Source organism: Magnolia sinica, chromosome 7 (assembly GCF_029962835.1).
Source record: "Magnolia sinica isolate HGM2019 chromosome 7, MsV1, whole genome shotgun sequence".
Taxonomy (NCBI): Eukaryota; Viridiplantae; Streptophyta; class Magnoliopsida; order Magnoliales; family Magnoliaceae; genus Magnolia; species Magnolia sinica.
The window spans coordinates 90037734-90109822 of NC_080579.1; the positions used below are offsets into that span (position 1 = coordinate 90037734).

Here is a 72089-nt window from a genome sequence, read left to right on the forward strand (position 1 = left end):
CCTGGGTTTTGGTTGTTGGACAGGAAGACTATACAAAGCCTTACGATCGGGATTGGGCAGGTCCCACCCAAGCTTCATCAAACCGTCCAGTTTGGAAATATGGATACAGGCATCAACAGCCCACTAATTCAAGGTTTCCAATCATGTGGTCTACCTGAATAACGGATTGAGCTTATTTTTTGGGCCCTTAGCATATCACCTTGTAACACACCCGGTGGTCGGGTTGGATTTTACATAAACATCATGTTGGGGCCCATTTCAGCCAACCACCCATTTGCTTGCATGGCCGCGGATGGGTATAAATGTTCCCTTTAAAAAAAATAATGATAATTACAACAATGACACTGATACATGGGTTGTCCACATGCTTAATCATGCACGTCGAGCTGCAGTGCTTTAGAGCTGTGTGGGGCCCACTATTTGTATATGGAATCCGAACCGTGTATCTGGTGCGACCAGCCATGTTAACCATAGATTCCAAAATCCAGACTGATCCATAATTCAGGTGGGCCACACCAAAACGATTGGGGAAGACTTCCAGATGGGATCCGCTGTCTACCATGTTTTATATACAGGAGAGCTAGCAGTATGAAAGGACATGCCAAAATGGACACTACGCCACATGAAAATATGGGTTTTAAGGGTACTTGTACATTACTCCTATAATTGTGTCCCACCAGAATTTTGGATCAAGATAATCCTTGGGACGTACGGTGAACATGAGGTGCCACACCATATCAACGGTTTGGATTGGACGTACACATAAAGGATGGCCCCCCACACAACCACAACGCAAATTCGTGTGAACAAAACCCCTGATGCGTTATGATCAAGTTTTTAGTTTTGACAAGTGGGGCCCACGTTTTGGTATTGTAGGATTCCGTAGTGACCCCTCCACTACCTAGCTCGGTACTGAGTTGAAGTTGTGGGACCCATCATGAAATATGTGTTTTATACATATTGCCAGCTCATTTTTCGAAAATGAGGCAGATCCAAATCTCTAGTGGACCACACCACAGGAAACAGTGGGTATTGAATGCCTACCGTTGAAAACTTCCTAGTGGGCCACAACAAGTTTTAGATCAAAGCTGATTTTCATGTTTAAACAGGTTGGATGGCAAATAAACATTGCAGTGGGCCCTTGGAAGGTTTCAAGGGTGGACGTTCAATCCACACTGCTTCCTGTGATGTGGTTCACTTGAGCTTTGGATCTGCCCCATTTTTGAGCTCATACCCTAAAATAAGCTTGCAACATGAATGGATGGCTGGGATAAAACACACGCATCATGGTGGGGCCCACAGAGCCTTTCCCGTACTGAGGAGGGGTCACTACCGAATCCGAGTCCACTGGTTTGCACCCCATCATATTCATGGATGGATAATGCCTTAGTAGTCAACGGTCCTAACCATTCCATTTTTGCTGTGGCCTACAAGCAGTCACTTGAGAAGAGAAAACTGCTATTGTCCATATTCAACTACAAAAGATCACCATATTAGTTACTAGCATCTTACAGTCCAGAAGACTTATCCCACATGCTGTCCATGGTGGGACACAACAGATCAATGGTTCGGATGATCAGATCATGGGCAACACTGTCAAAACCAAAATCCCAAGTCATGTGCTTTTTTCTTTTTTTTTTTAGTTCTTTTTTTTATTCCTCTTTGGGTCATGTGCCTTGAAAAGCCTTTGAGAATCCTAGTATGAATAAATGCTTTTTTCAGCATTTTATAGAAAATTCAGAGCAATTTTGAACTCTTTCCTCCTCCCACGGAGAATTACTAAAAAATCAAATAAAAACACTCGTGTCCTATCAGGTCCATTCATTTATTAGGCCCTTGCATTGACGGAACATCGATAGAAATTTTTTTAAAAAAAACATATGCATATTTAGACATTCTTCTGTCCAACCTGCTGCTACTAAAGCAACAGCAGTGAACGAAAATAGTTAGTGATCAGATAAGGATTAACGGATAAGATTGCCTGACCCAATAAATGGACGGACCCGATTGATAATTCACCATGCCATGTGCACCATAGATTGCCTGTCTCCCCTATAAAAATAAACACTACTACATCCATTGGAACAGACAACAAAATCCATTATTTCATTGTCATTACATTCACAACTGCCATAGGGGCGGTTTGGATGGAATTAGGAGTAAATGGAGACGAATGGCATGAAGGAAACAGCTAATCTGCCAGCATGGAACACATGTGCCAACTTGGCAAGCGTGTGAGATAAGGGCCACTCAGGTGGGGGTCCAACCATTAAGATCCATCAGTTATTGAATACCAGACCTTTGGTCACATTTCATCATCTAACCGTTCGTTTTCCTCTCACGGATGAATTGACCATCCTGATTTTTCACCCGGCATGTTCACGGTGGGCCCCGCCAGATGAGCAGCTCAGACCTCACACACATGTTCCATGGGCCCCACCACCTTTTCGATCTCCCTCACCTAAATCATCCCAATACAACCAAGAAAAACTGGTACAAAACTAACCTAGTACCATCTCTAGCCTTAAATTCTAAATATGCAAATATCCAGCACCACAAATAGAATTGAAAAATAAGTCATGCTACTTTGGCCATACACCCTTCTTTCTTTGGCTCTTTTACCAAAATTAGACGGCTGTGATGCAGCCCGCTGGTGGACCTAGGTCATCCTATACACAAACCCCAAATATCAATTTCTACTCACCACAAACTGCTGCAGGCATATTCATCTCACGCCCACCGAAGCCATCAGATCCTCATACTCAGTGTCAGCATCCGGCTTCCTGCTCTTCACAGGCGCACCTCCCTGCTGTGGTGGGGCCAGCGAAATTGATGTGGGGGAGAACGGATCATAAATCTGGTTGCCACCAGGACTTGAAGTAGGTCTTCCAGCCGCATAATTGAGACTGTTACCGAACTGTTGATTTGGGACCATGACGCTTCCAGGTCGGTTCGTCAGAGGCAGTTGATTCCTTGGTTGGACCGGCAACGGCCCAGATGGACTGGGCACTTGGGAGCCTGATAAATGGCTCGGTGGGCCCATTTGAGGTGCCGGGGTTGTGGCCGGGCCAAGGCGAGGATTCAGAAATGTTGGGTGCCTTGGCTGCGACTGGACTGTGGACTGATTAGTAAAGGGAACAGCAGAACTGGTTGGTGGTGATGGAATTGGAGCTTGAATCTGCGGCCTTGGAAAGCCCGGCATGCCAATAGGAGGGGCTGAATTGTTCGCAGCGGGCCGGAAAGATGGTGCCTGAGGCACAGGAGGCTGGATTCCTGGGCTCAGCGGCATGGGTGCATTGTGAGATACAGGTTGACTGGTGGGCCTTGGAACATTCTGAGAGGTTGGAGTCTGTGGTCTCTGAGGCTGAAATGTGAAATCGCTAGAGCTGGGACGTTGGGGTTTTGGGGCTGTAACAGGTGGAACACCCACAGAATTTGGCATTGGCGGCTTTATGGTAGAGAAACTCGGTAAGCTTCCAGAAACAGTAGCCACAGCTGGCTGTGATGATGGTGATGGAATTGGTACTGGTGCCCGTGCCATTACTGGCTGCATTGGTCTTGCAGATGATGATTGAATCGATGGTGGTGCTTGACCCAGTACTGGTGGTGGGGCTGCTGTTGATGCTGGCATGGACAACGGCCTGGGTGCTGGGGAACGCAACAATGGTGGCGTTGGCGAAGGTGCAGGAGCTGCAGATGTTGATGCCACTGAGGGAGCACGAATGGGTGGCGATGATAAGATCGGTGGGGGATGGGACCCAGTGTGAGGTGGGCCAAAAGAAGAAGCTGGTGCTATGGCCGGATGATTAACTGGTGTAGTTGGTAACTGGGGTGTGGAAGGTCGGGAAGGAAACACAGGCGGAGGAACACCATTCGGTGCCGGAGGTCTGCTGACAGCAGTTCCTGGCATATTCTGTTGAGGTGGGCCTGATACAGCAGGTGGTACCCCAGGAAGAGGCCTCTGGGGTGGAACTGACGGAGGAGCCATTTGCATCATGTTGGGTGGTCTGAAAGGAGGTGGAGTGTTTGGAGGTGGGCCGGACCATCCAGATGAGTTTCCAGCAACAGGCATGGACATCAATGGACGGTTGGAGGGTGGAGGACCCAACGGAGAAGTTGCCACTGGCTGTGGCATCGAGTGCACCGGCGGTCTTGCAGCCGGTGTCTGTCCTGCAGGCACTGGGGGGTTACCAGTAAATGGAGCCATTACTGCTGGACTTGGCCTGGAGGGATTGGCGGGATATGCCGGTTGGGGCTGTGGGCCTAGAATGGAATAATTTTGGAGTGGCCCGGGTGGTATGGCTTGGTTCAATGGCCGTGGCTCAACCATGTAAGGCCGCTGTAAGGGTGGCTGCAGACCAGACACAACGGGAGATGAGTTTCTTGGAATTTGCCCAAATCCTGCAGGGCCTGGAGGGCGGGCCCCGTAAAATGGTGGGGCATTAAAAGGGTTGATGGGCATCGGAGGGAACCGGAAGGAATTATTCGGCATAGGGCCAGAACTCGGAGCAGGGATAAAGCCAGAAGGACGCATCGGGGTTTGAGGCAGGCCGTGCGGATGCCAGGGTCCTGGGTACGGATGAAACTGAAGTTGTGGAGGACCTGCCTGTGCGGGCCCCACCATTGGTTGCACCACTCCCTGATTAACAGCAGACACGGGCAATGTAAAACCAGTAGCTGAATCCTGACTTTGACCAAAGGCATCCCCGTTATTCCCAGAAATCAAAGTCGAAGTTGTAGAAACAGCTACTGCATTTCCCTGAAATAAATGACGATGCAGTATGAGCTTGGGAATTCATAAGAAAGCATCTAAATCGTATTCGACAGCACTCACAGATACAGGTGTTACAAGTAGTTCAACTAAAGCAACTGCAGCATCGACTTTCTGAAACGTATCTGCCGATACATGGACATAGAGTTCTTCATAAGCACCTTGAGCTTCATCCGCATCCGACAGAGTGATTTCCCTCTGCATATGAATGAATAATTAAAATTTAAAAAACAAGTCCTCAAAGCACTTCAGTCTGTGTCAATGTAACTCATAACACAACAAATCAACACTTGGTATTAAGTGGGAGATGATTCATAGAACACATCTGAAGAAGCCCGGTTTAGCATCAATAATGCTGGCATGGATGAAAGCTGAGACAAGGCTATGATGATGACGACGATGGCGATAGAAATTGAAATGACATTTGAGTAGCAAAACCATAAAGAATGCAAATGTCTACAGTAACTTAAAACCTCTACACCTAGAAATAAAAAATAAAAAATCCACCACATGATGTCCTTGTCTGAAATTGAACTACTGTCTTTCTGGGAGTACCCAATCCATGAACCAATCCTATTTCTAAGATGAGCCCAGATCCAATACACAGCTTTTAATGTATAACATGCATCTAAGTGTAATCTTAGTAAATGTACATTAATCTGCAGGTTTTTTTTTCTTTTTTTCTTTTTCTTTGTTAGCTTGTTAGTACACCCCAATGTTAGTTCACACATCACTGTTAGTACACCCCAATGTACATTAATCTGTAGTTGGATGCACTTAGATGCAAGCTTTAAATACACAGCTTTGTATTGGATCCAGCCTCTTCTGAAATATTATTCATTGAGGAACTATCACGTTCTATATATCAGCTTTCAGTGTGTGCATGTGTAAGAAGCTAAAGTAAAATGCAAATCACATAGATGAAAAACCAATAGCATTGAGAAAGTAATATCTGAGCATCTATTCTAATAGATTTATTACCTTCTCTCCCGTATCTGCTTTAGTCCCATGAACACAAATTTTAGCTCCAGTTTCCTGATTGTTAGTATTATGAATGAAAAGAAAATTAAAATGCTGAAGTAATGCATTTCAATATCATAAAGAAACTCATCAATATCATAAACGAGTCTGATGAAGGTAAAGGAAGCATCTAGTTATAGATGGAAATCTTCGATTATCATATGGTAATTCATCAGGGGGAACTGCTCACCTCTTCCAGTCGCTTCTGAGTATTGCTTTCAGGCCCTAATATTAGGCCGATAAAATTATATCCGGGATATGTTTTCAGCTGAATAGACAAAAAGAAATAAGAGGCCCGTCAAACACAAATTGGAAGCTGAAGCTCTCACTTATTTTCACAACATTCAATGTTTTCATGTAATGGTGATCATCGACAATCATACAGAAAACGTATATGAAATGAGACCACAAAACCTGCATACATAAAACTGAGCATTCAGTTGAGATTGATAGATATTGGGAAATTCATATTACAAGATGAGAATGCAACCATGTGTGCTGGTGCAGTGAAACAGCTGACCATGTTATTGTCAAAAGGCAAATAATAAAGCATCCATGCAGGGTTACGTGGATTGAAACAACAGCCGATATCAGTTGTTGAGAAAACAAGGTGTTCAACATGGCAAGTTTGTTAACAACAAGAAGTCGCTAACACCATTAAAAAGGAAAGAGGGTGCTCTCCGGTGGTACTGGTACCACCATAAGGGCAGATGTAGGGCCCACTAGATATATTCACACCATCCAACCCATCTACCAGATGTGTCACTTCAGAAAAACCCTATTGACCAAAAACTCAGCCCGATCCAAAACTAAAGTGGGCCACAACAAAGGGAACAAGCTGTGATGGAACACCCACCTTGAATTTCACAGGGGCCCATCTGAGTCTCAAAACAGCTTGAATTTTGGCCTGCCCCTTCATCTGGACTGGATGAAGGGTCTTACTGACCTCATTTATATATACACAACATACTGGGGCTCTCATGCTAATCAATGGTGGGCATTCCTTCTCAATATGTTCCATTTTCTGTGGCTCATCTGAGTTTTGGATTGGGCCGATTTTTTGGGACCTGAGGGTTTTTAAGGTGACACATCATGTGGATGGGTTCAATTCTGTGAACACGTCACTAGGCCTTACATCTGCTTGGTACCACCAAAAGGCCTATGGCCGTCCAAGTTCCACTAGAGTGCACCCCAAAAGAAAAAATCATGAGTAGATCAAAGAAGGTTTTCATTTGCATGCATGGCATGTATACAGCAGATGATGGACGAGAGAAAACTTTCTGATAATACAAAACTGATCTTCCTTCAGGTTTCACATTTCAATACTTGAACTCGAAGGCAGCAACCTTAGGGAAATGTTCTTTTTCTAATAAAATTTCAAATGCATAGTCTAATAGTGTATATTTACTGGTATTGTTTATCAAATTAGAGAGGTGAATGAGGTGAAAGATTCTCCTGCTCATTTGCATATTTAATTTATGTCATCTGTTTCTGCAATTTCTTCCAACATTCTCTTATTTTGGTGCATTTTTAAATTTATTCCAGAAGCCAATACTTCTAAAGCCTACTCCACCCCATTCCGTTACTATTTGGGCTTTCCACTTTTGGAATCCCCATTTTTTCACATGCACAAAAATTACTAAACTTTGCCATTATAACCTTGACCACTATAAAGAACACCTTAGCAAAGCTCATACAAATGCTCATTGTTTTGAAATTAATGGCATCAACACTTTAAAGATGAGAACAAAAGGAGTAGATTAACACCATCATCGCGACCACAACTTACAGGAATTGGAACTTTGGCCTCTTTAAGCAACGGCTTATAATCAGGTGGGGCCTTATAATTAGGAATCAACTGTAGAATTTCCCCTGCAAATCCAAGTTACAGTCAGCGCAGACTACTACATAGAACATACATCTACTTGAGAATAGAGAACGCGTAAAAAAGAATACAGATTTAGCAAAAGCTGTTGAACATACCAATAACTTCTCGCTTTTCCAGTTCCAGTAGTTCAAGCTTTTGTAACTGCAAAATGTGGGTAATTGCTTAGAGAATCAGTAATGGTTACACATCTGATAATGAATAAATAAACACCTGATTCCATTATTCAGCAAAATAGTCGTTGCTGCTTTAGAGTGTGTCTCAATGCTCACTTAAACGAAATTGCAATTCTTTCAAATCAGTATAGAGCAAATGACAACAGTGAGCGCATAGCACCATTTTAATTGATAATGATGACTGATCCCCTATCTGCAATTCCCAGCATTTCAAGTTGGACTATGAACGATAGTAATTGCAATATGCAGACTGGTCCTTTACGAATGGAGTGCACCCACTTTGGTCATTTAACAATCGAACTCAACTAAGCAATCCCAAATGCAACCTTACTGGCTGTTTGGACTGAGGTATTCAATAATGGTAATGGCGGCCGTAACAGCCAGCCTTATATGGCTGTTACAATACGGCCCTGGTAACAGCCGTTACGGCCTTATAACAGCAAATGATTTTTATAAGGAAGAAATTGTATCAGCCCCATAATGGGCCATTACAAGGCCCCAATGGGCTATTTCTTTCAGAAAGGGCGTTTCACCTTTGTATCACATAACAGCTCCCGCCGTTAGCATTACATAAGAGCTGTTATGCCATTGCATACCATTTTTGAAAACCATGGTTTGGACACACCCACTAAAGGTGCTTTTGATGCCTAAACACCACTTTGAGACAAACCGCAGTTCATGTTGTGTGTTTGGATGCACTTTCACAAACTGCCATCTGATCACACACTCGAAGAAATAGGCACTAAAAAGCCCAAACCAATCAGATTGGTTTTCAGCGAGTTGACCCACAAAGCAGGCAGGAAACCCCTTTTCACAGAAACCTTCTTTTGCAGTAGTTGCGTCTAAACGGGCCCTTAGTGATGCAACATCTGTTCCAACCATACCTCGTCAATCTGCTGGCCGGAAGAATCGTGATTTGGAACCTGAGTGGGTGACTGCGGGCCTTGATCATCTCCAACCTCCAGCGCTCCTGATTTCAGCTGCTGCGTGATTTGTGCCACTCGAGTCTGCTCAAAATTTGTACCACCACACAGGCAGTAATATCACTTAATGCCACCTGGAATGGGAAGCTTCCATGTGAGAGATTCACAAGGAAGGCGCTGACATTTTAGCATCCTATGAGAAAAGGAAATCTTCAGATACCGGAGGTAGAGCAATTGATTTCCTTCCTGCAAAGGAGCTAAAAATGCTCATTACCCATTTTTAGAACTTAACCACTTAAAAGCCCGCTCATATCGAGAAAAGCTGGAAAAGCATACGGAATTAAAACTATCTATTGCAGTGAAGTTAAACAAGGAAAGAGCTACTATACAATGGCTGGTCTGAGTTAGTGGCATTTTCTTCCTGGCAAACATTCCATACAGGTTGAGCAACCTTCCCGGGATTCAGATAATTCCCTGGCAGATCATGCCATGGATAGGCAGACCTAAAATTTTATCCATCAAACAACCCCATCTATCGGAATGATGGATTCTCTTCCTGTCAAATGCGACCAGCTGACCATCTTTTGTTTTCAACAATCCATTACAAGTTCAGGTCAGAGAAAGGTGGGCCCCACTTCACAGAACACTGGCCAAAGAAAAAGAGAAAGACTTTGATGCTCAGGCAGAGTGTGATGGATGATACACAGGGACTTAGAAATTAACTTAAACTTACATATGTAGCATACAAATAATTCAAATTAAATTGTCAGAACTATGGGCCCTAGTCTAGACATATCATGAACAAAAGACTAAGATTACTTTCTATGCAACTATTGAACCAATGGAGATTGATTGGATGGTTAAAAGTCAAAAAAATCCAATCGTGCTATTTCAACAAACAGATGTCCACGATCAGAGGTTAGATTTGTTTAAGAAATCTGATCTTGGGGCTGTGACTTAATGACAGTGGGTTCCACATATTAGTCCATTTAGTCTGAGTTAGTGTATGCCACATGTAAAATTTCCGGGTGCCTGCATATCAAGTGTCATAAACTGCCAGCGTATCAATTAACTCCCCAAAGAAAAATGCCACTAGTTCAAGCCAAGCTTTGTATATTTTCTCATATGAAAGGATAAATAAGTAGGTTGGGCAACCTCCCATAGTTTATAATGGGGTTGCTGAAGATCAGAATGACCTTTAAAAAGATACAGCAAATGTAAAGGAACAGAAGCCATAAAGAAAATAATTTGCAAAGTGTCTTCAACAAACCTGATATGCTAATGCTCTTCCTCGTCTAACAGCAGCATCTTGCGTCATATCAATGCCCCATTTTGTTTTCCTTTGTACCTGCTTAGTAGTGTCTTCTTTGGTGGATTCACTAGCATCCGCCTTTCCACCACCTCGAAAGATTGGAACCAAGGAACCTGATAGCTTGTTCTTGGGTATAACAAATCCAGATTTTGCACCAAACATGGAGACCTTGGTACCACTAGCTGATACTGTAGATGAGGTAGATGTTGAAACAGTAGTCTGAACACCGTGAGGATCAACAGCAGCCGCCTGGTCAACCTTCATAGCCATCCTCTTCTTGGGTTTTCCGATTTATGTTATTTGTATCCTAAAAACCAGACTATCGGATGAAAATGCAGAAGAAAAGTAAAATAAAGGAATTTGTACATTAATAACAAAAGAAATTTCAAGTCAGGCATATAAAATGAAAGCAGCATAGTCTAGAATGTGCCATGATTGGAGTTGGCAATGAGCTGGGCCAGGCTAGGTCCAGGCCCATCCCAACACTTAAGACCTGAGGCCTGAGCTGAGCACTAGCCGAAAAAAATTGGTTTGGGCCCGGGTCCTACCTAACCCTAACCCGGCTCGGCCTGGCTCAAGAATTTTACAGTTGATAAAATTCATATTTCCTACTTGAATATTCGTCATCTATCCATTGATCAAATGGGCCACACATGCACAAAGAAATAGACATTTTAAACCAACGGTCTACATACAAGATGGATGGATTTGAGCCCAAGACCGACCCAAAAATTAATTGGGTCAAGCATGAGAGGCCCAAGCCTGGTCCACATGCCAAGCTAATAGGTCGAAGCATGCCTAAAGATGGTTTTGGTGGGCTATCCGGCCCATTGCCGCCCTTAGCCACAATATGCAATTGCAGGACAAGTGAAAGATCAAAATTTCATTGTAACGTTTTGCTACTCTCAGTGTTCGAAGTATTGGTATCGCTACAAGTTTTCTTGGTCGGGGATACGAAAACAATATCGATATAGCAGATAATAGCATCAATAACCGGAAATGCGGGAAAACATTAGGGAAACATGGGGAAAGCAGTCGAATTTTTCAGTGAAACTTTAGGAGATACTAAAAAACACATTTTCAATTTTAGGAATAAAAAGTTTGCAAAAAGAATGCATACATAACAAGTTTCCATTTAATGAGAGCCTAAAAGCATTTGTTGTTGTAAGAAACCAATCCAACCATCCCATCTATCCATCCAAACATTCATCAATATTTCAAAATATCGACAACACACGATATTTCATCAAGAAATCGTCGAAAACAGGAAAAGAAACGAGAGACTATGGTCTTAATATCACCCATGTCGTGGTAATGATAATATTGTGATATGATCGATATTATCATTGACAATTTGAACATTGGATGCAACCATGTGCCCATAAATAAATTATAATGATTTTTTTAATAAATAAATTTTTGGTGAAATCGATGCATTGGTGATATTATCAAAACATCGCGTATAAATTGGCAATACAAGAAGCACCTAGAATTTACATAGTAAAAAATGTTGGCGATATCAATACATTAGCAATACAATCGACACCATGAATTTACATGGTCAAAAATATTGGCGATACATCGACAATATCGGTACATTGGCAATACTTGGCGATACATAGCCAACACATGGAATTTCTGAAACAGCCAGTGTTATTGGTAACGCTGAGCTGGAAATATGAATAGCATCTGGGATACTCCAAACAATGATTACTCCCGACTACAAAACCAACAAGGGCTCCTGCTGACTAGAATCCAAAATGAATGGCTACATGGTGCTAATCTTAAGGGCCTATGAGAAGCTACAATGAGAAGAAGAAGAAGAAGAAAGGTGGAAGAGAGAAACAATGAGAGAGAGAGAGAGAGAGAAATCAAGAAAAAACATGAGATGCTTAGGATGTATTGAAACCCTAGCCCTCTACTCATTTTTATAATTGTACAAACGTGAATGGGGCCTATGGGCTTTATTACATAGACTTGGGTCCAATGGGCCTTATTCAACTATCAACCTTTCAACACTCCCCCTCAAGTTGGAGCATCCTAATGAGGCCCAACTTGGAACAAGGGCTAACATAATCAAATCTAAGAAAGAAAAAGTGATGAGACCACCAATAATTTCAGGTGAACAAGCACTTTTGCAACTTTAGTGATTATAGCCACCAGAACAACCATCCAATACAAACGAGTATGGATCAACTATCCAGCTCAACCAAGGCTGCACTAATTACCCAACACAATCATAAGTCCAAACAACTATCCGGACAATTATTCCACTCAACTAAGACTGAGCCAACTGCCCAACATAATCATAAATTTGGACAATTATCAGGAACAAATAAGAATGAACCAACTGTCCAATATAAACAAATGAGCTTGGATAAACTATCCAGCTTAACCAAGGCTGGGCCAATTACCCAACACAATTATAAGTCCAGACAACTATCTTGAACAAATAAGAATGGACTAATTGTCCAATATAAACGAACGAGTCTAGATCAACTATCCAGCTCAACCAAAGCTAGACCAACTGCCCAACACAATCATAAGTCGGGACAATTATCCAAAACAAACAAGAATGGACCAACTGTCCAATATAAACAAATCTAAGCCAACAACTCAAAGTAAATAAGCCCAACACAATCATGTCTGAGCCAAGGTTGGGACAACTACTTGGCCCAAACAAGCCTAAACCAATTGTCCAATGCATAAATGGGTCCAGGCCAACTACCCGATACATAAATGAGTCGGGCCAACTACTTTAAATAAATACCAGTCACATCACACATCTTGGAAAGAAGAGCCTGAAATGAAGAAGCTGCTAAGTCATCGAAGGAGGAGGTGAAGAAGAGGCGAATACACATCACACATAAGAGACAATTCATTCAAATACCTCAAACCAAATAGCAGAAAAATCAGCAAGGGCTTCAACCGCACATTAAAGAGTCTTTTGAATCCAACAATGCATGAACTAGATCACCAAAAACTTCAGGCGATCAACAAAGGGCCTTTAAACCCAACCAAACATGATTTAAACCTTCAAAATTCTAGCCGCAAGCCATCCCCTCTCATGAATCACAACAAGCCAGTGAAGAAAATGCCTCGCGACTCTCAAAAAAGGAAAAAAAAAAAAAATGAAAAAGAAGAAAAGAAAGACGGGTAAAGGGAAAAGGGTTAATCAGAAGTTGTGAAGAGAATAAAAAAGAAAAGAGGAAAGAAAGAAAAGAAGATTAGGAAGAGAAGGAACCACCGAGGATTAGGAAGGGAATAAAACTCAGATTTAAAACTTAAGAGGAAGAAGAAAAGGAAAAAGAAGGAAAGAAAGAAGAAGAAAGGGAAAACTAAAGGAAAGAGGGGAACCACCGAGGATCAAAAAGGAAAACCCAAAATTAAAAAATATATATATATTAAAAATTTTATAAAAAAAAAGAAAAAAAAAAAAAAAAAAACCCTCAAAAATCGGCTATAATAGAAAAAATCAGCAAAAAGCCCTAGCCAAGGCAACACAAAAATCTACTTTGAAAAAAAAAATCCGACAAACCCTTGCAAGGCAACATAAAAATCTACTTCAATAGGAAAAATCCAGTAAACCCTAGCCAAGGCAAAACAAAAATCTGCTTCAACATGAAAAAGTCAGCAAACCTTATCTAAGGCAACACAAAAATCAGCAAGCCCTTTAGGAAAATCTTCCAAGAAGAAAGAAAGAAAAAAGAATTAAAGGATAAGAAAATAAAAAGTGAAGGTAAAAGAAGAAAAAAGAAAAGAAGAAGAAACCCCAAGAGAAAGCTTAGGACAAGAAGAATAAGAAGAAGAAGAAACCCTAGGAGAAACCTTAGGAGAAGAAGAAGAGGAAGAAGAAACCCTAGGAGCACTTAGGCTCTAATACCATGTTAAACGGCTACATGGTGCTAATCTTGAAGGCCTATAAGAAGCTATAATGAGACGAAGAAGAAAAGAGAATAAAGGCAGAAGAGAGAGACAATGTGAGTGAGAGGAGAGAGATAGCAAGAACGTGAGATGCTTAGGGTGTACTAAAACCCAATGTTGTTAAATGCGACTGCATATTTGTATATGCGATTGCATATGTGAATTCTCACATGCATTTTGCATATGCCATCATTGTATATGCGATTGCATATGTGAATTCTCACATGCATTTTGCATATGCCATGATGGCATATGCAATCGCATATGCCAAAAATGTGAGAATATGTGATCGCATATGCGATGTATGCAATCGCATACAGCATATGCGATTGCGTATTTGCCAATGGTAAAAAATCTAACCACTGGCACATTATTTTATTTTATTATTATTGTTATTATTATTTTTGCAAAAAAAAAAAAGAAAGAAAAGAAAACAACCTTTTGCCTATGAAAAGGCATCCAAACATCCTCCATTTGCAACATTCTCACTCCAAAACTCTCTCTCTCTCTCTCTCTCTCTCTCTCTCTCTCTCTCACACACACACACACACACAGTTCCTACTTCCAACCAAGTTCCAACATCCAAGTTCCTAGTTCTACTTCTCTAAAAGATTAAAGCAAGAAGATCATTTAAGAAGAGAAGTTTCCCTTCCTCGTAGAAGATCAAGATTCAAGCTTTAAGCACTCTCACGGGAGATTCAAGATTCTAGCATTCTCATTCTAAAATCTACATTTCTCTCTTTCTCTTACATAGACCATAATTCTAATTCTTAATCAGATTCGGCTAATCCTATTTTTCTTCTTCATTCATTCATTTCTACTATCTATATCTCTTCATTCATTCATTATTCATTAATCATTCTTGATTATACATCTCTTCATTCATTCATTGTATTTATCTTTATTCATTCATTTTCTAGATTCTAGAATCTGTAGTTCTACGTACATACAAATTACAATCTAGTTCTCACTTTTCTCTCTTACATAGTTACGTTCTAATATTCTATATTTCTATTTCATCTTCATTCATTCCAATTTCTAATCTACGGTCTACATTCTATTTCTCTTCACATTCATTTCTCTCTCTCTCTCTCTCTCTCTCTCTCTCTCTCTCTCTCTCTCACAAGTTGAATGACCCGGGTTGGAAGTACCGGCACTATCATAGTGTTATGGAAAAGACTCATATAGTATGTGAGTTCTGATGACATTGCGCGGCACAAGCAGCACCTTGAACATATGTACAGGTCAAATGCAAGAGCATATGACAAAATTACTCCAGACATCCGAAAGAAAATCATGGAGTACATGGATAAACGAACAAGAAAGCATTGTTTTAAACATCGAGGATATCAGCAGATATATCCCACGATATATCTTGTATCCCACCAGTGCGATACGAAACGCACAAGTAGTGCGATATATCCCACATGTTCGATCTAGTGAGCATTTTCGAATTTCGATGCTCTTATTTTCTATAAATCATGTTAAATTAGTGTCAAATTGGGAGCTTTGATTTCAAGATTTTGAGGAGATGGGCTGAGTTACGAAAAATTGAAAAAAAAATTCAAAATTTCTCAATTTCTCTCAAATCGTTTGCAATTTGTGTTCAAACATCACATCAAACATGTCTGTAACCTAATCTAGTGATTATTCTTTTGCTTTTGAATGTATTGCTTGTATTTCCCCACGTCTTCTTATATTTATAAATTATATGAATAGACATTGAATATACTTGTATCAATTCAGTTAAACAACGCATAGATTAGGACCCCATACAAAGAAAACCTATTATGTGTACTTGTTTTTTATAATGTTTTGATTTATAAGTGTGTATTGATGTCTTTTTTAACAATCACCAAAGTTTCATCAAAAAATTCAACCAATTTTCCAATGTTTCCCCATGTTTCTAACAACAATGATACATGACACGATACAACCGATATATCCCATACGATAACCGATACGTATCTGCATCCCAAGAATGCGATACGTAACGCGATACCGATATTTTGAACACTGCAAGAAAGAAATGCAATAGTGCCCTACCTCGAGAGGAATTTTTGAACAAAAAGAGTATGAGAATATAAATGTAGTTGATGTAGATGAAGCTATTTATAAAAATAAAATAAATAAATAAAAACGTTGACAAGCCGGTTTAGACCACCGGCCTCGAAAAAAGCTTGTGTGCATGGGCCCATAGATAGATGATGTAGACCACACCCCGAGGATGTGGTCGACCAAAGGGGTCGGGGCAAAGGGCCCGCTCAAACAAAATTAGAAAATCGATATAAACAAAATGATAGGAAAACCACTATTCAATATATCGCTATGGTATTGCCTCCAACACTATTAAAATAAGAGCTTCAAAGTTATGGTTGAGGCAATAGGTCAATTTGGACTTGGGCTTAAACCCTATTAATATCACGAAATGATGGAGACATGCCTCAAAGTTGATATTGATTATATATGATCTTTCATAACTGAATATAAGGAGTTGTGGAAAACCTATGGTTGTTCACTCATGACCGACAGATGGACCGATAAATATGGTCGGATTCTTATAAAGTTTCCGGTGAATTATTCAGCTACGACAATGTTCTTGAAGTTCATGGATGCATCGGGCCATCCTCATGCGGGAGGTTGCTTATTTAAATTACTAGATAGTGTAGTTAAGTATGAGAGGAATACATTGCCCAGGTATTTACAAGCAACATAGCCTCGCATGTAGTTGACGGTCTTCTTATGGAGAAGCGTCATTTATTTAAAACCCCTTGTGCGGCCCATTGTGTTGATCTTATGTTAGAAGATATAAGCAGGTTATTCTTAAAAGTGATTATAAGGGCTAGAAGAATCGTGGTCTTTATATACAAACACGTCCTTCTTCTTCATCTAATGAAAACCACATTAGGTGTAGCTTGCTATGTCCGACAATCACCTATTTCGCTACAGCCCTCTTAACTCTATGACGATTACATTTTAAAAAATTCGAACTTGGAAGCTTTGCGGTGTTGGCTAATTGGACAAATGGGTCTTGGTCAAAAGAAGGTTGAAGGAAAATTGGTTCAACAAACCATCCTTTCGCAAAATTTTTGGACATGAGTGGTAAAGGCACTAAAAACGTCTAAACCCCTGGTCACTGTGTTGCGATTAGTGGAAGAGATGAGAAGCCACTAATGGATTATATATATAATGTGATGGAGAGGGCGAGAAATAAAATCATGGACTATTTTAACTATAAAAAGCGTGATTACATACCCATTTTAGATATTATAAATAGAAGATAGGGCAGCCAAATGTTATCTTCATTCTATTTGGTTGCTTATCTCCTTAGCCCAACCTGTTTTTACGCTTCCCCCGATCTGATAGAATTATAGACTATGCATATGGTTGGATTTATTGACGTATTGGAAAGAATGGTTCCAAATAAAGAAGAACGGGACAAAAACTCAGCTCTACTGGACTTTTATATGAAGAGTGAGGACATATTCTCAAAGGGTACAATCATCAGGCATAGGGCAATGAAATTACCCAGTAAGTATGAATGTCTAATACTCTTAGTCTTATTGCAAATAGTTTTTTACAATCTAATATATAAAGTCTAACCTATTAAAATTGCTCTTCTCGGTTGATTGGTGGAATGCATATAGAGTGTACCTAAACAGGAAGGATCCGGCCCTAAAGAAGTTGGCCATGAGTATTCTTAGACTCACGTGTTCTGCTAACGGTTGCAAACACAACTAGAGCACGTTCGAGGCAGTAAGTTTAGAAAAATGAAAATATTATAGTTTGGGATAATTTATAAACAAGTCCATTTCTAAGTACGTTAATACCTAATGCATTTTTTTCAAGCAGATTCACACCAAGAAAATGAATCGTCTTAAACAAAAGAAGCTCGACAACTTGGTCTTCATCCAATATAATCAGAAGTTGCAAGAACGATTCCAGGCTAGGTGAGAAAAGCCTAGTTTTTATGACTCTATCTGCTGAAGTATCCAACTCATTTAACCATCAAGGTGTGGAGACTATCAGACTTACGAAAGAAAAAAATTCTTCTCTTAACAGCCCGCAAGGGTGATAAAATCTTTTGGCATTGCCAAATTGGCAGTCTTTCATTGGAGAGATTGATATCTGCATTTTTGCTTTCTAGTGGATATTTTCATCTTAATTGTCCATTTGATGACCAGAAATTGGACAGCTAGGATTATCTACAGTGGGGCCCATGATTTGGATGGTTTAGGTTGAGGTGCAAGCATGCAATGTGCACAGCAGCTATCTGCATGTGTATGATTCGTCATACTCTACTAGAGTATCAATGAATTCCTCTTTGGACTTCTATTTGCCAATTTCCTGGCGGCGTGTCAACTTTCAGGCTAGAGGGACCAGAAGTAATGGGACATGTATTATTCATAGTTTTTTTTTCATGAATAAGGTAATAAATTAAAAGAGGCAAATGGAGCTACCATCCATTAAGCCAATGGATATGCATCACCGTAACTGATATTGGAGCATTGCCTCCTTTGGCTAAAACATATGCCTTGGAATTAGCCTGTCTCGGGATCAAGCTAAAAGAAACAATAACAGCCATAAAAATCAGTGGTTTTACTTCGTTTACAATGAAGTGCTGCTTTAGCTAACATATCCACCAAGGAATTAACCTGTCTCAGGATTAAGCTAAAAGAAGCAACAACAGACATAGAAATCATTGGTTTTACTTTGTTTACAATGAATTGTCGTGTCCATGGTTTCAGCCTCTCCCTGGCAACCCAGGAAATAGCGCTCTTGTGATCGCCTACAATGATGACCCATTCTGAGAATCTGACCAACTCAGCAATTAATTTCAGCCTGTTTTCTATCACTTCCAACTCCGCTCAGTTTGAATACCAATCCTGACTGGACCCAGAAAACCGAGCGTAATCCTGCTGTAAACCTGCCTTGCTCATGGTTTTATGGGAATCAGATAAAACACGCAAAAGAGAGGTGAGTATGATTGGCAAGAGAGTAAGCTAAGCTTGCTCTGGACCCACACAATTGCAATTTCATCAAGGATGCTTTACTCTCCATACCACACGTATAGAGCAACATCAATTAACATTCTAACTTAATAGCTCACTCAAAGTAATTGCAGAAGTCAGAAGTTTCTAGATTGCAAGAAACTTCAAGAATCTTTTGCCCCAACACAAATCAAAACAAGGGAACCCCTTTAAACCCACAGGTTTTGTCCAATTGGGCTTTCAGTGGACCGAACACGATGACATCAATAACGAAACAAGTGGTTCCAAACACAAACTGCAGCTTATTTTGTGTCATCTGTACATTATTGCTTGGTCTTGATAGTAGACTGTAATCTTGAGTGACAAGAATCAATTCTGGCCCCTTTTTTCTAATGGCACTTTATTCATAAAGGAAATGGCAAAAGAAAAACAAAAAGCCAACCAGGCTACCAGCAACTAACCCCTACCAACACAAACAGAGGAAAACTAGACAACACCATAAAGTTACAACTGATTTATAATTTGCAGCTTATCAACTACCATTAAACTGTCCTTATAAACTCCTTTAGCCAGCTGTCAGCCCTGAAGTTGGCAGACTGATGCAAATGTGTAAATGAAACCAGTTAAGTGAGCTCAAAGATCAAGGTCTTCTTCTATAGCATTTGATAATCTCCATGGGACACCACCATCTCTGAGACACTTGATTGAATTGTTTGAGTCACCTTCAATAACAATTGGGCTGCAGATGTGCATGGCTGCAAATTTCAGCCCTTGGCGGAGAGCACTGCCTTGTCATGGTTTGAATCCTAAACTGCCAGAGGGAACGAAAATTGCATCCCAACCAAACTAGAATCATTACATATCGACCCTCCGATACCACCGGTACCTGGTTTACCAAATGTTCTCCCATGGTAATTGAGTTTGACTATGCACAACCAAATAAACCTCAATGCTGACTTGACTGAGAGTTTCCATAGCAAATACCCGATCAAACTCATGCAGTACATTGCCAGCTAGAGAATAATTCAACCATGGATTCGAGGATGACCCAGGTGATACTGAGGGGCTCTTCTACAGTTACTTCTTTCACGTCAATGCACTGGGCGGTAAAAGCAGCTTTTCAAATCTTGTTTTATGTTGTTTGGACATTGTTTGGATAAACTATAGCAATGAGAATCCATCGACAATTCGGGTCAATGGACCACATGGCCCGAGCATGGGCAAAGCAGAAGGGTTAACGTCACAACTGTGAGAATACATGTTTCGCAAACAGGTTTGAAGAGCCAACCCCAACTACCTGAGACAAGGCTATGAAGACGATTGACTTATGTGTTAGTCAAGATAGTTAATGCCTATATCAAATTAATGATGATTTTGCATGTTGGATTGCAAAATGGTTCAGAGAAGTACTTTTAAAGAGTAGAATTGCGGAGACACAAGTTCATAATCGTGGAAGAAACGGGTGGGAACAGCAGTGGATGGGTTTTTCAGGGAGAGAATTGGAAGTGCATAAAATGAATAATGACCACTGAAAATTGTGGTAATTCAACAATCATCCTAGTACAATTAATAGTTCCTAGTGACTTGAGCCATTCGTCCGCCAAAACCACATCATAACCATAAATAAGTAAGAGGAAAAAGTACTAGTGAATCTACGGCCTTGTACGGACGAGACGATACTATGACAACGTCCCGGACTGAACATGACATTACCGTTGGCGACAGTAACCTTAATAGGATCAACACGGCTTACCAAAAATCCGTGTTACTTAGCTACAGTCAAATGTAAGAAATTATGGATGTCGTTCGAATCAACCAGTATCGTCATTAGTTGTTTCTTAGGGCCTGTTTGGGTGATGGAATTAGAAGGGATTAGGTGGGATGGGATTCAAAAAAACATAATTATTACACATGGCAAAGATTGTCCCTGTTGCCATGGGATAAGATTAATGCCCTGATTTGTCGGTAATACAGTGGTACATTGAATGGATATACCCACCATCATTTAAAATTACTGAGAATAACACACATGTATTATATCTAAACCGTTCATTTGTTTTGTAACCTCATTTTATGGCATGGGCCTAAAAATGAGGTAGATCCAAAACTTATGTGGCCCCAAAGAAGTTTTCAATGGTAAGTATTCACTCCTCGTTGCTTTCTATGGTGGGGTCCACTTGAGCTTTAGATTTACCTAATTTTTTAGCCCATGCTCTAAAATAATCTCGATAAATGGGTGGACGGTGTGGATATAGCCCACACATCATGGTGGGACCTACATAACTTGCTAACATTAAGTGAAATTGGCACGATACCCAATGCAATTCCATTTAATGTAATTCTAAGCTTCTCCATTTCTTCCCAAACATGGAGTGGAATTGGCACGGAATCCGATGAATCCCATCCCACCGAATCCCTTCTAATCCCACCGCCCAAACAGGCCCTTAATATGTCCGGAAAGTCACATTGTATCAGAATTTTGAGTAGTAATTAGGGCATTCAGAGAAATTTCCATCGTGGGAGCATCATGGTCCTCCAAGTCAGGCTCGGATAACCAATTTAAAAAAAAAAAAAAAAAAGTCAGGCTCAAATACCGAATTGTCACCAATCTCTAGTATCAAAAGTTGAGGACATTCGGAGTGATGCCCTGGTTAGAACTCTTCATCGCAGTTGAAACACAATCTCTTCTCACTGCGTTCATGGTGTTCGGTTAGGCTCAATCAGCGGACGCCATAGAGTATATTAAGAGGCTTAGAAGCCAATTGGAGGGTTGGAAAGGGGACCTTGGATGATGGCACAGGTGGGGTGTGATTAGTGGACAATGGAGGAAATAAAGGTGGTAAGGAACGCAGGGGTTGTGCCTGGATTGGTGATCGTTGGTTAACTGAGGCAACGATCGCAGTAATAGCCTCTTCTTGGTGCCTAGCCATGGCATAGACATGATTAATCGAGATTGGATTGAGGAGCTTGACGTCGTGTCGGATATCCTCTTTAAGTCCTAAAACAAAACAAGAATATGGAAAGCTTCCAGTAAAATTTGGGATCTGTTAGCTAGGTGTTCAAACTTAGCCTGATATTCCCATACTGTTGTTCTTTGTCGGAGCTTAGCTAATGATCCTCTCGGGTCCTCATCTTCAAGAGTGCCGAAGCGACTACACGGGCTTGAGTGAACGCACCCCAAATAGGATGCTCAATGGTCTTCCTCAACCATTGATACCAAGGTATGACCTCACCTATCAAATGGGCCGAAAACACATCAACCAAGTGATCATTGGGTGTGTTATTAAGATGTTGAAATTGTTGGGCACGAAAATTCACCCTACAGGGCCCGCGCCATCGAAAGTAGGAAAATTAAGCCAGATTGGCCGCCCTTGAAAACTTGATAATTAAGCTGGGAATAGGGGAGACTATTCCCAAGATGTGAACGATGGTGAGGGCCTTGATCAGGAGTAGGTGCTGGCACTTGTAGTCGTGTAACCAGGGTCCCTTGGATCTTCAAAACAACTTTGATTAGCACGATGACTCAGGCATGTAAATTGGTGACATTGTCATGGGCAGAGGCAAGATCATTTCGAATGTGATCAACCTCATTGTTAACAAGGACGTTGTATCCTTCAGAAGAAGCCGCAGGATGAAGATGCTCTAATACCAAAATGATAGAGCCTAGCCAGAAGATATTTTTATCTAGTAACTGTCTATCTATGGACCTGTTTGTTAAATCTGAAGTCTGAAGCCTGAATATGAAATCTGAATCCGAAGTCTAAATCTGAAGTCGAAAAACTTGTTTGGTAACTGGTTGAAAGAAGTGTTGAAGTCCAAAAATTAAGTATTGAATATGAAACAACCTGTTTGTTAACAAACGTCTGAAATGTCTAAAATATATTAATTTGACACATTTGCCCCCATCTTCCTTAAAAAATTTCTAGGGCCCACCGCACAGTGTATTTGCCATCCAACCAGTTGATAAGGTCACAGAGACCGGATGAAGGGAAAACACAAATATCAACTTGATCCAAAAGTTGTGGCCCCAAGAAATTTTTTTAATGGTGCACATTCAATGACCACTGTTTCGTGTGGTGTGGTCCATCTAAGATCAGGATCCACTTCATTTTTGGTCCCATTCCCTAAAATAAACTGGCAAAATGGATGGACAACATGGATATAAAACAAAATACACTGAATTTGTCTCTTCTAAATAGATTGCATGATACACACCACAACTTTTAACATGAGTTTTGGATCCGCCTCATTTTTTTACCTCATCCCCTAAAATAAACTGGAAAACGGACGTATGGTTGGATTTCACACAAATTTTGCCGAGGGACCCACCTAGCTTCCTAGTGCATTAACTTTCCGCGCAATCGGCGTCCTACTCACACACGAGAGATCTCTTGGAATCTCTCCGGGCTTCTCACGGGTACACATCATAGCTGATCACACAAGCTCACAAACACACTGGTTTTCTCTCTCCAAAATAGATTGCAAACTACACAATACAACTTTTGATGTGTGGAACTTCTTTGGGCCAATCATGATTTATGTAGTAGATCCCCAAAGTCCATCAATTTTTTCAGATCATTTGAGAGCATGAGTCTAAAATGAGGCACATCCAAAGTTCAAGTGGACCACACCACAGAAAGTAGTGGGGATTGACCGAACTACCATTGAAACCTTCCTAAGGCCAACCATGAAATTTATTTGCCATCTAACCTATTCGCAAGGTCACACAAACCTAGATGAAGGGAAAAAACAAATATCAACTTGATCAGAGCTTTTTGTGGCTCAAAGAAGTTTTCAACAATAGAAGTCAATTCCTACTGTTTCCTGTGGTGTGGTCTACTAGAGCTTTAAATCCACCTTGTTTTTGGGCTTATATCCTAGAATGATCTGGAAAAAAAAAACAACAACAACAACAAATGGATAGTGTGAATCTAAGAAATACATCATCGAAGGGCCACCTAAATTTCACACATCAAGAAATTCCCTTACTTGTGGCGCAACACATTCCGAGTAGAGAAAGAAAACCAGAAGTGTTGACAAGTGAAACTTTCGTGGGCCCCATCATGATGTTCGTGTTAGATCCAAACGGTCCATCCAATTTTCCATATCATTTTAGGTAATGAGAAAAAAAAACAAGATAGATCCAAGGCTCAAGTGGGCACACTGTGGGAAAAAGTAGAAATTGGACACCTACCATTGAAAAAATTTTGGGGTTGTAGAAGGCTCTGATCAAGCTGACATTTCTGTTTTACCTCCATCCAAGTTTGTTTGAACTTATGAAGAGGTGGCAAATAAACCTTACAGTGGACGTTAGGAAGGTTTCAACGGTAGTCGTTCAATTCCCATTGCTTTGTGGTGTGGTCCACTTGAGCTTTGGATGTGCCTCATTTTTGGGCTCATGCTCTGGAATCTGGAAAAGTTGGTGGACGGTGGATGGTGGCCAGAGAAGTTCTACACGTTAAAAGTTGGGTTGTGTATTACGCAATCTATTTGGGAGAGAATCTCTCTGGCAACGTGGGCGGGGCAATTTTGGAAGCAAAAATTTTTATTTTTTAAAGAATCCACAAAGCACATTCCATATTCACCATTAACCCAGACCTCCATCACCGAAAAAAAAAAAATCAGGAAAAATCACGGAGTGCTTTCTGAGTTCAACATTAACAAACACCACTTAATGCGGAGCGCTTTGTGGGTTTCGCATTCAGTAATTTTTTTAAGTGTTAACAAACAGGCCCTAACTATCCAACTACCTAAGCAGTAAAAGAAAAGTGATTATCTTCCTTGCTTTCCAACCAAGTGTATACAGATCTATATAAGACTTCTCCAACAACTCCCCTAACATAGCTTGGACTCTATATAAGGCAATACAGATCTATACAGTACTCTTATCCAAAAACTCAATACAGATCTATATTTATCCTACAACTCTTCCAACATACCTTGGACTCTTAAGGAATCTCTCCATATAGTACGTGGAGATCATTATTAATAACTAAGAAAATCTAAGAGAACTGACACGTGGCATTTGAACCTTAAAGGGCATCTTAACATACACATACTCACGCGTGCAAACATGCAAACATACGTACGTACCATTGCATCGTAGAGTGCACGTCATTTACATCTACATCTACAATACAAGTGTATTTAGGTGTATATACGACTAGTTTCATTTCCGCTAGAGGCGAATACACCGGAGCTTTAGATGTACAGTAGCCATCAAATCGATTTTTTTTTTTTTCAATGACTCGATTATACCTGAAAATTCTCATTTCAAGACCATTTCAACTGAAATCGAAAAGAAGATGCAATAAAAACCCTAACCCTAGATTCCGTTGAGGATGGAAGAGTGGCAGGGAATGTAAAGATACCTGTAAAACGAGGGCATTCGCGAAGCCCCTGTTTCTTCTTCTCGGGGATTTTGTTGAAGACGAGAAAAGTTTCCGCGGCTTCTTTCAGGCTGCGGCTGCCCTCTCTCTCTCTCTCTCTCTCGACGGTAATGTAGGGGCAGAGGGGGAGTTCATACTCTGCCTGCATAGGATGCTTGATACACCGGCACTAAGAATTGTACACGTGGCATAAAAATTGGGGAGGGGATTAGGTGCGGCCCCGGCCTCACCCAAGACGGTGCTGCCATTACTGTAGGGCCCATCTTGATGCATATATTCTATATCCACACCGTGCATCCATTTTTCCAGATCACTTTAAAATGTCACACTAAAAATGAAGCAGATCTAATTCTTAGGTGAACCATACCATAGGAAATACCATTAATTAGCCACAAAAGTTTTGGATCAGGCCGATATTTATTTTTTTCCCTTTACTCAGGTTTACGTTGCCTTACGGACAGGTTGGATGGCAAATAAACATTACTTGAAAACGTGGCCTTGGGAAGCTTTTAACGGTACGGTGTTCAATCACGAATATCTCCCATGTTATGGTCCACCTTGGAATTGGATCTGATTCATTTTTTACCACCTGCTCTAAAATGATTTGGAAAAAGGAATGGACGGCATGGATATAAAATATATGCATCAAGATGGACCCCACGATAATGGCTGCACCACCGAATGTGAGGCCGCACCTAATCCACTATCAAACAAATGTGGAACCGGAATTTTTTAGGCCCACCATGACATATGTGTTATATCCGCACTGTCCATCCATTCTGCGAGAACATTTAGATCAAGACACTAGAGAATGACATCCAAAGCTCACGTAGACCACACCACAGAAATTAGTAGGAATTGAACGCCTACAATTGAAAACTTCTCGAAATTTCTTAATAATTGCTGCAAAATTGAAAAGGGCGAGTTTGGTTGCACTAATATCGAGTTGATCATGAGATATCATGAAAATTCCTAATGATTGCTGCAACCAAACGCACCCAAAGATGTTCCCTACAACTTTGTATGGAAAAATCACCGTACAGTGGTCTATTTCCCACCGACGTGTCACCTTTTCAAAAACATCCCAGCCGTGAAAATGCGAAGGCATTGGAAAGTCACCTATGGTGAGAACCATGGTTTGAGGTGTACACGAGTCGAATGAGTCGAGCCGTGCCCAGCTCAACTTAGCTTGGCCACTTACAGACCCCGGCTCAAACTTGGCTCAGCTTGGTCCTCAAGCTTGACTGGCCATGTCAAGCCCATGTCCTAGTGTCCATCTCATTCCGTAGGATCCCGCGGTCCTTTCGGTCAAATTTCGGCGACTTGCGACTCTTAAATTTGATTTACGCGTGACGTTGAGTTTCATCCTGTAAACCCGAAGTGATTCAGTCCGAGACCTACGCCATTGCGACCGTGTCGTCACCGCGGTTCCGACGCAGCGTCTCGTGCGCCAATCCGACGTCTACATCACAAGTTGTGGTCCACGCACTATAAAGGCCGTGGACCGCATGTTGCGGGACCCACTTATCACATGACATCATTCCCAACTTGGGTGACATCACCCAAAGTCATCATTGCTTTTTAGTCAAAGCAATGATTGTTTTACATCTCGTTATGGCATGCTTCCTTGCAATTAATGATGGCCATACAAAGCCATCATTACATATCTCTCTCTCTTACCTCTCTCTCCTTCTCCAATTTTATTCCTTGCAATCTCCAACCGTCCATGAAAGCTCCCCAAATCCACCAACTTCAAGCTTTAGCCCCTCCTAATCCAACCCTCCAAACCACATCTCCACCGTTAAAATCCCTCCCTTGTAGCTGAGAAGATCGAAGGTGGAAGAAGAATGAAATCTAAGGCCTTAAGGTGGGTGCTTTTCTCTCGCGCTCTATCTTTCTCTCTCTCTCCCTTCCCTGTTTGTGGCCCACCTGATATATGAGTTTATCGACGCTGTCCGCAAGTGGGACAGCTTTGCCGTCCATCAAGCAGGGCCCTCCCTACTGATTGTCCAGCGGCACCATTGCTGCTCGTTTTTGGGGCAGGCCCTGGATGATGGGAAAGCACAAATCTCTGCTCGGTTTTTTGAGTGGAGTGGCCCACTGACATGGACCCTACCTTGATGTATGTGTTCTATATCCTCGGCCATCCATATGCACGGCCTAAATCCGATGATTTGTGGGTTGCACCGTAACAACAACCGCAAGACCGTCCACCTGTTTGGACGACCCTGTTTACAAGAGAAACATAAATGTCAGCTTGACTTGTGGGCCCCACCATGATCTATGTGTGGTGTCCACACCATCCCATGGTTGGACGTAGGACCCACATGGTACAGGTGTCTTACCCAGGCCGTCCACTCAGGACACTTAGCACCGGATCGCTGTAGCCTAAAAAAAAAAGAAAGAAAGAAAAAGAACTAATATAATCATAATAATAATACATATTATGTGGTGTGCCCCACGTGGGACCCACCTGCTTTGAAGTACATCAGCAAGTGTAAATCATAAGGTCGGTCCACACACCTTGTGATTTCGTTTGTCGATGCCGATTTTGATTATCGATGCCGATTGTCGAGGGCCATTGTGATGCATTTGAGGGCCATGCGATTGAGTCTATTGTAATGTATGTTAAGCTCATCGTGATGTGTATTAAGCTTTTGAGTGAGGCCCATGGTATGGTATATTAGGCCCTTTGTGAGGCCATAGGTCCACTATATGTTAGGCTCTATGTGGGCCACCCCTTGGGGGCAATGTTAGTTAAATGTCCACATTGTTAAGGCCGATTGTCGATGCCGATTATTGAGGCCGGTTATTGATACCAATTATGAGCATGTGACAACATAGCATCATGATACATGTCCATACGCATCATCTGTATGTTTGTTATGAGATGTGATTGACTGTTGCATATGCCATAGGGTAGGTTATTCGTGGGGCTCCCTGATAGGTGGAGTTGCCCTGCATGAGTGCACGGTATGCGCAAGATTGATGCATGATTGGATTGTGTGACTCACGTATCTCGCATTTGTGTGACATGACCACCTCACGCCCTAGCGACATCAGGGTCGTAGCTTCCACAGGTATTTCGTGGATGGCCAGATGGGACACCGAAAATATGTTCTATATGGGGTGCTATAGATATCCCTGGGTGAAAGTCCCCAAACCCTCTTAGTTTCAGAGATTGCTCCAACGTCTAGACCGAGTGGATGCATGAGCGCATGAGGGTTGTATACCATTAGGCCGCGTCTCCCACCGTGTCGTGGTCGGTTGGAAGGGGGTACGGCCTTACTTGCCCGAGAGGAGGGGGCAATGCTAGGCTGAATCTGACCAGCTCGAGGAATGAGTCCGCTATCGATGAGCCGGGCCCGATATTGGCAGGCGGATAGTGATGTCTCTTCCACTCACCTTGTTGCGCGCGATGGGGCGGCAATCTGGTTTGGAGTGTAATAGACCCCGGTGATTTTCCAGAGAGGAATCGTACTGATATGTGGACTTATTGAGTAGGAGGTGCATACTCATGCATTCATTTCATTCACTATCTAATCGGGTTGGTGGTGCGCAACTAATTGTTGTGTACCTTCATAATGGCAATGATTTCAGTTGGCGCACGACTAATTTGAGATCAGGAGTCTACTACATTGGGTCTGGCTATCCAAATTTAGGTATGAGACTGGTTTGGATAGAAGTCCCTTGTGATGGATCCCGTAGCTTGCGATACTACGTACTATTACCCCGACTTCACACTCCAACTTGGTCATTTCATTCGCATCGCATATTGCATTACATCCGCAGGCATATGGCATTTCGAATTGTTATGTTTCTGCATTTATATGCCTAGACGGACTCATCAGGATTTGTATATTGCATTGTATCATCGGCATCTGATACTTGGCTCGTTGTCTTTGCATTGCATAGCTGGTCTACATTGCTTCATCAGTATATGATATTGTTTTTTTTATATTTCTGTATCGCATAGCCTAGATAAGGCTGATGGTATTTATGGGCCTATCAGCATGTTTTTGTATTACTCTGATTTCGCATGATTTTTATGAACTTGTCAGTACTTCTAATATTGTATGATTTATGAGCATATCAGTATATTTCCGCTTACTCTGAACTTGTCACCACTTTCTAAGCTTTCTATAAGCTTATGCACGATAGATGCGTGCAGGTGGCGTTAGGTTGCAGCAGTGTTGAGCTTGAAGCGTGCATCGGTCTTCTGGAGCTTGATTTTCGATTTATGTATTTCCCTTTCAGCATTGTACTCAAATGATTATATTAGTAGAAATGTGGTGAGGATGTTACCTTTGTGAATTGGGTAATCTTGCGGTTATGCTTATTATAAGTTAAATGTGTGTGTGTGTGTATAAATCCTTATTGTAGGATTCCAGGATCGGAATTTGGCGTATTTGGCGTATGGATGCTAGGAGTCGAGAATGGAGTACAACGGAGGCTGTCGGCAACGGATTCAGTGATCGGGATTCCTGTGAATCCGATTTTCGGGTTTGGAGCGTGACAGGCCAGCTCAAATCAATTTGGTGAGCAACTCGGCTTGTTTGTGCCAAGTTCACCTGTGCAGCATTTTTACAAACACATGAACTGCACCTTCAAAAACTAACTTCATGTGAAACAGTAGCAACACTAGTTTCATGGGTATTTCATTAAACAGCTTCTAAGCAACATAAAAATCAAGAAAAAATAAATAAATTTTGTTTCATATACATATCTTCCTTGCCACTAGCCACAATGAGTCATTTCATCAAACACTTGGTGAGCAACATCAATATCAAAGTAACCGAGTCATTGAATTGGTTCGATTCGAGTTGGGTTCAATCCGAGTCAAGTGGATAACAGGCAAGCTCAAATTCAATTCAAACTTTTTTCGAGCTCAAAAAATCAGTTTGATTCGGCTCGAACTCAGCTTTGAACCGAGTCGAATCGAGCTTTTTCGAGTTGAGTCAAGCGAGCTAACTCAGTTCGTGTACAGCCATGGTGGTTCAGTCTTCGGGAAGGCTACACCGTTGAAAACAATTGGCAGCCGATGGTCTGACTCAATATACATTTGTGGCCCATCTGATGATCGAATTGTTCCAATTTCCTACAGGTGATCTTTACGACATGGCCCACCATTTTTACGGATCAGATCTTCCACTAAAGTGGAAAATTAGCAGCAGATGAAAACGTTGGATGCTAATATTCCCATGCAACGTTCTCCGTATGTGTCGAACCAAAAATTATATTTATGTGATTATCTGACCGTGGGATTGGTGGATATTTATTGTACGGTCATAAAGAAAAACATCCAACGGTTCTATTTCATCGAACCAGTGTCCACGAATCAGAGATCATCATTGTTAAAAGCGAAAGTGATTTTGAGACTGATGTAAGTCACAATTCAATCGGTTTAATTTGAGTCAACATATGCTCCGTGTACAATTTTCCGAGTGCCTGACTATCAGGCGCCACTCTCTGCCAGAGTATAAAATAACAAGTGCTAAAAAGAAAAGGAATCGCGAAGGAGAGACTGAAGGGCTGAATCACATCACACGTGCCAGCGCGGAACACGTGTTAGAGGCCTTAACCGTGTGCCATGTCCGGCTCTATTTCAAAAGATGCTCTATTGCGCTTGGCCCAAATCGAGGCTTGGGTGGGTTCATGTGTACTTTGAACAAGGAAAATGGATTGTTTGATTCTAGCCGTCCATTTTCATTGTACTAGAGTGGACCACCTGATGAATGATCTGGACTGATCTATGGGCAAGGGAGTGTTCAAGGCTCGCCCACCTAATTATCAGCAATCCCGTGGGTGAGCTATTACGAGTGGGCCCAAGGTTTGTTGATGGGCCCCACCTTGGACTCGGATTGTTTTTTAATATTTTGTTCAACCGTCCATTTGTAGTCTACCAATCGAAGAGCAAGCACTGCCTATCGAGGAGTCTTTCTCAGCATCATCCATCTAGAGAGGGACCCATCAAATGAAAGGTCTGGAACACCAACCATGGACCCCATTTGTACAGTAGTTGTAACATTCTGGTCTCTACTCACGACAAGCATGTATGAGTTGAGAACCGTTCATCCAGCTGGGCAAAACTTCATTTTTGGGCTCATGCTCTAAAATGATCTCTCAAAATGGATTTAGAATTCATACATCAAGGTGGGCCCAACCGTTAAGGGCCGGACCTAATCTGCTCTCGCATTTGCCACATCTGACAATACATTGTCAAGCACCTCACATGTACCACATGCCAAAATAGAAATATGTGGCCACATCATTGCCTAGTCTAAGGAAAGAAAAAGAGATTGGATATTACCATAGAATACCTCACATCATCCCATAAATGCACCATTGATCTTCCCTACGGGCCTGTTTGTTTTTTCAAAGCCAGTGTAAATACACTGGAAATGGGTAATGATTACGGTTTAACTTGTTTGAAAATCCATAGGTATTTGTGCCATTGAAACTAGTTCAAAAGAGATAATTTTAATTTTTTGAATGGTACGGTAATGTATATGATGTATCCCTTCCGTCCATCTATTTTACTACAATATTTTGAAGCATGAGACAAAAAAATGAAGCAGATACAACACTCAGCTGGCCCACAACAAAAGAAACAGTGGCCCCATAAAGTTTTTAACGGTAAGTATTCGATTCCCTTCTTCGTCTGGTGTGGTCCACTTGAGTTTTGGATATACCTCATTTTTTTGCTCATAATATAAATTCAAATAGCATAATGAATGAACGGTGTGGATAAGCGAAATGCATCACAGTGGGACCCATATATATTTTGTAATGTTTTCCATTCCGTGTCAAAAAAGTTAAGTAGTCAAATCACGTATGTTGTAAATACATGGGGAAAAAATTATTACTCTTTTACCTGGTATTTACCGGTGCACTGGAAAATCAAACAGGCCTGCAGCAACTTCAGATTGCCAGCTACATACTACTAGTTCATAAGATCAACTCTAGGAACTTACAGATATCTGTCTTCTCATCATTTAGACGATTCTCAATTTCCTCGTCCATCTCCACTTTCCATTGTAACCTTTGCCATCCCCAGCAAAGATGTTTTCTTCGTCCGCTACACATTTATACCTGCAATGTCCATGAAAGATTGGAGGAAACAACCATGTTCAAGAACTTTGAATTTTGGGACAGTTGCCAGGTCCAACCATCTGTTAGAATACAGATCTTGGAAGAGAACGGGTAGGGCAGGTTCTCAGGTGAAAGGATAGAAGTTTGAGAAGAGCAAACTGCCAAGAAGAATATAAGCTGCAAAATATGCCCCTATGAAGTAACCCCAACTCCTGCTGTTGCTGGGAGATGCCGTTAGATATGCAGCGAACCAGTACAGGGGAGGACTGGCAGACAAGAAGCGGGTCGCGACCTGTCCACAGACAGTAACCAGTGTCATGTAATGATTGAAAGAAAGGGGAATGACCGTGTGGTAATTACCATATGTTCGAGCTGTGTGGGGCCCACCCATGATGTGCATGTGGAATCAAAACTGTGAATTTGGTGAGACTCCTCCAAGGCACTGTACTCATCCCTACAAAAAACTCATATGGGACACACCACACGGAGCAGCGTACAATTATGCCTACAGCCAGTATATTCACTTGTTGTGTTTCACCTAAACTTCAGAACAGCGTTAGTTTTGGCGTGCCCCTTAATCCTGGTGGGGAACACCTGATGACTAGGTTGGATGAAATACATACACTACACTGGATTCCACATTCCATCCAGAAGTTTCTAAAGTGGGTGTCCCCTCCCAAATGTCTCCCATTGTTGGTATGGCCCACCTTAGTTATGGATCAGGCTGGATTTTGGTATCTAGACCTAACATTGAGGGGCACATCTAATGGACAGATTGGATGGCACGCACACATCACGGTGAATCACACGCAACTAAAACATATGGTAATTACAATGCGTTCAAACGCATGTGATCATTTCCCTAAAAAGAAAAGGAGATTATGACCAAAACATCTCTGTCATACAAGTGGCACTTGTGCAAGGTGATTGGAACTACTGATGTGGTGAGGTGCTATGTAGACAGACCATATCCCAAGAGGCAAGAGGATTGAACTGTGGTTGCCATCTGATGAATGATCTCAAAAAGGGATGGCTCGTCAAAAACACAAAGCAACAGTCTTCACTCCCTGGGCAAAACTCACAACAGCTGGTGGTCAGAGCCAATTAGTCCTAGTGGTCTTTAGTCTATAGCTCATCCATGTAGTGACCCACCAATCAAGAATCCCGATCACCTTACATTTTTGCCATATGTGGAAAGAATAGCAATGAACTTTCTATGACACAAACCCTGTAATAGAATTCTTCCAATGGTGGGGTCAGAGTCGGCGGATGTGGCGATAGGTTATATTGACCTTTGCCCTATTGATGAAGTTTGTTAATCTTCATGACTGGGACTGTCCACAAACATGCTCATTGATCCAGGTTGTCGATTGGGACGGACACCTCATTGGTCATGGGCCAAAACTCAGATTGATTGGTTGCTCTGAACCATGAAAAAGTAGCCTACAACATCCATCAATTGGATGGTTAACAAAATTTCAGCCTAAGAAGCCAAACGAAGTAAGCTAAAATTATACTGACCATCCAACTAATGGACATGGTTGGCTACCAGAGGCAGTCCTTCCAATCTGAACTTTGGGGAATGGCCCATCCAGATGTGGTCATCTCATGGATGGCTTGGATCAATGAGCACATTCCCTAATAAATGCCAGTAAAGGTTTACCCACTTCACCAACAAGGTGAAGGGTAACAAAACTCATAATAAATAAAAGTCCACAATGTTGGGGACAGAATCAAGTTACAAGAGCAACGAGCAGAGCAGGGAATGCAAGTGCAGAAATCTGACCTGTACATACATAACAAAAAATGCCACTGCAGTCATGAATCCCATGTGTAGAACAAATGGAAGAACTAATATGGAAGCATATCCTTGCTTTGCAGGAGAAGATGCTTCATAATCTGATTGCAGGGCATCCTGGTTGGAATCTGAATCCTCTTCTCCAGTCTTTTGTTTCCTCCGTCTAACTGTGAGATCCTCTGTTCCAAATACAACATATGCCAGTGACTGTTCTCTTTATGCAGTACAATAACATTAACGATAACGATAACGATAACGATAACAGGGTCTTGCTAATGTCCCCACCTTCATGGGGACATTAGCAACGTCCCACAAGCTTTCAAATGGCACATGGGGTGACCTATCACACGCCAATTATCTGATCTTAAGCATCTGATCAATAGCATGGAAAATGGACAATTAAGATTGAGCGAGAAACAAAATAGGTTCAGCATGCACTGTAAGTGCCATGCCCCCTGGTAATCATAGAAGCGGCAGCAGCACTAGTAAGCATTGATACTAAAACAAAATAGCTAAATACCAAATCTGCCAAATGACTGTTACATTATGCTTCAGTTAACAAGACAAACCATAGTATTATTACAAATCGATACGATTTTCCTTCCACAATCACATTAAGTCTGATGAATATACTGTACATGTCAAATGGTGACATTGTAAAAAGAAAAGGCATCCCCAGTTAATGTGTATCTAGGTATTCAGGGAAGGAAATTATGTCAAAAATCCAAAATATTTTTGTAGCTTTTCAAGGAACAACCGAAATGTTCCCATGTATCATCTCAATAAATCCTAAATATACCTCTTGCCTTTAGAAAATGATAATAAGGTTTTTGTGATATTAAAATTTTTTAAAAAAAAAGTTAAGAAAAAAAAAAAAAAAAAAAAACACACACACACACACACACTAGGAATTCCTTTTTGAATAAAAGAAAATCCAAATTTGTGCTACTTTCCAAAAATGAAATTTGGTCAGCTCGAAAATAGAGCCGTCTTTGTGGTTTATCGGGATTGGGGTCATTACATCTGTCCATGAAACATTAGAAGCATTCCAGATAACCTTAAGGAAAGCAATCAATCCGATGGTGAGCAGAGGCATAATCACACTATGAAAGTGAAATTTGATGGAACTGAGTGACAAAACTAACTGCGGATACCTCTTAAGGATTTAGAAGAAGAGCTCTTCACTGAAACCTGAGAACTCTTTAGTCTTTGGTCTGTACCCAACAAATAGAGCACTGCGCTAGAATTTCTTTCCTCGGGAGAAGCTCGGATACCCAAAGAGAACACAATGTCCGGCCGTAATTTTCCATAATGGATGATTGAGCAAACCGCCAGAGACAATATTGGAGAGGCAAGGAGAAAGTTAGGTAGCTGTTTCAGCTGGAAATATCTCAAAAAACCCACCCCCCTGACATAGAAGAAGCCGCTGGTGGAAGTTAGGGAATATCACTAAAAAACTCCTTATTCTATTACAAGGACTGTATAATGCACTTAAAAACCTTCTTATGACTACAATTGAGGAGAAATTCATCCCCTTAATGAATTAGAGTTGGAACACTAGAACTAGAAAGAAACTAATCACTAAATGCCAGAAGTTAAAAAGCCATATAATTCAAAGAAATTTCAGATTGTTCCAAAGACCATAATAAACATTCAATTTCTACACAGAATGAGATCTAACAATGAGACATGCAAACACGCACGAACATGCAAACACGCACGTACAAACATGACACACTTGAGTTTTGGATACGGCTTATTTTGGGTAACCCATGTTTAAGAGGGGAGTCACCAGATGTAAGGTTCATATGCCATATACAATACATACCTTGACCTTATTGTAAGTTATGGTAGGGTCAACCTTATATGGAATGCCCATTAGGTTGACCTTACCAGAAGTTACAGTAAGGTCGAGCTGTGTGGGCCCCAACATGATGTGTATGTGACATCTGAACCATGCATCTGATGACCCCTCCCCAAGGTATTCCATAATGGTAGACCACCAGCGTTACCATTATGATAGAAGCTATAACAGCCATTACAGCCCCTGTATGGCAGTTACAGCTTCATCTTTTTCTAACTTATTTTGGCCCTGTAATGGACCGTTATAAGTCAACTTTTCCATAACAGCGGTTACGACCATTACAACTCTGTAACGCCTAACAGTTACCATCATTACCATTATGTTATGGCCGTTAAGTAACTGTTTTGGAATACCTTGCTTCCCTCCTAAACATTGGATGTCCCAAAAATCAGCTGCATCTGAAACTTAGGTGGGCGACATCATTAGGAATAGTGCAAAATCATGCCAAAAACATCTAAAAATCACTTCCTGGGCTCCAACTGAGTTTTGGAAAGGCCTAAAGTTGGTGGGAGCACTCATCTAGGTGGACCCACATAATGAATGAGCCAAATGTGTAAACCACATCTTGGTTGGCCCCACAAGCAATCAAGAAGGTTTTAATGGGTTGATGTTGACTCTCAACTGTTTCCTTAGGTGTGGCCCACCTAGGTCATGGATCAGGCCAGATTTTGGGCATTAGGCCTAACAGGGGGCAACAAATCTGATGGACAAAAGAATGACTGACGCACATCATGGTGGGCCCATATAGCTCGACCTTACTGTAAGTTTGTGGGCCCCACCATGACATGCGCCGGTCATCCACTCACCCATCAGATGTGTTGCCCCCTGTTAGGTCTAATGCCCAAAATCTGGCCTGATCCATGACCTAGGTGGGCCACACCTAAGGAAACAGTTGAGAGTCAACATCAACCCATTAAAACCTTCTTGATTGCTTGTGGGGCCAACTTACATTCAAGCCACTCATCAGGCTGATCATACAATCCTAAACTGCTAGACTGGCAACAACATAGACCTTTGCTCACCAAGATTGGGACCCAACTGATGTTTCACAAGATAAGCCCCAGGAACATGCCTGATAAACTGTGTATGGTTTGCATTCAACAATTTCCAGGGGTCAAATGTAATATCCCATAATATGACATTCCAGCAGTTTTTTTTTTTTTTTTTTTTGGTTTCTGTTCCTCTGATATGCCCTTTGTCAGTAAATTTTGAATCTCTTTCCCCTTTCTCTTAATATAAGAGGTATGATTTTACCCAACGTTCGCTCCCTCTGTATGCAAGCAGCAGAGGCAGTGGACCTCATCTTCTTACACTGCTTTTTCACTACGGGAATATGGGACCATATTCTCTCAATGTTTATAATCGATTGGGTAATGCCTGGGTCCATCAGAGATTTGGTGCCTTCATGGATTGGAGGTTGCCATGTAGCCAAAGATAGCAACAAATGGCAGCTTTTGGGACAATCTGGAAGAAATGGAATGATCGCTGCTTTAGAGATCCCAGCCACTCCCTGGCTCACTCCTTCGACAGTCTCTTTGTTGCTTAAGGAGTGGGATCCTTGATCTAAGGACTGGCCTGTTGTATTTTTAGTTTTGCTTGTGTTTCCTGCTGTTTTCTGTTTTCCTTTGGCCTCATGCCTTTCAATAAAAATCATCCTTCAAAAAATAAAATAGCACTTGTCTTCTCAAAAAAAAAAAAGAAGTAATATCTCATATTTCGGCAAAAAATATCACTTCAAAAGTTAAATTATCTGTTCTTCTCATTCCAACTGGAATGTGCTTATAAACTACAAAGTCGGCACTTTTGACGCTATCCCACAATGTCCAGAACAGCAGCAGTATAAAGAGGAGACCGTCAGGATAAACTGCAAAGTAGGGGCCCCATTGTGGTGGCTCAAATGCTCATGTATAACAGTCAGAATGGGCTCCCACTGAATGTGGTTTATTGGCTGTAATTGTACATGTCCACTGGATGGCTAGGATGTTCTGATAGGGTCATCGGGGAGATATTACCATTTTCATGATAGGGCCCAACAGATCAATGGTTTAGGTTATTGGAAGTTGAGCCTGCACACTGTTGCTAGGATGAATATAAAAAAGCACCATTTCTTTAGATCATGTATAACTAGGAGATGATTTGATGACTAGGGTGCGGAGAAGAGATGAGAACAGTGAGAGAGGAGAAGAGAGAAGAAGAGAGTTTGGGAAAAATGTTGTGTATCAACATCATGCCATCACGCACAATGTTTTATTAGAATAAAACATATAGTAGACTGGAGGAAAAGAAGAAAGTGTACACCTGCACTTATATTAAAAGAGCCACTTGACACACACTTTACACTAACACTCTCTAGATTCCCCCTCAAGTTAGAGCATAATTTTGATCATGCCCAACTTGTCACAAACACGATAAAGAGCATCTCGACTTAAAGACTTTGTAAGAACATCATCAAGCTTATCCCTGGATCGAACAAAATGGGTGATGATTTCCTTAAAGGCCCAAGGAGCAAGCAACAACCAGTTGCTTCTTGCTCTTTCATGTGACAAGATTGCCACCTACGAAGGTATAGAAGCCAGACGTAAAGCGGCAATTATAAATACTACCTGCACAATCAACATCGGAATAGCTAAAAAAATGAAAATGACCATGAGACTGAAAGTAGAGGCCAATGCCAGAGGTTGATTTAAGATACCGGAGTATACGATAGACAATCGTGTGATGTGAAGAACAGGTAGCTTGCATGAATTGGCTAACAATGCCCACTAAAAAGGAGAGATCTAGGCAAGTAATAGTCAAGTGAGCAAACCTACAAGGCGTTGATACATCGTAGGATTAGAAAAGAGAGTACCATCATCTGGCTGAAGTTTCTGCGAAGTATCCATGGGAGTAATAGCAAGTTTGCATCCTAACATACCGGTCTCCACGAGAAGATCAAGGGCATATTTTCATTGTATCAAGACCACCTCAGATGTGGAGCAACCAACCTCAATTCCTAGGAAGTAAAGAAGAGGACCAAGATCCTTGATCTCAAACTTGGTCTTCAGAAATTCTTTAGCATCCCCAATTCCAACTAAATCACTGCCGAACAGTACAATATCATCCACATACACAATGAGAACCATGATGCCCGTCGATCGATGACATATAAAGACGAAATGGTCAGCACGACTACGAACAAAGCCAAATTCCATGAGAGCCTGACAAAATTTTCAAACCATGCACGTGGGGACTATTTGAGTCCATAAAGTGCTTTCTTCAACCGATATACAAGTGTAGGATCGTGGAAAGCAACAAAGCCAAGAGGTTGATGCATGTAGACTTCCACTGCAAGATCCCCATGAAGAAAAGCATCCTTAACATCGAGTTGAAACAATGGTCGGGATAAATTGATGGCCAATGAGATTACCACACGAATAGAATTAAGCTTAACCACCGGAGAGAATGTCTTGAAGTAATCCACGCCATGAGTTTTTGTGTAGCTCACAAAAGCCGGGCTTTATGATGATCAATGGAGCCATCTAAAAGAAACTTGATCGTAAAAACCCACGAACATCTAACAAGTTTATGCCCTGAAAGAAGATAAACTAGCTCCCAAGTATGATTCTTCTTAAGAGCAGACATTTCTTCCATCATTGCCTTCGTCCAGTCAGGATTTTGAAAAGCATGTGAGAGAAACTAAAGAATAGTCTATATGACGAAATGGAAGTTGCAAACGATTGAAAGAACAGTTGACGCAAGACAACTAACCACTTACTCTAAAAGCTCGAACTGATAGAATGTGGCAAATCAATCCCTTTGTCTTAGGTCCTTAGCTGAACCCCCCTCGTGGGCCTCTCTTCACATGGGTCTCACCTCACACGGGCCACTCACCCTGAGTGTGTCCTCACTTCACACAGGCCACCTCACTCGAGCCTAGTGTGAAAATGCCCCTGCATTAATCACCTCTGGTAAGGAGTCTTGAACACGAGATATCCCGCTCTAATACCACTTTTAACGCAAGACAACTAACCACTTGCTCTAAAAGCTCGAATTGATAGAGCATGGCGAATCAATCCCTTTATCTCAGGCCCCGGTTAGGTCCTCAGTTGAACCCCACTCGTGGGCCCCACTTCACATGGGCCTCGCCTCACATGGGCCACCCACCCAGAGTATGCCCCCGCTTCACTAGGCCACCCCACTCAAGCCCTGGTGTGAAAATGCTCCATGCATTAATGATGAAAGATGAACATATGAAACGAAATTGCTAATGGAGTGCTGAGTACAAGATTGTGACCCTTCGTATAAGGCATTAGGGAGATCCATACTCGAGGTAGGAGAATCACCTAAGCCAACATCTAAAATGAGTGGAAGGGTGGACGACTGAGCATGTGAAGATTTATCTTGACGATGATACACTTGCAGAGGCTTAGGGTCACCCAAATCACCAAGAGGATGTGGAACGGTGGGAAGAAGAGTCTCCCTGTGATCACTAGTGGTAAGAGGAAGAGGATAAGTGTTATGTTCCCCTGACTCGCAAGAGGATTACAGAGGGATCGACCTTGAGTTGAGAAAAATGAAACATCCTCAAAGAGGGTTACATCGGCAGAGACATTTCTTGCGAATCGAAGGGTCGTAAAACTTATACCCTTTTTTACTCCGAGTGCACCCTAAGAAGACACATTTAGTTGCTCTGGGGCTAAGTTTATCATTACTACCATCCAAATTTTAAATGAAGCATATGCAACCAAAAACTTTAGGAGGTAGAGGAAAGAGATTGTCATGAGAATACAAAATGTCAACATAGTAAATAAAGATGTCTAAGATAAGATACGCGAGGGTATACGATTAGTGAGGAAAGTGGCAATTAGAAGAAGATCCTTCACAACAACCTGACTCTGAACACTAAGGTAATCGGAGTTCAACTCAACTAGGAACTGCATGATGCGAGTGTCATACCGCTGCTTACATTCATGTTCATGATTGTCTTTACATTTGGAAGGAAGAAGCTGATACAAGTCCAGCTCATTCCACATGCCATGAAGTGTCAAATAGTAATCCTTTTAACGATCTAGAGTCTTGTTGGAACCGATCAATTTCTTAAATAAGCAGGAATACCCGTGAAAAATTTTGAGACTCGAATAACATATCATGAAGTGTATCCCAAATGCCTTTAGCTGATGATAAAAACATCAATGAATGGCTAACTGAAGAATCTAAGACATGTAGGTGGCATCTGTAGAGCTTGGAGGATCATCCAAAATATATGACAACTTCTCACAAGCTCCCAAGACCACTTTTACAGATTGCGCAGATTGAAGACACTTATTACCATTAAACTTAATGGAGGTGATCTGCAAGGGGTTGGATTCAAGAGAGCCCATGCCTAGAGATGAGAGCCATTTGTTGTCCATAGGGGGGCACCAAGTTATATATATATATATATATATATATATATATATATAAAAAAAAAAAAACTCTTCAACGAACTCTCTCACTCAATCCTTCAAGGCAATGAGAAACAAACCTCAAACAAATAGCAATCCTCCAAAACAACACACAATGTAGTCAGATCTAACTCGAACAAAGTCAAAAAGGGCATGGCCGCACATCTATTTGGGCTAAAACCCACTTAAACATCAATCCTAGCTAAAAACTCCTCCACGAATAGCTTGGGAGGAAGATTTCAGTCCATCTTGAGAAAAGAAACTGGGAAAAACTTACCAATTTGAGATAAGTCAAAGAAAATCTTATTGGGGGGCCGGTTTTCGAATATCTCTATTTTGGCCAAAACACCATAAAAAAAGGTCTCAAAAATTCCCAAAAAATCATGACAAATCCTCTAAAATCAAGATCTATCAAACTCCTAAACTTTCAACTCAAATGGGGTCCATTCGTTCATTCAACACTGACGTCAGCAAGCTGACATGTCGCCTCTCAACTGGTATGATGCAAAGCCTAATTTAAGCTCTGATACCAAGTAGGAGATGATTTGATTACTAAGATGTGGAGAAGAGAGGAGAAGAGTGAGAAAGAAGAATAGAGAAGAAGGGAGTTTGAGAAAAATGTTGTGTCAGCAACATGCCCTCACACACAATGTTTTATTAGAATAGAACATATAGTACACTGCAAGAGAAGAAGAAAGTGTGCACATGCACTTACATTAAAAGAACTACTTAACACACACACTTTACATTAACACTCTCTAAAGTATACTTCCAGGTTTAAAACGCGTAGTCGAGCATTTACTTGGTCCAATAAACCATAAAGCAGGCCCCACTTTGTATAACTCCAAGTTTAAAACAAGAACAATATTGCCAAACATGGATCAATATTGGAAATTTTCTTCAATGGCAATGCTAATACTACTAAAAACTATAAGGCCTGGTAATTCATTGAAATAGAAAAGAACGTACCAATAATGACTTTGAAGAAAATCATATAGTAATGGCACTCTTGCTTTGCACCAAGGCCTCAACTCTTCCGATAAGCTTCCACGACAAATATTGAAATATGCATAAGCTTGAAAACCAATGAAGGGGGCAAAGATAAAGAGGGTTCGCATAGCCGCCACAACAATTGCCTTCACTGCCAACTTCAATACAAATGAATGCAAGTGATTAAAAAAGTATTTTGTTTGATGCAACAATAGAGAAGACTTTCAAGATCAATATACTGTACTTGACCCAATGATATGCATGGCATCCTCAGTCCTCAGTAAGTACAAGTAGGACCCATCATTGACCACTGATCTGATGGCCTCACATCAATGGGACAATTCTAACCCTTCGAATAGGTGGACTGCACATGGATGGTAAAGAAAAGAAACACAGCAATGCACATCCAACTGGAAAAGACCAAAGATTAAATAGCTAGAATCTACGAGTACAGGAGACCTTTTTTTATTTTTTTCTTTTCTTTTCTTTTCTTTTCTTTTTTTATTGGCATGGTCCATCCATGGTGGTAAAGAAAAGAAAACAAACACAGCAATGCACATCCAACTGGAAAAGACCAAAGATTAAATAGCTAGAATCTACGAGTGCAGGAGACCTTTCTTTTTTCTTTTTTTCTTTTCTTTTCTTTTCTTTTTTTATTGGCATGGTCCATCCATGGTGGGGCCCATCAGATCACGGTAAATATGGCCCTATGAAAACTCAAGGATACTATGCATATACTTGGATCAAAGATCATATAATTCTTCCTAATTTCAAAGAAAAAAAGAGTAAAGGAACTGTTTGACAATTTGCAGCATTGAGCTTAGCCAAGTGTAAAAAGGTTGAAAGTTCAGCTCCATGAGATATAAGCACTTTCTAGAAAGCTGGCACTTCTACACCCAGATACTACTTAAATAATAGCTTATACTAACAGTAACAGGCTTCGGCTATATTATTCACTAACAACAGAAACTGTCAAGCAAACAATGCATCACTACAGCAATAAAGCAATCACCGCCACTAAGAGGTCCTAACGAAGTTCAGCTCACGGAAAAAGAACCTAGAGAGCCACAGTATGGATAATCATATTGCTCAATCCATGCTCTCTACAGATTGGATCCTACCTTTTGTCGTGCATCCCCCATGTGTGTGCGTGCGTGCGTGTGAAGGCATAAACGTGGGTGGCTGTGGTGGGTGGTTGTAGCCAGTGTTTTAAGTATCGACGATATCAGCTGATATATCCCAAGATATATCTTGTATCCCACCTGTGCGATACGAAACACACAAGTAGTGGGATATATCCCACATGTTCGATCCAGTAAGCATTTTCGGTTTTTGATCCGGTGAGCATTTTCGGTTTTCGATCCTCTCTTCTTCTTTTTTTTTTCTATAAATCATATTTAATCAGTGTCAAATTGTTACAAATCCATGATTTTTCATGTTTTGCATGAAAAATCATGCATTGGGAGCTTCAATTTTGAGATTTGAAGGAGATTGGCCGAGTTCCGGAAAATTGAAAAAAACCAAAATTTCTCAATTTCTCGCAAATCGGTTGCAATCTTTGTGTCCAAACATAAAATCAAACATGTATGTAACCTAATCTAGTGGTTCTTCTTTTACTTTTAAATGTATTGCTTGTGTTTCCACACATCTTCTTACATTTATAAATTATATGAATAGACTTTGAATATACTTACATCAATTCAGTTAGACAGCGCCTAGATTAGGACCTTATACAGAGAAAATGTATTATGTGCACTTGTTTTTTGTAATTTTTTGATTTATAAGTGTATTGATGTCTTTTTTTAACAATTATTGAAGTTTCATTGAAAAATTTGACCAATTTCCCAACGTTTCCCCATGTTTCCAGCAACAGCGATTCATTATGCGATACGACCGATATATCTCATGCGATAACCGATACGTATCCGTATCCCCAGAGTGCGATATGTAATGCGATACCGATATTACGAACACTGGTTGTAGCGCAACTCTTGAGCTTAAACAAGCACTGTAGCTGAAAACTACCCAATATCTCAATATTCTAAGTGAAAGGAAATAAAAGAAGGCCTGTCAGAAATAAGATGTTTGCATTATAAGGGCCCTCCATGAATGCTGGCGTTTGCTTGGCTTGTCAGAAAAATAAGGTGCTCACAATAGACAATCTTAGAAAAAGAAGGCTTCCAGTTACAAATGGATGCATTATGTGCCTCAAAGATGAGGAGACGGTGGATTGTCTCCTTATACATTTCAACTTTCTGCAAGAAATTTGGGGAAGGATCCTTTCCTTATTGGGGGTCTCATAGGTGATGCTGTCTTTTAATGGGGCAGCTTAGAGAGCTCAGCTTGGACGGACAAAGGGGTTGTAGGAGGAAGTTGACCATGTGACTTTTATCCTTGATGGTGGTCCCATGGGCTGTATGAGGTAAATGCAAAAGTCGTATGTTCGGGCAGAAGTGCAAGAGGAAGTGGTTGCATTCAAAATCAAGACAATGATCACAGCTTGGGCGGTAGCAACAAAAGTGTTTGGGGATAGTCAAAGGGTCCCTTGAGGGGGAAATCAGGAAGCTTTTGTTCCTTCATATCCTTTGTCATCCTTTTATATGTTTTGCTCATTCAATAAAATTGTGGTATCCTTCCAAAACAAAAAACAAAACACAAAAACAAAACAGAAAAAGGGAATAAAAGACTTACACTAGGACTTTTTTTCCGTAAGATAGCATCATAAGCCTGATGCATTCCCTGAAAACAGAAATAGCCAGCATTAAGCACCCCATTCGACCTTGCAGAACCAGACACTGCAAGCAGGAGGACGGCGATAGTATTAGCACCAGAAAGTAAGTGGTAAAGTCCTCCGAGTGAAAATAGGGAATACAGACTCTCTGAATACCTGCACGTCATGAGGATGCAAGAGGCCTAGTTAAAAACTTGAGATCAAGAACGACTAATGCTAACATGACACGTGCAAGTGAGATGAAGGGGAGGCTTCGTGGCACACATAAGTGAGATCTGATCCATTCATCAGCTGACAAACATGTTGATCATGCCCTGACCAAGGCTGGTTCACTTGTCAGGTGAGCAAGACATATATCTTGAATATGAACCATTGGTTGCTTTTTAACTCACCGGCAGCTTCTCTCATACATGTCTGGCCCACCTGACAAGTGAAATAGCCCGATTTCTGGGCAGGGCATGCTTGCGGTTGGACCCACCTGATGAATCACAGGCCATGTTAGCAGGTACACCACAAGGCCCTCATAAATTTCACTCACACGGATCACATTAGCAGCACCTGCCTGACAACAAGTCCCTTCTGGCTTAGTGTAATAATGAAGGAAAGAGGAGATTACAATGATGAATAGAATATGGAAGCAGGATTGAAGCAAAATAAAACAGATGCTCGGAAGGCAGCGTCAGTGTCCTTTAGAATAAGAACTGAAAGCCTGCAAGCAAAACAGACCCAATATAATTTCAAAATTGTGGATAAATGAATACAACAGACCATAAAGCATAGACAAATTAATGAACTGAATCCATGATCGAGTTACCAGGTATAACTACAAAGAAGATAATATGACGTGCAAATAAATGATAGCATACAACATCATAGAATTTCATTTCAAATACTTGTCATTTTAGCCATTCTCACAGCAACTTGGGGTTGGCTTGTAAACGGTAGATGGCCAGAGGTCCTACAATCGGCTACCCACCAAACACCAACCTGCCACTTTTACCCAGACTCCTAGATATAGTTACACACGAAGCGTGAAGCAAAGCGGCAATGAGTTCGGATGTGGGAGTGGGGATGCATTTGTTTCAAAATGTCGACAGGTATAAAGAGCTGGGAAGCAGGAGGGGCACATGATTCCAAAGCGCGATAGAAAGCGGGAGCAAGACCTGATTAGAAAAATCATACAAATATGCTCCTGAAAACATCCACTGCAGCAGATCACATTGACAACACTCACATGCCAACATGTTCCCACCCCAGTATTGACCCCCACCCCACTAACCATGAAGCATCTGCACACATGAAAGGCCATGCTCATGTAGAAATCTGCTGTGGTTGGCAAAACAGGATTCAAGAAGCCAATCACAGATAATTGGGAGAAGCCTACGTTGACGATCATGATCATGCACTATAATATCAATAATATGAGTATGATATAGAGTATAAAAGCAGGTGCTCTCTAGTGGTACCAATACCACCATAAGCTTACAGTGGTACCCGGCAGATGTGGGGCCCATGTGACGTATGCAGCACATTAAACTTGTCCATCAGATGCATGACCTCATATTACCCAGGTCCTTAAAATTGAATCGATCCAAGACTTAGGTGGGCCACAGCACAGGGAACAAGTTGGGAGGGAATACCCACCCTTGATTTGCACCAGGGGCCACCTGAGTTGCAAACCATCCTGATTTTTGGTCAAGGTCAAAAATGGCATGGATTCCATATAACAACCGGTGGGGCCTCACATAAAGCAAGGGTGGGTGTCCCATCTCAACTTGTTCCCTGTAGTGTGGCCCCCCACCTGATTCATGGATCAATCTGACTATTGAGCCCTGGAGGTAACATGAGCTCATGCATCTGATGGACGGGTTGGATGTCATGCATGCATCACATGGCCACCACATCTGCCTGGTACCAATGTATCTTATGGTGGTATCAGCACCATTGGAGTGTGCCCTTAAAAGTAATTATAAAACAAAAATAGAATCAATATGGATTAATCAACTATCGCTAAAACAATTCCAACTGCACTAAAATAAACAACAATCTTTTTTTTTTTTTTTTGAGAGAGAGAGGCAAAGAATTTTATTAACAAACGCCCGAAGGCAAAGAATACAAAAAAGAGCAGAAAACAACACTAAGAAAACAGACCCAAAGGCCCAGTAATCAGAGGCCCAATCCTAAATGAGAGAGAAACTTGGAAATCGCTGACAAGAGAGACCCAGAAATATTCCTAAAACAGAGGCTATTTCTGTCACCCCAAACTGTCCAAAGGACGGCAAGAAGAGCTAATTGCCATGTACCCCTGATTCTGCTAATGAGCATACCACCATGCAAGGAATTGAATAGACCCTCTATTGTGTTCAGCGTTACCTAAGGAATTTTGAAGAATTCCAAAATGCTGTTCCAAACCCCTCTAACGAAAGGGCAGAATAAGAAGAGTTAGTTTAATAATGTAATTTCTTAACCAAAGAAAATGGCATGAAGACCTTTTAGAAAGGGCTACATGATGTTGCCATAGCATAGTACAAGAGAACAAACTAAACAACTTTCTCACAATCATAAATGGATGCATTATTCAAAAGGGTTGGGAGCAATTGAGGTGAGACATACTCAGACAACAAGGTTGAACATAGCGATACTCAATTTTACTCTTTAATCCCCAAAGGCTAAGACATCTCATTTGAATGGCCCTTAGCCAATATGTAATCTACCGCTGTGTGCTACAAATGGTGATCATGGACTTCATGATGTCCCAATGTTTTTTTTTTTTTTTAAGCAACGGGATTATATTGAATAACGGAAGAGAACAGGGGAGGCTGCTGAGATAGCAGAGCCATAACCAAAAAAGAAACGCTATAAGCCTAAAAAGATAAAGTTAAAATCTCTAAGAAGAGGCACATTAGAAGCCCATTCAATAAGGAGTTTTTTTGCTCGCGATCCCACTACTTGAGCCGAAGCTTGCCCATTGTTGAAGCATCTGTCGTTTCTCTCCTTCCAGACCGCCCACTAGATAGCCATGATAGCCATTTTCCAAACCTTAGATCTGATTTTTCTAAACTTGAAGCCGTGCCAGTAAGCAAGCAAAGAGCAGGCAGAAGCTGGCATGCAGCCGCAAACGTTGAAGCTTGAAAAAAAATCCTGCCGGATCTAAGAGATGAACGGGTAGTGCACGAGGAGGTGATAGACGGATTCATCACAGCCCATGCAACATAGACAGATGTTGGCGAGCTGCATACCTTTCTTCATGAGGTTGTCTAAGGTGAGGATCCAATTCCTAGAGGCCAGCCAAGCAAAGCAGATGTATTTTGGGGGAACGGAATATTTCCAGATATACGGAGAAGCCAACGATGCAGGGGGAGAGGAGGGGAGAAGAATAGCGTAGAGGGACTTCACCGAGAAATTGGAGGATTTTTCTTTGGGCCAAATGATTTTATCCGGGTTGGACAGGGACGGGCTGACCCTAGATAAGCAGAGCATAAGATCAGCAAAATTAGCTACCTCCCAGTTGTAAAGATTTCGACAGCAGCTGATATCCCAAACCACACCAGACTCCGATTGAGAGAAGAAGCTGTTAACAGGCTTGTCCTTCTTGACGGCGAGGCGATAAATGATGTCCCAATGTTCCCGTATCTTTTTTTTTTTAATAGCTACCTATGTACAACTTGACAAATAAAAAATCAACTAAAAGGTTTGCTAGCCACACACACGGGGACACATGTGCCAACCTGTAACATGTGCAGGGTATCCGAGCTGTATATCAGGTGGAACACCAGGTAGACGATCTGGACAAAACATTGGGCCATTCAACTCTTAGGCAGGCAAGAGATGATTGCAAACAGGATGGACTGTCCATTGTTTCCAAGCATCTGCCACATACCTGATAGCTTTACCGGCCTGAGTTTTTGGCAGAATGGTCTACACAGAGGGTCTCCACTGATACAAGGCAGGAATGTCATACGGATGCATCCACATGTAGAGGTGCATGTGGTGCATATGTGGGGGTGCCTGTGTGGCTAGTAACGTCTAAAAAATGTATTAAATTACACAAACAGGTACAATGAAATACACAAAATTACTTCTCCTACATTCTTTACAACCCAAAAAGAATTATCCATTAACAGAATAAATGAGCATGGTATTATTTGGCTAGAAGATATCATATTCTTGTTGTTTTTCCAAATGAGAATACAAGCAAATCTAAGAGGAGACAGTGGAAATGATACCAACAACTTCAAAAGAGAATGCAATACAACCATAAGAAAAACCAAAGCAGTGAATTAAACCAACTCACTTGTAGAAATAAACCGCCGCAAACAAAAATGCGACATTGTTGAGTACATAACCTGATAAGCCTAACACAGCTCTGTATCCGAGAATCGGAACCAGCGGAGCGAAAACTGCAGTGAAAAGAAGATCTTTGATTTGGACTTTTACACAGCAAGGTTTATTTCAAAGAAAAAGGGGAGGGGTTTAACAGTGCAGTGGACTACCTGAAACAGAAGCTCGCTGAACCTACACCATACATGGGGTCCATCCTCAATGACTGGAATTGTTGATCCTTTGGGCCCCACTATGTATGGCCTATGTTGCAAAAATTGCGCCAATTAGATAATCATAATTATCCAATTAATGGAGCTTTTTTCTCGCAGAATATGAAACATTGGCCTTTTTATTCAATCCACTTGCACATATAGGAGGAAACCGCCCATACTGTTTTAAGTGATGAGATTTGGACCATCCAAAGTGGGACCCACCAAATTAATAGTTCTGATCATTGAGGGTGCTCCACATATGCAACAGAGATTCCTTGAGCTACAACCTGGGTACTCCTGTGGAGCACATCACTAGTTGACACAGAAGAAATGCTTCAGTGGAGTTGACAGAGTGGTTCCATTACAATCCAATTAACCACCATCTGATTAGAGATCTCCTGAATATTAGCAGAATATGAAATTCTGCAGGGCAGATTATGGGAGAGATCACCCCTAATTCAGAAATTTTCCTACAGTCGATACAACTGAATCGTTTAACTTGACCCTGATTGTTCACCTGCCGGTCCCCACGATAGAATGGTGATTGACTAAACATAAACTCCTCCATTGCATAATCCAATTCCAGCCATCTGGCGGGGATTGTCCAACAGAGGTGACTTTGGCAACAATGGCCAGCTATGATGGGACGCACCAGTATTCAGGATCAATGAAAGGGGTGCCTGGCTCAATGTAAGGTAAATTAGTCTGGTCAGACACTTGGACTCATCATGAATGAGCCATGCCCAGAGATACTCCAATTGGAAATCTCGCCACACAATCAATGAAATTTTTTCTCATGGAATGTAAACAGCTGGCTAAAAGCCGTATATCCACAAACCGCCAATTAAACAGTTAAAGGCTGTCAGATGGAGGATGAACAGTCTGGGTTATTGAGAGGTCACCCCGCACAACCAATTATCTCCCTCTTGTTGCGGGAAAGAGGAGAACTCATTCAGCTGCTTGAGAAAAAAGGCCATATGGCCACATTTAGAGGCACGTATCAACAGCAATTGTGGCCTGTTCATGTGTAATCGGGTCTCTAATCAGGTCTCTCTTAAACCCAACCCGTTTCACATGTTCATGTGGTGACAGTGGCATGTTCATGTGAATATCATAAACCCAACCTTTACGGTGACTGTAGCTTGCTCATGGGTAATTTGGTGGTGCTCTATGGCATGTTCATGTGTAGATCCAATAGCTGAAGTATGGGTGTCTTATAGCAATATCTGGGGACATATTTCAACAAACCTGGAAAAGAGACGCATGTTTGTACCGGCCTACAGTAGTTGACATAAAAGTGGCTTAGGCGTATATCCATATAACCAGAGAAACATGAATATCATCACGCCAACCTTTTATGGTTACTGTGGCAAGTTCATGTGTAATCGCGTCCATTCATATATTGGGCCTTAGCATGGATGGCTTGTATATAAAAACTGCACCTATTAGACTTTTCTACCCATAGATTGTGGCCATTAAAATTTAAAATGATGGTAGAAAACAGCAATAGTTAATTGTCAAAAGAAAATTAATGGATACATGTCATAGGTTTGATTTTTGAAACATAAGCAACCCTGATTAGGGCCCAATCGTAGCCATCAAGAGTGCTAGATTGAAAATGGGCAATTACAGCTGAAAGTCCGTTTTCTAAGGAAAAGAAAAAAAGGTGGGCCTAGTCAAAAGGTTAGGATCATCCAATTGAAGAATATTTGGGTTACCATATACCTCCAATGACAACGGGGCCCACAATATGAACGGCTATATTCACCAAAAAGTGGCCCCACACCACACATACAGATTGTTAAGCCAATTGATGCAATCACCCCACATCCCACACGTGTGCACAAGAAAAGGCCCACTTTCCCTTTTTGGCCCATCCCTATTTCCTTTTCTTTCAAATCTCTACATTAAGAAGTACCTCTATTATCCTTTTCTTTCAAGTCTCTACATTAGGAAATTTCCTTTTTCTTTCATATCTTTATATTAGGCAAGATGTAATTTTAGAATTTTCTTATTTAGTTACTTTCTTATTTAAGTGCTTTCTTATTAGGTAGTTTACTATTTTTTAGATCTTGGCTAGATAGGAATTCTATTTTTAGATTCCATAGATTTTATTTCATATTGTAAGGACTCATTATAAATAAGGCTTAGGCTTTTGAAATAAGATAGTTCGGTGATATTCTCTAATGAAAATTATCTTACTTCTCTACGGCAGTTGTTGAAGGTGGGGAAGTGATATCTAGTTTAAGACGAGGACTATTGAGCTTGCATGGTCTTGTATTCTTTTCTCTTTTGGGGTTTTTTTCGCTGTCTCTAACATTCAGCTGGAGGATTGTTGGGTTCTTTCCCACAATCTCTTTCTTCTTTTCTTTGATCCATTTGTTTCCCCATTTTGGGGTTTGCATTAATTGGTTCAAGGAAAGTTCTGGTCTTGGGATTTTCTCCTCTTCTCCTCTTCTACTTTTTTTTTTTCTCTCCCCCATCTTCTTTCCAATAATTGTGCCCCTATATTCATCCCAAACTTACCCTCAATTCCCTAAATCAGCCCATTATTTCAGCCCCTCCACCACAAACCATATATAATCTCCATCTCACCCAAACCATCACCCTATACCTATCTTAAATTCCACTAGTAAACAGCCCATACCTTATCATGCACTTAACCCTACCACTATCAACCTTCCAAAAACCTTTTTCCATTCCCTAAATAAAAATAAAAATAAAACTGATCATATTCTTTTCCAACCCTACCAAATCCTGATTCTGTTCCAACCCATCAATTCTCTTGTCCTTTCTCTTTTCCATACAAAAAACCATCTCAAACCCTACAACCCTCATAACCTTAGATCTAGAACTCAAGCCTATAGTTCAACCCATGTTCTTGTTCGGAGATGTTGTGGATAGGAAGATGTTCATACGCCTCGTACAATTATCCCCATCCAGACTCTCCTACCCCTCCATATCTACCATGTTATTCTTATCCAGCTCATTTTGACTATCACAAACATCACCCTTATCGCCCCGAGTCTCACCCATCTTCATATGGGTCCTCTAGAGATTCCTTTCAATAGCCCTCCAAATGTTACAAATAATGACAACCACATGTCAACTACTCGAAAGCATCCCATTGCATAGAAATATCAATGATGGCCAAGCATGTTCAAGAGATATGGGAAAAGAACTTGCAAGAAGTTAAGAAGGATATTAGAACATTCAAGGAAGATATTACAAAAGAATTCAAACTCATGGAGGTGGTGAGAGCTTGCTTTGAGTCATTGATTGAACAGGAAAAGCATTATCGGTTTCAATCTATTTTATTTTGACTTCCTAGGGATGATGTGGTTGTAGATAGTGTGGCGACCCAAGAGGAATCCTGAATCCTCATTTAGCTCGCTTGACAAATGACCCAATTGAAGGGACTGAAGGTTCGACAATTATGGACAATCCAATGGTCAAAGAGGTGGACAGAGCTGTGATCGTAGTGGCAAACTCTATAGAGGTCAACACAATAGTACCATCTCAACATCAATCAGGGTACGGAGATCATAAGCCGACTATGACGAAGGGGTCACAATCGACGTCTGGCATAAAAAAATAAGGTAACAGACGCCCTCAACCGAAAATCACATCTGTTGTCTACCATATCATTTTCATTGTTGGGTCTGAAGAACTTAAAAGAGACTATGCCGCAAATGATGATTATAGGAAGGTATTTTCAATACTCATTACCAGCTCAAGCACCGAGTATCCATGATTCAGCCTGCATGATGGGTACTTATTTTATGATATGAGATTGTGTCTTCCTAAAATTTCCTTATTGAGAACTTCATTCAGGTGGCCTTGGTGGTCATCTTGGTATGAACAAAACAACAGCCCTAGTCAAGGACCGTCTCTATTGGTTGGATTTAAAGAAAGATGTCGGAATCATTGTTCGTCAATGTCGAGTGTGCCAACTAGGCAAAAGTAGAATGCAGAACACTGGTCTTTATACCCCACTGCCTATGCCAGTTGGTCTATGGGAAGACATTAGTATGGATTTCGTCCTATGATTGTCAAGGGCTTAAGGTGGCTGTGACTCTATTTATGTTATGATTGAAAGATTCTCAAAGATGGCCCATTTCATTCCTTGTAAGAAGACATCAAAAGCGCTACACATTGCTAATATTTTCCTCAAAGAAGTGGTTCGCCTACATGGTGTTCCCAAAACAATTGTATATGATCGTGATGTCAATTATATGAGCTACTTTTAGGGCACCTGTGGCCTAAGATGGAAACTAAATTGAAGTTCTCAAGTGCCTATCATCTGCAAACTATAGTCTGAGGAATTTACTTCGATGTATGGTTGGTAATTATATCAGCTAATGAGACATCGTGTTACGCCAAGCTGAGTTTGCTTATAATAGTTTTGTGAACTACACTACAGGACTCTCCTTTCAAAATTGCGACAGGCATGCAACCTAGACAACTTATCGATTTAGTCCCACTTCTTATTGCAACTCAATTGAGCCAGGACACCGAAGCTTTTGCACAACATGTTAAGGAGATACACGAGGAAGTCAGGTGAAAGATCACCCTTAGTAATGAAAATTACATGGGACATGCAGGTGTTCGATGATGTTTTGCACAATTTCAAGAAGGAGATAGAATCATGATGCGGCTCAAGCCTAAAGGGTTCCAGCAGACTCTTATACAATGCTCCACTTCAAAAAGGCAAGTCCTTAACACATTTTGAAGAAGCTATGTGATAATGCATACCTAATCGAGCTTCCACCCAAAATGAAGATTAGCCTCATTTTTTAATGTGGAAGACCTTACAGTTTATCTTGGACATCATGAGAATGAGAGGACAGAAGAACAAGCTATCTAGATACCTCGAGAAATCATTGAAGATGTGTTGGATGATCAGATGGTTTCTACACATCAAGGAGGGTATCGGAAGTTTCTTGTCAAGTGGAAGGGGCAACCAAGATCCGACATCAAGTGGATTTCAACAGATAATTTTCAATGCATTAACCCAGAGTTTTATGAGGAGTACATTGCCATTAACTCGACGGAGCCGAGTTTTCCCAAGTCAGGGGGAATTGATGCAATTGCCCCACATCCCACACATGCACGCTCCGCACGTGTGCAAAAGAAAAGGCCCGCTTTTCCTTTTTAGCCCATCCCCACTTTCCTTTTCTTTGAAATCTTTACATTAGGAAATATCTCTACTGCCATTTTCTTTGAAATCTCTACATTAGGAAATATCTCTACTTCCCTTTTCTTTTAATTCTCTAAATTAGGAAATTTCATTTCTCCTTTATATCTTTATATTAAATATAAGTAATCTTAGAATTTTTCTTATTTATTCAGTATTTTCTTAATTAAAGTGCTTTCTTATTTATGTTGTTTCCTATTTTTCATATCTTGGCCCGCTAGGAATTCTATTTTTAGATAACCATAAATTTTATTGTAGATTGCAAGGACTCATTATAAATAAGGCTTAGACCTATGGAATAAGATAGTTGAATGATATTCTCTTTGATGAAAATTCTCTTCTTTCTCTACAGTAGTTGGGGAGTGATCTGTAGTTTAAGACTATAGGACTATTGAGCCTGCTCCACAGTCTTGCGTAATTTTCTCTTTTGGAGTTTTTTTCATGGCTTCTGGCATTCAACTACAAGATTGTTAGGCTCTTTCCCACAATCCCTTTCTTATTTTCTTTGATCTCTTTGGGTTTGCATTACCAAAGGAACTGCTTGATCTACGCATTGTACATTGAGAAATGCTAAAGCAACACGAGGAGCCACAGAGGAGATGATTGGCAACATACATCCCAAAGTGGCATGATCTACACCACTCATCAGGTGGGTCCCAGAGTGAACATGCTTTGGCCACAAAACCAAGCTGATCCACTTATCATGAAGACCACACCCCTACATAGAATATAGACTGCCGATCCTGTTTTTTCTAACTGCCAATTTTGCATTTCACATGTAGCCCACCTAATGAGTGGACAAGCCTAATTTTTGCACATAAGTTCAACATGAACCGATTGTTGAACTTCTCTCAAATATTTCCCAGCCTTGTTAAGGGTGTTAATAGCTAGCTTATCAGGCCTTCAGGCCTGGCCTGTCATGGGTTGGGCTTGGGCTAGGCCTATCAGGTTGGGTCTATAAGTTTAAACCATGAGTAAATGGTCTGTCTTAAATCAGGCCATGGTCCTTCAAGGCCCAGTTCAGGGCCTGCTTGGTGTCCTACTAAATTGAATTCGTAGCCCGCGAGTTAGGATGATTAGAACCGTTCAAGAAGTAGTTCCAACCACAAAACTGCTATTTCACAGACAGTCACAGCAATTTCGTTTCGAGCATATAAAGTCACAGAATAGACGACGGTTGCATTCAGGTCCACTTTTCGAACGGCTACGATCATCTTTACAGAAAAAGAGAGCAGCCATTGCCTGGCGGACTACTCCCACTTCAGAAGTCCTCGGACTAAAGAAAATGACAGAAAACGAAATTTCGATGCCGGAAATTACCGAATTGGACTCACCGGTTCTAGACAACGCCCGAATGCAGAAGGGCAGGAGCGGTAAAAACGCATACGTCTGCTCGTATTCGTATCCACACTCCGCTATACGTACGAAATACACACCGTCCCATACGATGCTGTCTTCGATGGCCGATCCGACGCGTTGGAGGGGTACGGATCCGGGAGCGGTGGTGGTGGGCCTGGGGGAGGCGAGGCAGGTGGGGTTTAAGGAGGCGGAGGTGTCGTAGGGGGGAGCGAGGGACCGCCACGTGGCAATCAGGAAGACGAGGAGGACGCGGGAGATGAGTGCGACGCGGAGGACGGATTGAGGTTTTGTGGGATCGTACGGAGACATGGGTTTGGGGGTATGGTTTTCTCCCCTGCGATAGAAGATGTATGGGTTTCTTCTAGGGGTGTCAATGGGCCAGGTTGGGCCTCGGTTTCCGGGCCCGTTAGATCGGGATTGGGCTGGAGTACAGGCCCGCTTGGAAATAAAGCCCGTTTCAAAACGGGCCGAGAATGGAGGTAGTTGTCCGAAAGCCCGTCAGCCCCGTCCGTTAGGGTTTGCCTTCCCCTCTGTTTTTTTTTTGTAACACAAAAACCCTAAGGGGCCGTTTGGATGCCTGTAACTTGTGTAAAATGTGAGAAAGTTACAGGTGACTTTCTTACGGTTTGTGTTTGGGGGAGAAATGTTACAGGTAACAAAGTCTCGACCTGTAACTTTCTATCAGGTAAGATTGCAAGAAATGTAACAGAGGAATTAGGTGTTTTTCAAGTCACAGGTTACTTTGTTACCGGCAACGGCTATCCATTTCGAATTTGGGAGAGGGTGGTGGAAACGCAGCTGCATTGAAAGTGCACCTACCTGCTCTGACCCAACGTCTCCTTCTCCCTCTCTCCCTCTCTCTCTCTCTCTCAGCGTCTCCTTCCCTCTCTCTGCTCTGGCAAGGGAAGCCCTGACCCTTATTGTTTTTCTTTTGTATTTTTTCCTCTCCTTTTGTGCGGAACGGGGCATTGGCAGGGCGGTTTCGGATGCCTGCCTAACTGTGGGGCCCACATTGATGTTCTTTCCTTACATCCACACCGTCCATCCGTATTGAAAACTCATTTTAGGATGCGATTGAAAAAATGAAGCCGATCTAAGTCTCGAGTGGGCCACACCATAAGAAACAATCTTAACTAAATTCCTACTATTAAAAACATCTTAGATCCACTAAAATATTTACTTTCCATCTAAAGGAAGCAGTTTGCCCAATGAGTAACTCACTCCGCAGGTAAACTCTAAGAAGTCGCCCATGGTTCATGTATTTTATCCGCTCTGCCCATACATTTTTCCATATAATTTTAGGGCTTGAGCCCAAAAACAAAGCATGTATAATTTTCAAATGGACCACATTACAGGAAAAGTTGACTTGTACTTCTACGGTTGAAAATTTCCTAAGGCCACGAAAGTTTTGGACTATTTTTGTTTTCCTTCATCCATGTCTGTATAATCTTACAAACAAGTTGGATGACAAATAAACATCATTGTGGGGCCTAGAAAGGTTTCATGGGTGGATATCATTATCGTAACCGTCGTGTGGGATGATCCACTTGATCTTTGTATATGCTTCAATTTTAGGCTTAACCCCGTAAATTAGATGGAAAAATGGATGGACAGCATGGATAGACCACATACGTTCAAGGTAAGTAGGCCTAACTAAGTTTACTCAGTATGATGAGAGAGTATTGAGTAACTCAGTACGCAATTCGATTTCCCATCCAACCTATTGACAAGGAAATCAGATCTCTTATCATACTGAGTAAACTTAGTGGGCCCACGGTGAATGTATATGATTTATCCATATCATCCATCCATTTTTCCAACTTATTTAAGGAGTTGAGACCAAAATTGAAGCAAATTCAGAGCTCAAGTGGATCATACCACATGAAATAACGGGAATAATGATTTCCACCATCGCAACCTTGCTAGGCCTCACAGTGATGTTTATTTGTCATCCAACATGTTCATAAGATCATACAAACATGGGCAAAAGAAAAAATCAAATATAAGCTTGATCCAAAACTTCTATGGCCCCTAAGAATTTTTCAACGGTAGAAGTACACTTCACATTGTTTCCCATGGTGTGGTTCATTTAATATTTGGATATTCTTTATTTTTTGAATCAAGACTTAAAATTATATGATAAAATGGATGGACGGATTGGATACAATACAAAAATCATGGTGAGCCTTAAAGAGTTTACTCAGCACGCAATCTGCTTCCGTTGATAAGGTAACAAAGACTTGGACGAAGATACCAAACAAATATCATCTTAATCCAAAAACTTTTGTGCCCACAGGAAGTTTTTAATGATTAATTACTATTGTTTCCTACACTATGATGCACGTGAGATTTAGATCTTATTTTTTGTATCGTGTTCTGAAATAAGCTTTCAACATGGATGAACAATGTGAATGTAAGAAAAATACATTACAATGGGCTTCATAATTTGGGATCCCACACACCTCGATGGATCCACTCAAGTTTGACTAGTGATTAGTCAATAACTATATCACTACTATTTGGTATTTTGTGGGCCTCACCATGTTGAATGTGTTTTATCCATGTTATTCATCAATTTTTTCATATCATTTCAGAGCTTGATCCCAAAATGAGCAAATATAGGCAGATCTCAATCTTAGGTGTTCATGATTAAAAACCTCCTAATGCCGACTATAATATTTATTTGATATGTTACCTCATGATTATGACATAGAGACCTAGATGAAGGGAAAAAATAAATATTAATTTGATTTTAAACTTGGATTAGAGGTTGTCAACCCGCAATCATCCGTTGAGTAGGCTTTTACCTTTTGGCGGGCTTAGGCATAGTCCGCATCTAGTATTGCTCTACTATGATCAACATTTCTTCCAAGGAGAGCCTTTAAAATTGATCATGCATTACGCAAAAGCAACGAATGAGGGATAATGTACGAACGTATCATTTTCATAACTGCTATAGATAGTTATCTTGATAAATAAATTTAACGTACAATTATAATTTTATACAAACTGACACGGATTAACATATAATTTATGGCATCATAAAATATTGAAACAGAACATTCAAATCAGTACATCAACTTACTCAATCTGCTTCAACTAATCTTCTGTTATTGATGGGTAAGATGCACCATTGAATACCGATCGTCGCAACTTCGTAAACATTTCAAGTAAATCTACCTTACGAGGCTAATCAAACATATACATACACACATATACATATACACATATACAAATGCATAAATATATACATATTTCTGTGCATATACACATATACATATATATACATATACACACATATACATATACATAGTCACACACACACACACACACATACACATATACCCGCATGTGGGAAAATTCAAAATTTTCAGGTATAGCATAAAATACCTAAGTATATAAGACCCAGCATGTATGAAAGTTTTTATTCAGACTTATATTCTACACAAAAATAATGTTTCTCACATAATGATTAGTTTAATTTAATTTAGAATCAGTCCAACTAGTCATCTAAATGGGTTCAATAAAATTACATACTTTAATCCAAACTTTTCTATGTGACAATTTAATTTTTTAACAATTTCATACTCTAAACTCTAGTTGGTGTAAATACAAAACATTTTACCTGTAACTAATTTATAGGTTATCCAAACACAAAAACTATGTTACCCGTATGTTAGTTACAACTTGCACCCAAACATGATTACCTGTAACTTTCTTTCACGTGTAAGTAAGTTACTTATAACTTATTTACAACTTAAAAAACTTACAGGCATCCAAACGCAGCCTAATTTTTCCTCCATTTTCGAAAATGGCGACTCTGTCCTCCAAGTCTAGTGACGCAGGCCATTCCATCTTCTTCCACCTCTCACTACCAAAACTCTAAATCCATTTCATCTTCTTCCACCTCTCACCAACAAAACCCCAAATCCATTTCATCTTCTTCCACCTCTCACCAACAAAACCCCAAATCCATTTCATTTTCTTCCACCTCCTCCTTCAAAACCCCAACGAACTAAAATAATGATCCAAAATAGATGGACAACGTTGATGAAACACATACATAATGGTGGGGCCCATGAAGTTTTTCCAACACGACTGGTACGGAGGATCCCGCGGTCGTGGAGGGTTACATCCGGATCAGAACCCCATGTTAGGTCGGGCGGTGGGAAACAGATTGGCTACTCCCCCTGTCACCAGCCAATGGCAGGTGGCCGGTGTTTTGTGGGTCCCACCATGATGTATGTGTTTCATCCATGCTGTCCATCTATTATTCTATATCATTCTAAGGTATGAGACCAAAAATGAGGTATATCCCAATCTCAAGTGGACTACATTACAAGAAATAGTGTTGAATGAACGTCGACCATTAACAACTTTTTGGGGCCCATAATAGTTTGGGATCAAGCTGATCTTTGTTTCTTCCCTTCATCTACGTCTGTATGACCTAATCAACAGATTGGATGTCAAATAAACAGTATAGTGGGCCTTAGGAGGATTTTAATGGTGGACATCCAATCACTATTGTTTTCCTGTGGTGTGGTCCACCTGAGATGTATATCCCTCTCATTTTTGGAATCAAGCCCTAAAATGATCCTTAAAAATGGATGAACGGCATGGATGAAACACATACATCATGGTGGGGCCCACAGAGCACCGACCACCGGGCTAGTGGCAGGGGAGTAGCCAATCCGTTTCCCGGGCCGTGGTGGGGCCCAGTATATTCAGTCAAGCGAGGCTGCGGATGAACGCCCGTCATGGGCCTCGGCTGTGTTTCCTCACATTCAACAATAGCCCGCCCATAACCCGCTGACCCTTTCTTCCAAAATAAAAGGGGAGATTATACGGTAGAGAAGACAGATTATGATAGATCCATCTCTCTCCAGAGGACATATGTAATTGTGATGTACAGATCAGGCCCGTGCATGCGTATTTCCCTAGCATGGATGATTTATATTTCAAAAATCATTCTTATTAGACAATCCTATCCATCCGATCTTTCTCTGTTGCTTAGTTAAAGTAACGGTGGGAAACAAAACAGTGAATGGTCAAGCATGATGTGTTACAAACTGGAGAAGAATTCGTGGATGGGATTATGGAATGATCTCATCTGTCTCAAAATCCGTATTGGTGCCAGTGTTATGAGTGGACCCGATCCATCCATCACCCTGCCACGTGTCTTGTGGAGAGATGGCTCTAGCACAAGTGTTATAGAGCACATGCATCTGATCTGAGCATTGACATCTGTTTATTCCAGCCATTCATTTATTAGGATATGTTGTGGCCCACCTGGCGTTTGAAATGATCCTGGTTTTTGGCCAAAAGATCTATGGAGTCCATCAATCCTCATGGAAAGCTATGATAACACACGGTTTGCACGTCCAGCGAATCAAAAGATTACCTTGATTTGATTATCTGAGGTTAAGATTAGTAGCCATTTATTATTGGACGGTTATAATTGAAAATAATATCGTGGTTGTAATTCCTTTCAGTACTTTGTGGTCCATCTGGATGTTTATGTTGCTTGAACGGTGAGAGATATGACCCACGCTCGAGTGAGATTGCCAAGGGAACTTGTGCACATGTTCCTACACTGCACGTGTGAGATTGAGTAGGTGGGTGGCCCACTGTAAGCATGCCCACCGTGAATGCATGTGGTTTATCCACACCATCCATCCGTTTTCCATATCATCCTAAGGGTTGAGCCCTGAATATATCACAGGAAACAGTGAAAATATTAATTTCCACTGTTGATACTTTTTAAGGCCCACACTAATATTTGTTTGTCATCCAACTTGTTCATAATATCACGTATTTACGGATGAATGGAAAAAAAAACAAATATCATCTTGATCTTAAACTTCCGTAACCCCCAATTGCTTTTCAATGGTAGACGTTCTATTCACTCTGTTTCCAGTGGTGTGGTCTACTTGAGCTTTGGATATGCTTTAAAGTCCTATAATTATTTTGTATACTGGAAGGAGGGTGAGGATAAAATGAATGAATGACGGTGGCCCCACAGAGTTTACTCGGTACACAATCCGCTTTCTAATGTATGTGCCTATTTTTGGGAAGCGGATTCGCTGGCGTACCTCACACCAGCTACATAGCTGTCGTATTGACATCATGTAAGTTTAGTGGGTCTAATCACAAAGTATGTGTTATATCCAAACTGTTCATCCATTTTGTTAGCTCATCTTAAGGCTTGAGATAAAATAAAATCGATCTAACTATCAAGTGGATCACACCGCAGAAAGAAAAGTGGAGGATTGAACGTCTACCATTGAAACCTTTTTAGGGTTATAGAAGTTTTGGATCAATATGAAATTTGTTTTTCTTCTTCGTTCAAGTCTCTATGACCTCATGAACAGATTGGATGGAAAACATACCTTATTGTGGGCCTTATAAATTTTTTAATAGTGTAAATTATTATTTCTACTGCTATTTATGGTGTGATCCATATCACCTTTGGATATGATTACTTTTTTGGATAATGCCCTAAAATAATCTCTAAGCATGGATGAACGCATTAGTTATAATAAATACATCACTGCGGAGCCATATAACTTTGATCTCCTTTGAACCGTTGGTACAATTGGGAGGTCGAGGTCAGTGCCCGTCTTCGCATGACACGTGCTGTAGCTATATAGCAGGTGTGTGGTACACCAACCAATTCACTTCCGTGTTGTAGTACGAATGGTTCAAGGGAGATTAAAGTTATGTAGCCCCACAATGATGTATTTATTATATCCACACTGTTCATCCATTTTTCGAGATCATTTTAGAGCATTAGACAAAAACTGAATCATATCCAAAGTTCAAATGGACAATACCAAAAATAGTAGCAAGGATAATGATTTCCACGTTAAAAAATTCGTAGGCCCTGCCATAACATTAATTTTTCATCCAATCTGTTAATAAGGTCACAAATACATGGATGAAGGGTAAAAACAAATTTCATATTGATCCAAAACTTCTGTGACCCCCAAAAGGATTTCAATGGTAGATGTTCAATCCCCCATTGCTTTTCCAGTGTGGTCCAATTGATATGTAGATCTGTCTTATTTTTAGCCTCGAGACTTAATATGAGCTCACCAAATGGATGGACGGTTTGGATATAACACATACCTCATGATAAGGCCCATAGAACTTGCTGACTTCAATACACCAACTATATAGCTGGTGTGTGGTACACAAGTTTTAGATCAAGCTAATCTTTATATTTTTTGTTCATTCAAGTCTTTTTGATATTATCAACAGGGGTTACAAAAACCTCACAATGAGCCCTAAAAAAATTTTAATGGCAAAGCACTCAATCACCATTGTTTTTCTATGATATGGACCACCTGAGATTTGAATCTGCGTAACTTTTTAGACCACAACCTAATATGGGCCGGAGAAATGGTTGGACAGCATGGATATACAACATACCATCAAGATAGGCCCGGCAGTAAGGGCAACATCTACTTGGATTATTACCCATGTAACACCTGGTAAGTAATAATCCACACTTATGTTTATGCAACAAGGTCATTCTAGTTACGATTGAGTAAGATCATGAATATTAGCCTAACCAAAAAGGTTTTGATGGTGCCATTCCATCCCCACTAATTTTTATAAGTGTGTTCTGCTTGAAATTTTGATCCGGCTTATTTTTTTTAATTTCTGTGGTAGAATTAGAGAAATTGATGGATGGGGTGAATTTCTCACAAACATCATAATTAACCCCATGGAGCTTTTGACTATAGGAACTTGTAGACATGGTTCATGGTAAACTCATCAGCTATTTACACCCAGATCCATAGCTCATTTGACTGACTGAGTGGAGACACCTCGTTTCAACACTTGGGGTCTTGGTGTCGATCCCTAGCAGGGGTGGCTAATATGGAGTGTGTGTACTGACATGGGTGTGTACCAACAAGTTAACCCAAAAGTTAAATTATTTTTTTTTTTAAAAAAAAACGTCATCATCTATGTTTCAATGGTCGAGATGCTTGCATATACAACTTGTCCCAGTAGCTGCATTTGAGTTCATTTTGCTCCCGTGGCTGCTTCTGTGCATTTGAGTTCATCTTGCTCCAGTGGCTGCTTTTGTGTTACGACAAGTCGCTATATTGATTGACTTTTATAATATAATAGAAGGTTATAAAAGTATCACTATTACAATATTACAATGTTTGTTTATAGACCGAATTCAACATGTAATCCAATGATCAAACTCATATGTAATACAACATGAAAAAAATAATTTATAATCATTACAATTTCATGTCGTATGTAGATGAAAACTTTCTATCCAAATGCACACATCTATATATTTTTACTATTAATTAGTATTTTTCTTTATTGATTTAACATTTACAATAATGTAAAAGTATTATTATTACAAGTTTATTATGTCTATCCAAACACAAAAATTATCAATAAAACTTTTTTACTTTTATCAGACAGCTATTGAATCTTTACTACCTTTAAAATGGCATACCGTCAATCCAAACATGCCCTCCCTAGCCTGGTGTGAGTGGACCTGGCTGGGCTGGTCTTGGATATCCTTCAACACACATTTGATTATCCTATCCCACTTGATCAATGTCCCATGTCTCCACATCCAAGATCGGGCCATTCCTCATGCGGGGTCAACATTAAAAAGGCCCAAGCTATCGATTTCCAATCAGTAAGGGCATGTTTGGACAGTTGTATGAAATGGGATTGCGTTGCTAATCCCACTTTGCAATTCAAAATGGATTGTTTGGAAGGAGCGTGACATGGGATTAAGGGGGTGTTTGGCGCATGGTATTGGGAAGGATTAGTTGGGATGAGATTTATAGAATGTAATTATTACATATGACATAGATTGTCCCCTCTTACCCACCATAATTTGGAACTATTGAGAATTACACATATGTGTTATATCCAAACTGTTCTTCTGTTTTGTAACCTCATTGTATGGTACGGGCCTAAAAATGAGGGTAGATCCAAGACTTATGTGGCTCCAAAGAAGTTTTCAATGGTAGGTGTTCAATCCCCGCTGCTTTTTGTGGTGGGGTCCATTTGAGCTCTAGATCTACCTGATTTTTTAGCCCATGCTCTAAAATGATCTCTAAAAATGGGTGGATGGTGTGGATATAGCCCACACATCATGGTGGGACCTACACAACTTGCTAACATTGAATGAAATTAGCACATGACCAAATGCAATTCAATCTAATCTAATTCGGAGCTTTTCCATTCTTCCCAAACATTGAGTGGAATTGGCACTGGACCAAATGCAATTCCATCCCATTTGATACCATGTGCCAAACGCCCCTTAAAATTAACCTTGTAGGCTTTGGAAAATGAGTCGTGTTGGATAATAGATTTTTGCTTTATCCAAGCTCAATCCAAATGCAATTTGAAAATAAAATCTGAGATTTACCTTTTAACATATACATTCCAAACATAGTATTAGAAAACACAGGATAAACCTTATTCAAGGACAACACCTTACACATGCATTTATTGTAACTTTTACAATTCCATTCACCTTAATCCCACTTAATGCAACTGGCCAAACAGGCCCTAAGACTTTCAATGACACATCTGCAACAGAGGTTCAACAAACGAGTGGTCCAGATTACTAAATCAATGGCCCACTTATCAAAACTAAACGCGTGTGTACATTGGGTCCTTACTCTTACCCGGGTGGTAGACTCCCAGGAGTTTCAACACCGGGTCAAGGGTTCAAGTACCCACAAGTGGTGAAATCCCATGGGGTGTGTGTGCGTGTGTAAATAAAAAATAAAAAAAATGCGCATGTACACCATACAAAGATGCGGGCCATTTCATAAAATTCCTCAGTCAACAGACCTATGTTTTTCATTTGAGTCTGTATCCTCTGTTATCTGGTCAACAGGGATTTCCTGTTACCCTAAAAGTTTGGCATCCAAAGCTTTATTTATTTATTTTAAAAAGTGAGTGGTGATGTGGACCAATGAAGATTAGGGTAACAGGAAATCCCTATTGACCAGATAATAGAGGATTACGGGAAGCGGATTGCGTACTGAGCAACTTAGTACGATTAGCGTACTGAGTAAACTTTGTGAGGTTCATCATGACTTGTGTATTTTATCTATTCGGTTCATCCATTTTATGGGATAATTTTAGAGTTCTGGCCCAAAATAAAGTATATCCAATGCTCAAATGGGCCACACCAAAGAAAACAGTGCTGTTGAAAAATTCTTGGGGGCTATAGAAGTTTTGGATTAAGTTTATTTTTATGTTTTCCTTTCATCCATGTATATAAGAGTTTTTGAATAGTTTGGATGACAAACAAACATCATTGTGGGGCCTAACAAGGTTTCAACGGTGGAAATCATTATTCCCACCTTTTCCACCTTTTCCTGTAGTATGATATGCTTGATCTTTGGATATTCTTCAATTTTGGGCTCAACGCTTTAAAATATATGGAAAAACGGATGGACGGCGTGGATAGACTACTTACATTCACAGTGGGGCCAACTGAGTTTACTCAGTACGATAAGAGCGTACTGAGTTACTCAGTACGCAATCCGATTTCATCCCGACTCTTTTCATTTATTCTCAAACGAGGATTACATCCAGATGCAGGTAGGAAGAGACTATTGTTTGCGTTTAACATCATCTATTAATCGATAGTAACTCATCTACCGTACACTAGCAAGAATATACCCCAATCCACACCATTCAAATCACGGGTCCTGCCATAATGGAACATCGCCCAAAATTCGTTAGATTTGAACCACTGATAAATTACCTTTTAACCGTCCATTTCATGCCCACCAACCGAATAGCTAAGATAGCCTGGTCAGTGTATTTTTCTGGGCCATCCTCCATCCACAAAATACCCCACGATTCGGACAGTGCAGATCAATGCACATTCCAGCCACATGTACGGTAGACGACTGCAACAAACCCACGCCATCATCCACCCCTCCTTATTGTAATTACCATATTATAACTGGAGTCAACAAGGGTAAGTGCACAGGCACTGCAATACACCATCAAAGAGCGTGCACTGGCCCTGTCCATAGTATAAGAAATCACACCAGTTAGGGCAGGTCTCGGGACTGCATGGGTCTCTGCTGGAGATGATCTTTGAGCATGTTTCGGCATTGATCACGATGGGCCCCACTGCTCAAATTACAAACCAAAACAAAAACCAAGGGTGGGGTTAGTGAATAATGACTAATGGACGGCCCTGATCTCCAGTACATTGTACATGCATAGTAAAGAAACATGATGAACGGTCTGGATCTTACACACTCCATTAAGGTAGCACGTGCTCAAGTGTAGGGGTGTGAGTATTCCAGCAGGGCTCATGATACACCTCTGGACTAGGTCGACCGTTGGATAGGAGAGACGCCATTGATTGTATGTTCCCCAAAATCACCCTGATCAGATAATCGTAGCCATCTATTTAAGTGCTGTAGAATGAACGGTAAATATATGAAATTTGTTCCAGGCCCTTAATCAGATGACTGTAATCATTAGGTCAGATTGAAGTTGTGCGCGATGCACGGTGAGCTATCTCCATCCAACGGTCCACTATGATCACAACTGGCCCACCTTGGCCCTACGTTCGAGCTGTGTGGGTTCCATCCTTTCCATCCAATCCGTCCATTAGATGCTGCCCCTAATTTTAAGCGTAGATCCCAAAAACTAGCCACATTCAAAACTCAGGTCCGCCGCACCGAATGGAACAATGGTGGACATTAGAGAGCAGATCGCCCACCATAGAAACTTCTAGATGGAATTTGGGGTCCACACTAATGTGTACAAGTCATCGAACACATTCATCAGGTCAGCCCCACCCGGATGAACGGATGAACCTAAAATCAATCCATTCCAAAACTCCAGTGGGCCAAAACAAGTGAATATATTGGTTTTATAGGTGATTGTACATACATTACTCCCAGAAGTGTGTCCAATGTGAACTTTGGATCGGGATAATTATTGGGATATACGGTGAAAATAAGGGGGGTCACAAGATAAACGGTTTGGATTCGACATATACATCACGTGTGAGGCCCACAAGCACGAACGTACGATAATTACCATACGACCGAATCTATGTGGTTTTCAAAAGGATGGTGAGAACCTGAAAAGTACAAGATCAGAACAAGCAAGAAGCTAAAGTAGAAATGGGAAGGCCTCATCTTAGCTGAAAATACACCGTAACTCCTGTGTATATCCTCTCCATTGAATGGAGAGAGCATCCTGGCCGCTCCCTATTTATAGGTAGGAGAGAGAGAATATCCCACCACTAGAAATCTTCTTCGAAGACGCCCCATCTTCAAGCGCCGAATTTAAAGGCACCCCACGTGCCAATATCGCACGTGTGCGCTCTGGTACATTTATCAGATGGGCCAGGCGTGCGCGAAGAAACAGACGGTTAGTAGAATGACAGCAGATGATATACATCGAGCGAGCTTGTGTTGCTACCTGTTAAGTGGGCCAGGTAGACTGACTGATAGGACCACCTTACAATAGTCTCAGATGCTCCGCCTCGTGTCTTTTTGGTACGTGTGGTGCGTTTGTGCTGGGCGCTTGAAGATGATGCGTCTGAGATTAACATTAATCGAGGATTCTAAGGCATTTGATTTTTAAAATGCACATATAGTCATTGTGGGGTGGCTATTCCACTAAAATAGGCCATGGTAATTATTTGGAGAAATTAATTGATACTCTGGCAAAGTATGATTTTTCATACACATGCACTCGGAAATTGTTCATTTGGCATGTACGTATTTTAAATTAAACCGTCCAGATCTTAGGACCCACTATAACTATATCATAATCTTAAATTAGATTTGATTAGATGATCCTAAACTCTGATTGATATCCATCTGTTTGTCGACTATTTTCCATGCCGTCCATTGGATGTCCACCAATCGGCCATTTAGGGCATCAGGTCAGAATAATTTCTGGTTCATGATCCATCTAAATATGGGTCCATTACTCGGAGATCACATTAGATACTTATACAATTATGGATTGCATGCGTATGAAACATCATACTCTACCAGAGTATCAAAGTTTTCCCCTCTGGTTTGCACTTTTTAGTGAAATTTACACCTGTGGAGCTTTTATCCATTGGATATTCTTAAAACAATACAAACATAACTTCCAAACTTAGACCTCCTCGAAGGTACAACCTCCCGTTTCCGTTGCTTTCACCCCTTTCCACTACTAGTTTCACTGCTGCTGTCATTGCCGATTTCTTAACAGCATTGGAGTGCATCCTCCCTATACATCAGCAATCACACCCTCTTTAAAAAATGGTGGGTCCAGTGAAGAAAGCACGCAACAGAGTATATTTTAAACTCTGTTGGGCCCACATTGAATGTATGTAGTATATCCACGCCGTCCATCCGTTTATCTATCTAATTTAAGGGGTTGAGCCCCAATTGAAGCATATGAAAAGATCAAAGCGAATCATACCACGGGAAATAGTGTGGATAATGATTTCCAGTGTTGAAACCACAGTAGGCCCAACAGGAATGTTTGTTTGTTATCAAACCTGTTCATAAGATCATACAAACATGGATTAATAAAAAACAAAATTATAAGCTTGATCCAAAACTTCCATGGCCCCTAAGAAATGATCAACAGAAGAAGTTCAATTCAAAATAATAATGTGGTGTTGTCCATTTGAACATTGGATATGTTTAGATTTCTGGGCTCAAGCCATGAAATTATTGGTTAAGTTTGCCCCGCTGATTTTTTAGTTTGCCCCTCTCAATTTCATATTTGCACCGCTAATTTTTTAGTTTGCCCTGCTCAATTTCAAGCTTGCCCCGCTCAATTTCATGTTTGCCTCGCTGAATTTCATGTTTCCCCTGCTCAATTTTCAATTTGCCCCGCTGAATTTCTACTTTGCCTTGCTGAGATTCATGCTTGCCCCTTTGAATTTCATGTTTCTCCTGGTAAAATTTATGCTTGCCCCGTTGAATTTCATGTTTCTCCACTTGAAATTCATGTTTGCCCGAAAGAATTTCGTGTTTGCCCTGCTGAAATTCATGCTTGCCCCGTTGAATTTCATGTTTCTCCCGCTGAAATTCATGTTTGCCCCAATGAATTTCACGTTTGCCCTGCTGAAATTCACGTTTGCCCTACTCAATTTCATGTTTGCCCCACTCAATTTATAGTTTCCCTTGCTCAATTTCATGTTTTCCCCGCTCATTTTCAGTTTGCCCCACTCAATTTTCAGTTTTCCCCACTGTCTATCTAGTGTCCCCCGCTGAATCGTCAATTTGCCTCGCTAAATATCTAGTTTGCCCCGCTCAATTATCTAGTTTGTCCCGCTGAAATTCAAGTTTGCCCCACTGAATTTCATGTTTGTCCCGATGAATTTTCAGTTTGCCCCGCTCAATTTCATGTTTGCCCGGCTCAATTTCTCGTTTGCCTTGCTGAATTTCATGTTTTCCCCGCTCAATTTTCAATTTGGCCAGCTCAATTTCCAGTTTGCCCCGCTGTTTTTCTAGTGTCCCTTGTTGAATCGTTAATTTGCTCTGCTGAATATCTAGTTTGCCTCGCTCAATTTTCTAGTTTGCCCTGCTTAGTTGTCTAGTTTGCCTCGCTGAATTTCTAGTTTACCCCACTGAATTTCATGTTGGGCCCGATGAATTTTCAGTTTGCCTTGCTCAATTTCATGTTTGCCCCGCTGAATTTCTAGTTTGCCCCGTTGAATTTCATGTTTGCCTCGCTCAATTTTCAGTTTGCCCCGCTCAATTTCTAGTTTGCCCCGCTATTTTTCTAGTGTCCCCCACTGAATCGTCAATTTACCTCGCTGAATATCTAGTTTACCCCGCTCAATTTTCTAGTTTGCCCTGCTCAATTTCATGTTTGCCTCGCTTATTTTGATAGTTTGTATTGTACAATTTCTGGTATTTCCTTGCTCAATTTCTATCTCTATTTTTATTTGAACCCTGTTCAAATTTATGAAATGCTATATTGTTTTCAATTATATCTGATTTTGTACACTATGTTTTTGTTGTGAAATTTATGTTTGATATGTTTTTCAATTTCATCTTTGCAGGTGATGAATATTCTGTTGTAATCCCCAACCCAACCTCTAGGTGTACACTGAAATAGTGGTTTGAGAAGGTGAAGGGTGGATTGGAAAAGCACGATAGTCGGCTAAATTTGTTTAGCCAATCCCCCTTTTTATATCTATTACATGTTACATCCTTTAATTTTTAGGGGCTCTATTTCACCTTCTTTTTCAATGATATAAAGGTAATCTAGTATTTGAGATCAGGGGGAGACAAGTGCAGTTTACCGAGATGGACTTCGCCCTCATTACGGGCCTTAAGACTGGAGATCTTACTGTACCAAAAAATTGTTGCACTATAAGTACATTAAGAGACAAATATCTCATGTAATATCCAGTATTAAAGGACCTAATGGACGTGTTTGATAGATTAGTGGACATCAATAAGCATGAGGACCTAAGTTTTCGATTACGCTATTACTTTTTGTGTTTTCTGTTCATTATAGTAGGAATGGCCTTATGAACGTTTAGGATTGCATATAAACATCACGGTGTACCCAGGGAGATTTTAACAGTAGGCTTTCCCCCACCCACTTTTTTCCTGTCGTGTGGCTCACTTGAGTTTTGAATTTTCCTCATTTTTTGGTTCATATTATAACATGATATGAAAAAACGGATGAACATGGTAGATTCCTTAAA

The 72089-nt window shown here is 40.8% G+C and overlaps 2 protein-coding genes and 1 long non-coding RNA gene across 4 annotated transcripts; all 3 read right to left on the reverse strand.

Annotated features, from left to right (window-relative positions):
• Positions 1–2079: 2079 nt before the first annotated feature.
• LOC131251673 (proline-rich extensin-like protein EPR1) lies at positions 2080–25533 on the reverse strand. Of its 2 annotated transcripts, XM_058252540.1 has the most exons (9): positions 25374–25533; positions 10046–10394; positions 8737–8859; positions 7775–7820; positions 7581–7663; positions 5982–6059; positions 5753–5806; positions 4835–4969; positions 2080–4759 (listed from the first exon to the last, which is right to left on the reverse strand). In XM_058252540.1, exons 2-9 carry the CDS (start codon positions 10355–10357, stop codon positions 2726–2728), a joined length of 2865 nt encoding a protein of 954 aa, XP_058108523.1. In that variant the 5' UTR covers positions 10358–10394; positions 25374–25533; the 3' UTR covers positions 2080–2725. The 2 variants fall into 2 exon arrangements, with proteins under 2 accessions (XP_058108523.1, XP_058108524.1); XM_058252541.1 differs by lacking the exon at positions 8737–8859.
• A 6779-nt stretch (positions 25534–32312) lies between these two features.
• Positions 32313–57327, reverse strand: LOC131251674 (uncharacterized). The gene is made up of 8 exons (XM_058252542.1): positions 56356–57327; positions 49584–49689; positions 45906–45998; positions 45250–45445; positions 42538–42716; positions 35436–35689; positions 34270–34460; positions 32313–32775 (listed from the first exon to the last, which is right to left on the reverse strand). Exons 1-8 carry the CDS (start codon positions 56687–56689, stop codon positions 32608–32610), a joined length of 1521 nt encoding a protein of 506 aa, XP_058108525.1. The 5' UTR covers positions 56690–57327; the 3' UTR covers positions 32313–32607.
• Positions 47358–49577, reverse strand: LOC131251675 (uncharacterized). The gene is made up of 2 exons (XR_009174011.1): positions 48529–49577; positions 47358–48439 (listed from the first exon to the last, which is right to left on the reverse strand). It is a non-coding gene; the product is annotated as an uncharacterized LOC131251675 (long non-coding RNA).
• Positions 57328–72089: the final 14762 nt, after the last annotated feature.

Bases quoted from the DNA above. Each gene is read 5' to 3' on its own strand.
- LOC131251674 (XM_058252542.1), bottom strand. From the start codon at position 56,689: ATGTCTCCGTACGATCCCACAAAACCTCAATCCGTCCTCCGCGTCGCA. The intron at 49,690-56,355 runs GTGAGTCCAATT...TTTTCACTGCAG, and splicing joins TCGGGCGTTGTCTAGAACCG to TTTTCGCTCCGCTGGTTCCG. The intron at 34,461-35,435 runs GTATCCGCAGTT...TATTTGGAACAG, and splicing joins TTCTTCTAAATCCTTAAGAG to AGGATCTCACAGTTAGACGG.
- LOC131251673 (XM_058252540.1), bottom strand. From the start codon at position 10,357: ATGGCTATGAAGGTTGACCAGGCGGCTGCTGTTGATCCTCACGGTGTT. The intron at 8,860-10,045 runs GTTTGTTGAAGA...AATTTTGAGCAG, and splicing joins GAAGAGCATTAGCATATCAG to ACTCGAGTGGCACAAATCAC. The intron at 7,821-8,736 runs GTATGGTTGGAA...CACATTTTGCAG, and splicing joins CCGGCCAGCAGATTGACGAG to TTACAAAAGCTTGAACTACT.